This window comes from Phyllobates terribilis, unplaced genomic scaffold (genome assembly GCF_046119375.1).
Source record: "Phyllobates terribilis strain yellow unplaced genomic scaffold, ASM4611937v1 Scaffold_2__4_contigs__length_985480577, whole genome shotgun sequence".
Classification (NCBI taxonomy): Eukaryota; Metazoa; Chordata; class Amphibia; order Anura; family Dendrobatidae; genus Phyllobates; species Phyllobates terribilis.
In genome coordinates this window covers 952215821-952287909 of record NW_027362762.1, presented here as the reverse complement: position 1 = coordinate 952287909, position 72089 = coordinate 952215821, and the positions used below count along the sequence as shown (strand labels likewise).

General features: G+C 48.1%; 1 protein-coding gene across 3 annotated transcripts; it reads left to right on the top strand.

The window, feature by feature from the left end:
* The first annotated feature begins 37569 nt into the window (after positions 1–37569).
* Positions 37570–52686, top strand: CREG1 (cellular repressor of E1A stimulated genes 1). Of its 3 annotated transcripts, XM_073668563.1 has the most exons (4): positions 37574–37924; positions 43048–43167; positions 43245–43429; positions 51641–52686. In XM_073668563.1, coding segments are annotated over exons 1-4 (594 nt in total). In that variant the 5' UTR covers positions 37574–37636; the 3' UTR covers positions 51642–52686. The 3 variants fall into 3 exon arrangements, with proteins under 3 accessions (XP_073524666.1, XP_073524665.1, XP_073524664.1); XM_073668565.1 differs by lacking the exon at positions 43245–43429 and having other exon boundaries at positions 37570–37924; XM_073668564.1 differs by lacking the exon at positions 51641–52686 and having other exon boundaries at positions 37573–37924; positions 43245–43430.
* The last annotated feature ends 19403 nt before the right edge of the window (positions 52687–72089 follow it).

The following is a 72089-nucleotide window of genomic DNA, read 5'->3' as shown; positions in this document are numbered from 1 at the left end:
GTATATAGGGGCAGTATTATAGTAGTTATATTCTTGTACATAGGGAGCAGTATTATAGTAGTTATATTCTTGCACATAGGAGCAGTATTATAGTAGTTATATTCTTGTACATAGGGGCAGTATTATAGTAGTTATATTCTTGCACATAGGGGGTAGTATTATAGTAGTTATATTCTTGTACATAGGGGCAGTATTATAGTAGTTATATTCTTGCACATAGGGGGCAGCATTATAGTAGTTATATTCTTGTACATAGGGGGCAGTATTATAGTAGTTATATTCTTGAATGTAAGAGCAGTATTATAGTAGATATATTCTTGTACATAGAAGCAGTATTATAGTAGTTATATTCTTGTACATAGGAGCAGTATTATAGTAGTTATATTCTTGTACATAGGGGTAGTATTATAGTAGTTATATTCTTGCACATAGGGGGCAGTATTATAGTAGTTATATTCTTGTACATAGGGGGCAGTATTATAGTAGTTAAATTCTTGTATATAAGAGCAGTATTATAGTAGATATATTCTTGTACATAGGCGCAGTATTATAGTAGTTATATTCTTGTATATAGGAGCAGTATTATAGTAGTTATATTCATGAACATAGGGGCAGTATTATAGTAGGTATATTAATGTACATAGGGAGCAGTATTATAGCAGTTATATTCTTGCACATAGGAGACAGTATTATAGTAGTTATATTCTTGTACATAGGAGCAGTATTATAGTAGTTATATTCTTGTGCATATGAGCAGTATTATAGTAGTTATAATCTTGTACATAGGGGCAGCATTATAGTAGTTATATTCTTGTACATAGAGACAGTATTATAGTAGTTATATTCGTTTACATAGGAGCAGTATTATAGTATTTACATTCTTGTACATAGGGGCAATGTTATAGTAGTTGTATTCTTGTACATAGGGGCAGTATTATAGTAGTTATATTCTTGTACATAGGAGCAGTATTATTGTAGTTATATTCTTGTACATAGGAGCAGTATTATAGCAGTTATATTCTCGTACATAGGAGCAGTATTATAGTAGTAATATTCTGGTACATAGGAGCAGTATTAAAGTAGTTACATTCTTGTACATAGGGGCAATATTATAGTAGTTGTATTCTTGTACATAGGGGCAGTATTATAGTAGTTATATTCTTGTATATAGGGGACAGTATTATAGTAGTTATATTCTTGTACATAAGAGCAGTATTATAGTAGTTACATAATTGTACATAGGGCAGTATTATAGTAGTTATATTATTGTACAGGGGGGCAGTATTATAGTAGTTATATTCTTGTACATAGGAGCAGTTTTATAGTAGCTATATCCTTGTACATAGGGAGCAGTATTATAGTAGTTATATTCTTGTATATATGAGCAGTATTATAGTAGTTATATCCTTGTATATAGGGAGCAATATTATTGTAGTTTTATTCTTGTACATAGGAGCAGTATTATTGAAGTTATATTCTTGTATATAGAAGCAGTATTATAGTAGTTATATTCTTGTACATAGGGGGAAGTATTATAGTAGCTATATTTTTGAATATAGGAGCAGTATTATAGTAGTTATATTCTTCTATATAGGGAGCAGTATTATAGTAGTTATATTCTTGTATATAGAGACAGTATTATAGTAGTTTTATTCTTGTACATAGGAGCAGAATTATAGTAGTTATATTCTTGTATATAGGGGGCAGTATTATAGTAGTTTTATTCTTGTACATAGGAGCAGTATTATAGTAGTTATATTCTTGTATATAGGAGCAGTATTATAGTAGTTATATTCTTGTACATAGCGGGCAGTATTATAGTAGTTATATTCTTGTACATAAGGCAGTATTATAGTAGTTATATTCTTGAACATAGGGGCAGTATTATAGTAGATAAATTCTTGTACATAGGGGCAGTATTATAGTAGTTATATTCTTGTACATAGGGGCAGTATTATAGTAGATATATTCTTGTATATAGGATCAGTATTATAGTAGTTATATTCTTGTATATAGGAGTAGTATTATAGTAGTTATATTCTTGTATATAGGGAGCAGTATTATAGTAGTTTTATTCTTGTACATAGGAGCAGTATTATAGTAGTTATATTCTTGTACATAGGGGCAGTATTATAGTAGTTATATTCTTTTATATAGGAGTAGTATTATAGTAGTTATATTCTTGTACATAGGGGGCAGTATTATAGTAGTTATATTCTTGTACATAGGGGCAATATTATAGTAGATATATTCTTGTATATAGATCAGTATTATAGTAGTTATATTCTTGCATATAGGAGCAGTATTATAGTAGTTATATTCTTGTATATAGGGAGCAGTATTATTGTAGTTTTATTCTTGTACATAGGAGCAGTATTATAGAAGTTATATTCTTGTACATAGGGCCAGTATTCTAGTAGTTATATTCTTGTACATAGGGGGCAGTACTATAGTAGTTATATTCTTTTACATAGGAGCAAGGGTGGATTAAGAGTAGCAAGAACCCCGGGCAGTTTAGAATTACTTAATATTGAGCACAATTAAGTATGCTGACATCCCCTATATACAGCATGAGACCCTACACACAATATGAGCTGCCACAATTCTCCTATACACAGCAGGAGGCCGCACGTAGTCATCTATACACAGCAGGAGGCCGCACGTAGCCATCTATATACAGTGGGAGGCCGCACGTAGCCATCTATATACAGCGGGAGGCCGCACATAGCCATTTTTACACAGCGGGAGGCCACACGTAGCCATCTATACACAGCAGGAGGCCGCACGTAGCCATCTATAGACAGCTATAGGCTGCACGTAGCCATCTATACATAGCAGGAGGCCGCACGTAGCCATCTATACATAGCAGGAGGCTGCACGTAACCATCTATACACAGCAGGAGGCCCCACGTAGTCATCTATAGACAGCGGGAGGCTGCAAGTAGCCATCTGTACACAGCAGGAGGCCACACGTAGCCATCTATACACAGCAGGGGGCCGCATATAGCCATGTATACACAGCAGGAGGCCACACGTAGCCATCTATACACAGTGGGAGGTCGCACATAGCCATCTATACACAGCGGAAGGCCGCACTGTGCCATATATGCACAGCGGGAGGCCGCACAAAGCCATCTATACACAGCAGGAGGCCACATGTAGCCATCTATACACAGCAGGAGGCCTCTCGGCGCCATCTATACACAGCAGGAGGCCGCACGTAGCCATCTCTAAATAGCAGGAGGCCGCATGTAGCCGTCTATAGACAGGGGGAGGCTGTACGTAGCCATCTATGCACAGCAGGAGGCTACACATAGCCATCTATACACAGCAGGAGGCCGCACGTAACCATCTATACATAGCAGGAGTCCGCACATAGCCATCTATACACAGCAGGAGGCCGCACATAGCCATCTATACACAGAGGGAGGCCGCACGTAGTCATCTATACACAGCAGGAGGCTGCAAGTTGCCATCTATACACAGCAGGGGGCCGCACGTAGTCATCTATACACAGCAGGAGGCCGCACGTAGCCATCTATACACAGAGGGAGGCTGCACGTATCCATCTATACACAGCAGGGAGCCGACCATAGCCATCTATATACAGCAGGAGGCCGCACATAGCCATCTATACACAACAGGGGGCACACGTAGCCATCTATACACAGCAGGAGGCCGCACTGCGCCATCTGTACACAGCAGGAGGCCGCACTGTGCCATCTATACACAGCAGGAGGCCGCACGTAGCCATCTATAAACAGCAGAAGGCCGCACGTAGCCATCTATACACAGCGGGAGGCTGCATGTAGTCATCTATAAACAGCAGGGGGCCGCCCAAAGCCATGTATACACAGCAGGGGGCCGCACGTAGCCATGTATACACAGCGGGAGGCCGCATGTAGCCATCTATACACTGCAAGGGGCCAGAGATGCTTAGCACTTGTTGGCCCTTTTGCCTTCACTCTGCGGTCCAGCTCAACCCAAACCATCTCGATTGGATTCAGGTCTGGTGACTTTGGAGGCCAGGTCTTCTGGAGTAGCACCCCCTCACTCTTCTTCTTGGTCAAACAGCCCTTACACAGCCTGGAGGTGTGTTTGGGGTCAATGTCCTGTTGAAAAATAAATGATGGTCCAACTAAACGCAAACCGGATGGAATAGCATGCCGCTGCAAGATGCTGTGGTAGCCATGCTGGTTCAGAATGCCTTCAATTTTGAATAAATCCCCAACAGTGTCAAAAGCAAAGCACCCCCACACCATCACACCTCCTCCTCCATGCTTCACGGTGGGAACCAGGCATGTAGAGTCCATCCGTTCACCTTTTCTGCATCGCACAAAGACACGGTGGTTGGAACCAAAGATCTCAAATTTGGACTCATCAGACCAAAGCACAGATTTCCACTGGTGCAATGTCCATTCCTTGTGTTCTTTAGCCCAAACAAGTCTCTTCTGCTTGTTGCCTGTCCTTAGCAGTGGTTTCCTAGCAGCTATTTTACCATGAAGGCCTGCTGCACAAAGTCTCCTCTCAACAGTTGTTGTAGAGATGTGTCTGCTGCTAGATCTCTGTGTGGCATTGACCTGGTCTCTAATTTGAGTTGCTGTTAACCTGAGATTTCTGAGGCTGGTGACTCGGATAAACATCCTCAGAAGCAGAGGTGACTCTTGGTCTTCCTTTCCTGGGGCAGTCCTCATGTGAGCCAGTTTCTTTGTAGCGCTTGATGGTTTTTGCAACTGTACTTGGGGACACTTTCAAAGTTTTCCCAATTTTTTGGATTTACTGACCTTCATTTCTTAAAGTAATGATGGCCACTCGTTTTTCTTTACTTAGCTGCTTTTTTCTTGCCATAATACAAATTCTAACAGTCTATTCAGTAGGACTATCAGCTGTGTATCCACCAGACTTCTGCACAACACAACTGATGGTCCCAACCCCATTTATAAGGCAAGAAATCCCACTTATTAAACCTGACAGGGCACACCTGTGAAGTGAAAACCATTTCCGGTGACTACCTCTTGAAGCTCATCAAGAGAATGCCAAGAGTGTGCAAAGCAGTCATCAAAGCAAAAGGTGGCTACTTTGAAGAACCTAGAATATAAGACATATTTTCAGTTGTTTCACACTTTTTTGTTAAGTATATAATTCCACATGTGTTAATTCATAGTTTTGATGCCTTCAGTGTGAATGTACAATTTTCATAGTCATGAAAATACAGAAAAATCTTTAAATGAGAAGGTGTGTCCAAACTTTTGGTCTGTACTGTAGGCATCTATACACAGCGGGAGGCTGCACGTAGTCATCTATACACAGCAGGGGGCCGCACAAAGCCATCTATACACAGCAGGGGGCCGCAAATAGCCATCTATACACAGCAGTAGGCCGCACGTAGCCATCTGTGCACTGCAAGGGGCCACACATAGCCATCTATACACAGCAGGGGGCCCATGTAGCCATCTATACACAGCAGGGGGCCACACATAGCCATCTATAGACAGCAGGGGGCAGCACATAGCCATCTATACACAGCCGGAGGCCGCACTGCGCTATGTATACCCAGCAGGAGGTCGAATGTAGCCATCTATACACAGAAGAAGGCTGCACGTAGCCATCTATGCACAGCAGGAGGCCGAACGTAGCCATCTATACACAGCAAGGTGCCGCACTGTGCCATCTATACACAGCAGGAGGCCGCACGTAGCCATCTATACACAGCAGGGGGCCGCACGTAGCCATCTATACACAGAGGGAGGCTGCACGGTGCCATCTATACACAGCAGGAGGCCGCACGGTGCCATCTATACACAGCAGGAGGCCGCAAGGTGCCATCTGTACACAGCAGGAGGCCGCACTTAGCTATCTACATACAGCAGGGGGTCGCAAGTAGCCATCTGTACACAGCAGGTGGCCCCACGTAGCCATCTATACACAGCAGGGGGTCGCACGTAGCCATCTGTACACAGCAGGTGGCCCCACGTAGCCATCTATACACAGTAGGAGGCCGCACGTAGCCATCTATACACAGCAGGGGGCCGCACATAGCCATCTATACACAGCAGGGGGCGCACGTAGCCATCTATACACAGCAGGAGGCCGCACACAGCCATCTATACACAGCATGAGGCCGCATGTAGCCATGTATACACAGCAGGGGGCCACACTGCGCCATCTATGCACAGCCGCACGTAGCCATCTATACACAGCAGGAGGCCGCACGTAGCCATCTATACCCAGTAGGGGGCCGCACTGCACCATCTGTACACAGCAGGAGGCCGCACGTAGCGATCTATACACAGCAGGAGGCCGCACGTAGCCATCTATACACAGTGGGAGGCCGCACGTAGCCATATATACATAGCGGGAGGCTGCACGTAGCCATCTATAGACAGCGGGAGGCTGCATGTAGCCATCTATACATAGCAGGGGGCCACACAAAGCCATCTATACACAGCAGGGGGCCGCACACAGCTATCTGTACACAGCAGGGGGCCGCACATAGCCATCTATACACAGCAGGGGGCCGCACGTAGCCATCTATACACAGCAGGAGGCCTCACGTAGCCATCTATACACAGCGGGAGGCCTCACGTAGCCATCTATACACAGCGGGAGGCCGTACGTAGCCATCTATACACAGCGGGAGGCCACACGCAGCCATCTATACACAGAAGGGGGCCGCACTGCGCCATCTAAACACAGCAGGGGGCCACACTTAGCCATCTATAGACAGCAGGAGGTCGCACGTAGCCATCTTTACACAGCAGGGGGCCGCACTTCACCACCTATACACAGCAGGAGACCGCATGTAGCCATCTATGCACAGCAGGAGGCCACACGGCGCCGTCTATACACAGTGGGAGGCCGCACGTAGCCATCTATAAACAGCGGGAGGTCCCACTTCACCATCTATAAACAGCAGGGGGCCGCACGTAGCCATCTGTACACAGTGGGAGGCCGCACGCAGCCATCTATACACAGCGGAAGGCCGCACGTAGCCATCTATACACAGCAGGAGGCCTCACAGCACTATCTATAAACAGAAGGAGACTGCACATAGCTATAGACAGCAGGGGGCCGCACATAGCCATCTATAAACAGCAGGTGGCCGCACGTAGCCATCTGTACACAGCGGGAGGCCGCACGGCGCCATCTATACACAACAGGGGGCCGCACGTAGCCATCTATACTCAGCAGGAGGCTGCACTGTGCCATCTACACACAGGAGCCATCTGTACACAGCAGGAGGCCCACACGTACCCATCTATCCAGAGCGGGAGGCCGCACGCAGCCATCTATACACAGCAGGAGGCCGCATGTAGCCATATATACACAGCGGGAGGCCGCACCTAGCCATCTATACACAGCAGGAGGCCGCACGGCGTCATCTATACACAGCGGGAGGCCGCACGTAGCCATCTGTAAACAGCGGGAGGTCGCACTTCACCATCTATACACAGCAGGAGGCCGCACGTAGCCATCTATACACAGCAGGGGGCCACACATAGCCATCTATAAACAGCAGGGGGCCGCAGGTAGCCATCTGTACACAGCGGGAGGCCGCACGGCGCCATCTATACTCAGCGGGAGGCCCCACGGCGCCATCTATATACAGAGGGAGGCCGCACGGCGCCATCTATACGCAGCGGGAGGCCACACGGTGCCATAAATAAACAGCGGGAGGCCGCACGTATCCATCTATACACAGCGGGAGGCCGCACGGCGCCCCCAAGATACTTCGGAAGGCTGCATGGCGACCCCCCAGAGATAGCGGGAGACCGCACGCAGTCACGCACGCACACAAACATATACAGACATATACAGTACAGACCAAAAGTTTGGAAACACCTTCTCATTTAAAGATTTTTCTGTATTTTCATGACTATGAAAATTGTACATTCACACTGAAGGCATCAAAACTATGAATTACCACATGTGGAATTATATTCTTAACAAAAAAGTGTGAAACAACTGAAAATATGTCTTATATTCTAGGTTCTTCAAAGTAGCCACCTTTTGCTTTGATGACTGCTTTGCACACTCTTGGCATTCTCTTGATGAGCTTCAAGAGGTAGTCACCGGAAATGGTCGTCTAACAATCTCGAAGGAGTTCCCAGAGATACTTAGCACTTGTTTGCTCTTTTGCCTTCACTCTGCGGTCCAGCTCAACCCAAACTATCTCGATTGGGTTCAGGTCTGGTGACTGTGGAGGCCAGGTCATCTGGCGTAGCACCCCATCACTCTCCTTCTTGATCAAATAGCCCTTACACAGCCTGGAGGTGTGTTTGGGGTCATTGTCCTGTTGAAAAATAAATGATGGTCCAACTAAACGCAAACCGGATGTAATAGCATGCCACTGCAAGATGCTGTGGTAGCCATGCTGGTTCAGTATGCCTTCAATTTTGAGTAAATTCCCAACAGTGTCACCAGCAAAGCACCCCCACACCATCACACCTCCTCCTCCATGCTTCACGGTGGGAACCAGGCATGTAGAGTCCATCCGTTCACCTTTTCTGCGTCGCACAAAGGCACGGTGGTTGGAACCAAAGATCTCAAACTTATACTCATCAGACCAAAGCACAGATTTCCACTGGTCTAATGTCCATTCCTTGTGTTCTTTAGCCCAAACAAGTCTCTTCTGCTTGTTGCCAGTCCTTAGCAGTGGTTTCCTAGCAGCTATTTTACCATGAAGGCCTGCTGCACAAAGTCTCCTCTTAACAGTTGTTGTAGAGATGTGTCTGCTGCTAGAACTCTGTGTGGCATTGACCTGGTCTCTAATCTGAGCTGCTGTTAACCTGCGATTTCTGAGGCTGGTGACTCGGATAAACTTATCCTCAGAAGCAGAGGTGACTCTTGGTCTTCCTTTACTGGGGCGGTCCTCATGTGAGCCAGTTTCTTTGTAGCGCTTGATGGTTTTTGCAACTGCACTTGGGGACACATTCAAAGTTTGCCCAATTTTTCGCACTGACTGACCATCATTTCTTAAAGTAATGATGGCCACTCGTTTTTCTTTACTTAGCTGCTTTTTTCTTGCCATAATACAAATTTTAACAGTCTATTCAGTAGGACTATCAGCTGTGTATCCACCAGACTTCTGCACAACACAACTGATGGTCCCAATCCCATTTATAAGGCAAGAAATCCCACTTATTAAACCTGACAGGGCACACCTGTGAAGTGAAAACCATTTCCGGTGACTACCTCTTGAAGCTCATCAAGAGAATGCCAAGAGTGTGCAAAGCAGTCATCAAAGCAAAAGGTGGCTACTTTGAAGAACCTAGAATATAAGACATATTTTCAGTTGTTTCACACTTTTTTGTTAAGTATATAATTCCACATGTGTTAATTCATAGTTTTGATGCCTTCAGTGTGAATGTACAATTTTCATAGTCATGAAAATACAGAAAAATCTTTAAATGAGAAGGTGTTTCCAAACATTTGGTCTGTACTGTACATACACGCATAAAGACATTTGAAACAGAAAAATACATATAAACAGACATCACACAATGATATCTGCCTGCGAACACACACACACACTCACTCACTCAATCGCACACACACACTCACACACACACTCACTCACCATCCCCCGGCTCGGCTCCAGTCGTCCAGCTCCTCTCCGGTGGTAAGTAGCAGTGCAGGGCGCACTGCGTGACATCACACTAGCAGACATGGCCGCGCACAGGCCGTGTCTCCTAGCTGTGACACGGACTGGCCAGCACACAGTGAAGTTAACAGGTGCAGTGCTGGCCCGGCTGAAGAAGAAGCAGCGGCCCTGCGCAGCTGCTGGGGGAGCGGTCCGGGGGCCCCCCCGCCTCTGCCTGCCGGTATGTGCCGCATTGGCGCCGCACATATTATAAAGAGGGCAATCTGGACATGGCCCCCCCGGAGGCCCGGGCCCTGGGCAGCTCAGTGTGACAGCTCAGTGTGGCAGCTCAGTGTGGCAGCTCAGTGTGGAAGCTCAGTGTTGCAGCTCAGTGTTGCAGCTCAGTGTTGCAGCTCAGTGTCGCAGCTCAGTGTCGCAGCCCAGTGTGACAGCTCAGTGTGGCAGCCCAGTGTGGCAGCTCAGTGTGGCAGCCCAGTGTGGCAGCCCAGTGTGGCAGCTCAGTGTTACAGCTCAGTGTGGCAGCTCAGTGTTACGGCTCAGTGTTACAGCTCAGTGTGGCAGCTCAGTGTGGTAGCTCAGTGTGGCAGCTCAGTGTTACGGCTCAGTGTTACAGCTCAGTGTGGCAGCTCAGTGTGGCAGCTCAGTGTGGCAGCTCAGTGTTACAGCTCAGTGTGGCAGCCCAGTGTGGCAGCTCAGTGTGACAGCTCAGTGTGGCAGCTCAGTGTGGCATCTCAGTGTGGCAGCTCAGTGTGGCAGCTCAGTGTGGCAGCTCAGTGTTGCAGCTCAGTGTCGCAGCTCAGTGTCGCAGCCCAGTGTGGCATCTCAGTGTGGCAGCCCAGTGTGGCAGCTCAGTGTGGCAGCCCAGTGTGGCAGCCCAGTGTGGCAGCTCAGTGTTACAGCTCAGTGTGGCAGCTCAGTGTTGCAGCTCAGTGTGGCAGCTCAGTGTGGCAGCTCAGTGTGACAGCTCAGTGTGGCAGCTCAGTGTGGCAGCTCAGTGTGACAGCTCAGTGTGGCAGCTCAGTGTGGCAGCTCAGTGTGACAGCTCAGTGTTGCAGCTCAGTGTGACAGCTCAGTGTGGCAGCTCAGTGTGGCAGCTCAGTGTGGCAGCTCAGTGTGGCAGCTCAGTGTGACAGCTCAGTGTGACAGCTCAGTGTGACAGCTCAGTGTGGCCGCTTTCTGTGTTCGGGGATTTGTAGCATCCTGTTTTTGTGTAATTGTGTTGAACGTTCTGTAAACCTCGCCCCGAAATGAGCAGATGTGAGGAAGTCCAGAGCACTGGGGCGCAGCACCGGACCAACAGGGGGCGATAGCAGCGAAGCACACAGCATAGGCTTAGATGCACCAGATAGTAGCCAAAATAATAGGCTTTGATACACCAGCCAGTATCAAACATGATAGGCTTAGATATATAAAAGCGTATACCACATAAAAGATTTAGATACACCGGCCATTATCACACATCATAAGCTTAGATACATCAGACAGTAGCCAAAATAATAGGCTTAGATACACTGGACAGTATGACATATGATAGGCTTAGATATATCAAACAGTATACCACATACTAGGCTTAGATACAATGTTTAGTAGCCTAAATGAATGAGTTAGATAAACTGCACAGTATCACACAAGATGCTTAGATACTCCGCACAGTATCATACTATCGACTATCTCTCCTGATTCCCCCATACACAGGAACGGCAACCAGCCAAGGACTGCTGTACTCTCTGAGACAGCCACTGCCAGACTCTGTCTCCTCCGGACTCCTCTGTCCTTCTCCTCCAGACTCCTCTGTTCTTCTACTCCAGACCCCTCTGTCCTTCTCCTCCGGACTCCTCTGTCCTTCTCCTCCAGACTCCTCTGTCCATCTCCTCCAGACTCCTCTGTCCATCTCCTCCAGACTCCTCTGTCCATCTCCTCCAGACTCCTCTGTCCTTCTCCAGACTCCTCTGTCCTTCTCCTCCAGACTCCTCTGTCCATCTCCTCCAGACCCCTCTGTCCTTCTCCTCCAGACTCCTCTGTCCTTCTCCTCCAGACTCCTCTGTCCTTCTCCTCCAGACTCCTCTGTCCATCTCCTCCAGACTCCTCTGTCCATCTCCTCCAGACTCCTCTGTCCTTCTCCAGACTCCTCTGTCCTTCTCCTCCAGACTCCTCTGTCCATCTCCTCCAGACCCCTCTGTCCTTCTCCTCCAGACTCCTCTGTCCTTCTCCTCCAGACTCCTCTGTCCTTCTTCTCCAGACTCCTCTGTCCTTCTCCTCCAGACTCCTCTTTCCTTCTCCTCCAGACTCCTCTGTCCTTCTTCTCCAGACTCCTCTGTCCTTCTCCTCCAGACTCCTCTGTCCTTCTCCTTCAGACTCCTCTGTCCTTCTTCTCCAGACTCCTCTGTCCTTCTTCTTCAGACTCCTCTGTCCTTCTCCTCCAAACTCCTCTGTCCATCTCCTCCAGACCCCTCTGTCCTTCTCCAGACTCCTCTGTCCTTCTCCTCCAGACTCCTCTGTCCTTCTCCAGACTCCTCTGTCCTTCTCCTTCAGACTCCTCTGTCCTTCTCCTCCAGACTCCTCTGTCCTTCTTCTCCAGACTCCTCTGTCCTTCTCCTCCAGACTCCTCTGTCCTTCTCCTCCAGACTCCTCTGTCCTTCTTCTCCAGACTCCTCTGTCCTTCTTCTTCAGACTCCTCTGTCCTTCTCCTCCAAACTCCTCTGTCCTTCTCCTCCAGACCCCTCTGTCCTTCTCCAGACTCCTCTGTCCTTCTCCTCCAGACTCCTCTGTCCTTCTCCAGACTCCTCTGTCCTTCTCCTTCAGACTCCTCTGTCCTTCTCCTCCAGACTCCTCTGTCCTTCTCCAGACTCCTCTGTCCTTCTCCTCCAGACTCCTCTGTCCTTCTCCTCCAGACTCCTCTAAACTCCTCTGTCTCCTCCGAATTCCTCTGTCTCCTCCAGACACCCCTCTCCTTCTCTAGACTCCTCTCTCCTTCTCTAAACTCCTGTGTCCCCTCCAGATTACTCTGTCTTCCTCTAGACTCCTCCGTTGTCCTCCTCTAGACTTCTTTGTCCTCCTCCACACTCCTCTCTCCTTCTCCTCCAGACTCCTATGTCCTCTCCAAACTCCTCTGTCTCCTACAGACTCTTCTGTCCTCCTCTACACTCCTCTGTCTTCCTCCTCCAAACACCCCTCTCCTTCTCTAGACTCCTCTGTCCCCTCCAGATTCCTCTGTCCCCTCCAGATTCCTCTGTCCTTCTCCAGACTCCTCTGTTCTTCTCCTCCACACTCCTCTGTCCTTGAGAGTCCTCTGTCCTCCTGCTTCAGACTCCTCTGTCCTCCTCCTCCAGACTCCTCTGTCCTCTCCAGATTCCTCTTTCTCCTTCAAGCTTCTCTGTCCTCCTCCTGACTCCTCTAATGTGTATGGGGTCCTTTAGATACACCACACAGTATCAAACACAAGCTTAGATACACTGAACGGTATCGCAAATTATGGGCTTACATACACCATACAGTATCACACATGATACGTGTTGATACTTCAGACAGTATCATACATGACAGGCTTAGATACACCGCACAGTATCACACAATAGACTTTGATACATTGTACAGTATCACAAATAATGGGCTTAGAGACTTCAGACAGTATCCCACGTAATAGTCTTATATACACTGGATGGTTTAGGCTTAGATACACTGCGGAGTATCACACAAGCATGGGTTACATATGTAGACTGTGGTCAGAAGCATGCTGCCCCTCTATGGCCATTCTAGGTACTGCAGAGGTAAATCTTCCTGTCGTACATTGTTCTCAGTCTTTGCATCAAAAGAAATTCATAATAAAAAAAATTCTATTAAAATTTTGCGCCAAATTAATTCTCACATTTGTGCCTCTTTTTTGTTTCGTTTTTCCATTTTTAGGTCTTTTTTTAGTTTTGCGTCTAATTCTTTTAAGTTGCGCCTAGTTTCAAGTCTATTTCTATGTTCGTCTGATTTTTGTTCCTCTTCTCACCATATGTTTGCAGCAAAATTTTGGTAAAAATGTCCTCCATTTCTTTTGCACCCCAGATTTTTTTTTTTTAATCAAACGTTAGAGTTGCGTGCAGCATTGTTACGGAACGTGCGACTTTTTTCTCTTATAAGGTGCAAAAAAAGTTAAAATGCAAAACTAATGGTCTGATTCATCATTTGTGGGTTTTTGTTCTGTTTGTTAATTATTTTCCTTTTTTTTTTGTTTTGCAATATTAGTTGACATTTGTAGCATCAAATTCTTCAAAATGGCAGATGTGGGGATGTGGTGGGGGAGGGAGGGAGTTTGCAAGAAATGTAAAAAATTATATTTATTTTGTATTTAACTTTTTTTGCTTCTTTTCAGAGCCAAAAAAATCACATTGCATTTTTTCCTCCATTTTTTTTTTATGTGGGGGGAGGGGTGGTTCTGCATTTTTTGTGTGAGTTTTTTTCTGCTTCACTTTGATTTACAACTTACATTTGGAACCTTTTTTTTTTCAGGAATGTACACTTGAAAAATTAGCGCAATTTTTTTTCCACATGGGAAAAAAACTAAAAAGAAACTGCGCTGTGTGCAGCCTGTTTTCCAACGAACAGGCTTGTTCAAAGAGGTTTTTCACGTGGATTATGGAGCAGAAATTGCTTCACCATCTATATACACTGAATGATATGTTCACATGGAGTTTTTTTTATATGTGGATTTTTGCAGCTGAAAATTTCCACATCACAAAAGTACGGTAGTTAATGAACACTTTTTTTTATTTTTGAGCATGGGGAGTTTTTCCTCCTATTAATTCAGTAGTCAAATTTGCATTGTTTTTTTTTCAAGCAGAATCATCTCAAGAATTGTCAGGTTGCCTCTTTTTCTACATTGAAAAAAACCATTGCTATGTTCACTATATGGGTGTGTTCATACTGAGTTTGCCGAGCAAAAAATTCTCGAACTCTCCAATCAAAACTTGCTGTCTTTAATCTACTCGTGGCCTTTGGAGAGTTTCTGCTCCAATGCTCAGCAAAAAAAAAATCACTAAGAACACACCATAAGGCTATGTGCACACCGAGTCTTTTTGCTGAGCTTTTTGTGAGTTTTCAGAGCAGAAACTGGCCATTCGAAATGGAATCCACCTGAATAAGCACAGAAAAAACACCTAAAAATGGACGGAAAACTTGGCATCTGAGCAGAAACTTCAACTTTTTAAGAAGTTTAGAGATTTGGAGAGTTTCTGCTGAGTTTCCTCTCCGTAAAGCCTGCTCTGTGTGCGCATAGCTCTGGGGTATGTGCACACTGCATCTTTTAGACACCCGAGTTTTCTTAGGCGGAGCAGTTTCAGGAAAACGCCAACGGTCATTAAATGAATAAGAAACTTATTCAAACTTTTTTTTTCAATTTATGGAGCAGAGACCACTTCAAAATTCTAGTAAAAAACCTTTGTGTCAATATATCCTTAAAGTCAGGTGCACACGACGTCTTTTAGACACCTCCGTACCCTCTCGCATATTTAAGTCATTTTTCACGTCCCAAAAAAAAAGGGCCGTGTGTCATCCACATTTTCGATCTGATTGTCTTCAGTGTTTGGTCATTTATCAGTTTTTTCAATCAGTTTCATCAGTGATTTTAACAGACCCATAGACTGAAGCATAACGATCGCGGTCGTAGATGGTGTGACTGCGATCAGGTCTATGAGGGAGAAGGGCCCGCCGATGCTAGCGCCTATTTCAGCTGGATGTGCGCCCGATTGTACTAGTAAGGAGACCATGATGGGGACATTATACCAGGATGAGGGACATTGTTACAGGATAAACCCAGGATGGGGGACATTATAACAAGAAAAGGCCCCAGACAGGGGATATTATAAAAGAAAAGGGCACAGGATGAGAGACATTATTATAGGATGGAAGCCAGGACGGGGGACATTATTACTGGATGGGGACATTATTACTGGAAGGGGCCAGAATGGGGGACATTATTATAGGATGGGGGATATTATTACAGGAAGGGGCCAGGATGGGGGACATTATTTCAGGACAAGGGACATTATTACAGGAAGGGGCCTAGGATGAGAGACACTATTACAGAAAGTGTCCAGGAGGGGGGACATTATTACAATATGGGGGACATTATTACAGGATGGGGGACATTATTCCAGGAAGGGGCCAGGATGGGGACATTATTATACGATGGAGGACATTATTACAATAAGGGGCCAGAATGGGGGACATTATTACAGGATTTGGGACATTATTACAGGAAGGGATCCAGGATGGGTTACATTATTCCAGGAAGGGGCCCAGGATAGGGGACATTACAGGATGGGGGACATTATTACAGGAAGGCGACATTATTACAGGATTTAGGACATTATTATAGGATGGGGGTCCAGGATGGGTTACATTATTCCAGGAAGGGGCCCAGGATAGGGGACATTATTACAGGATGGGGGACATTATTACAGGAAGGGAGACATTATTACAGGATTGGGGACATTATTACAGGATGGAGAACATTATTACCGGAAGAGGCCAAGATGGAGGAAATTATTACAGGACGGGGACATTTTTACAGAAAGGGGTCCAGGATGGGGGAAATTATTACAGGAAGGGGCCAGGATGGGGGATATTATTACAGGACGGGGGACATTATTACTGGATGGGGACATTATTACAGGAAGGGGCCAGAATGGGGGACATTATTATAGGATGGGGGATATTATTACAGGAAGGGGCCAGGATGGGGGACATTATTTCAGGATAGGGGACATTATTACAAGAAGGGGCCTAGGATGAGAGACACTATTACAGAAAGTGGCCAGGAGGGGGGACATTATTACAGGATGGGGGACAGTATTCTTGGAAGGGGCCAGGATGGGGACATTATTATACGATGGAAGACATTATTACAATAAGGGGCCAGGATGGGGGACATTATTACAGAAAGGGGTACATTATTACAGAAAGGGGCCAGGATGGGAGACATTATTAAAGGATGGAGGACATTATTACAGGAAGGGGCCTGGATGGGGGACATTATTACAGGATGGAGGACATTATTACAGAAAGCGGCCAGGATGGTGAACATTATTACAAGAAGGGGCCAGGATGGGGGACACTAGTACAGGACAGGAGACATTATTACAGGATGAGGGACATTATTACAAGAAGGGGTCGGGATGAGGGACTTATTACAGTGAGGGGCCAGGATGGGGGACATTATTAAAGGACAGGGGATGTTATTACAGAAAGGGGTACAGGATGGGGAATATTATTACAGAAAGGGGCCCAGGACAGGGGACATTATCACAGAAAGTGGCCAGGACGGTGGCAATTATTACAGGAAGGGGCAAAGATGGGGACATTATTACATGAACGGTGAACGTGAACGTGCGTGTCTTTATAAGATCTAGAATGTTACAAAGGCCAATACATCTGACCAACATGGAGGTGGGGGGCGCAGGTCCAAATTTTGAAATTTTGCAAAGGGACCCATGTAACTCTAGTTGCACCACTGTCTATAGACTTGTGTGGGTGATTTTCATTCGTGAAGCCGATAAAAAAAAAACAGAAAATCTCTGACTTTTTTTTCTTTGCATGGACCCACGACCTACAGAAAAGCACGGACCTGTGAACAGCCCCATAGACTATAATGGCAACGTGTTGTATCTGTGAAAAACAGCTAACAAAACACAGACATGAAGAATGGACGTGTGAACGAGGCTTTACGCAGTTTCTCCGAATGGTTTTTAATAAGTTTTCAATTCTACATGTTCAGAAAGAGTTGAGGTTTTGTTTGTTCTTCATTTTGAAGTAGAGAAACCAATACGGTGGCTTTGACGCATTTCAGCTCCAAAAACCATTGCTAAAAAATGTATCCTAAAGTGTGATAAATAGCGCCACAAAATATTTTTTTTGTTGTGATTTAACGCTCCAAAGAATTGACATGACATTTTTTCCACCATACGTTTAAAAATGCAGAGAAAAAAATTAAACGTGTGTGCACTGTAGGAGATTTCTTTAAGATTCAAACGAGTGGGAAGATTGTTGCAAATTAATTTGAAGTGTTTTTTTTTTATGTGGATTTCTATGCGCAATCCGATCCCAAAAAAATGTAAAATAAGTAACTCAGAGTCCGTGTGAGAACCCTGTGGGTCTGAAAACTGTTGAAAAGCATTTTTCAATGCCATGTACAGAAAGCCTTACACAGGACGCTGTCGCCACCTTATGGTCATTTCATAGAATGCATAAAAGTTTTACCAAATCGGCCACAACTACAAGTGCTGCGGGCCCCGATGACTTATCAGATCAATCTATATATATAATCGTCTTATCCCGTCTGTCTGTCTGTCTGTCCTGGAAATCCCGCGTCGCTCATTGGTCCGGCAGCGGCCAATCAGCGCCGCGGGATTTCTGAAAAAAGATGGCGGCCGTTAGCGGCTCATCTGGCGGACGGAGGTCAGCGGCGATGCAGCGGGGAGATAAGCGGCGCTAGCAGCACAACTACCCCGACCGGCGCCGCTGACCTCTATGCGACTATGGTCGGAAGATCAGCGGCTTGGCCCGCTGATCTCCCGACAGCAAGTGTGAACGGAGGACCGGGGAGCGGCGCCGCCGGTCGTCATGCTTCTGCTGCGAGCAGCCGCTCATCTCCCGGCTTCTGGCAGCAGAAGGAGCCGCACAGGCAGCGCCGCTCCCCGGTCCTCGCTAATACGGAGCCGCACAAGCAGCGCCGCTCCCGGGCCCACACTAATACGACGCTGATTGGTCGCGGTGGCCGGCCGCGACCAATCAGCGAGATGGGTGGCAAATTTAAACGCCGCTCTGCTGATTGGTCGCGGTGGCCGACCGCGACCAATCAGCGAGGTGGGCGGCAAATTTAAACACCGCTCTGCTGATTGGTCGCGGTGGCCGACCGCGACCAATCAGCGAGGTGGGCGGCAAATTTAAACGCCGCTCTGCTGATTGGTCGCAGTGGCCGGCCGCGACCAATCAGCGAGGTGGGCGGCAAATTTAAACGCCGCTCTGCTGATTGGTCGCGGTGGCCGGCCGCGACCAATCAGCGAGGTGGGCGGCAAATTTAAACGCCGCTCTGCTGATTGGTCGCGGTGGCCGGCTGCGACCAATCAGTGAGGTGGGCGGCAAATTTAAACGCCGCTATGCTGATTGGTCGCGGCCGGCCACCGCGACCAATGAGCGAGATGGGCGTAAAATTTAAACGCCGCTCTGCTGATTGGTTGCGGTGGCCGGCCGCGACCAATCAGCGAGATGGGCGGCAAATTTAAACGCCGCTCTGCTGATTGGTTGCGGTGGCCGGCCGTGACCAATGAGCGAGATGGGCGGCAAATTTAAACAACGTTCTGCTGATTGCGCCCGGTCGGCCGCATACATATTCTAGAATACCCGATGCGTTAGAATCGGGCCACCATCTAGTACTATAAAGAATTTGCCACTATTTTAGCGCCTTGGATGCTCCGTTTTATTCATCTCAAGTCTGGTGCTAGGCTGGGCTACTATTCCAGCTATCCCATATACAACCCATGGCAAAAATTATGGAATCACCGGGCTCGGAGGATGTTTATTCTGTTGTTTAATATTGTTGAAAAAAAGCAGATCACAGACATGGCACAAAACTAAAGTCATTTCAAATGGCAACTTTATGTAAGAAACACTAAAAGAAATCAAGATGAAAAACGTGGTACTCAGTAAGGGTAATTTTTTTCAGACCAAGCAGAGGGAAAAAATTATGGAATCACTCAATTCTGAGGAAAAAATTATGGAATCATGAAAAACAAACACACAAAAAAACACTCCAATACATCACTAGTATTTTGTTGCACCACCTCTGGCTTTAATAACAGCTTGCAGTCTCTGAGGCATGGACTTAATGAGTGAGAAACAGTACTCTTCATCAATCTGGCTCCAACTTTCTCTGATTGCTGTTGCCAGATCAGCTTTGCCTTAGCCCATTGTAACCTTGTTTTTTTCTGTTTAGGTATTACTGATGGCTTTCGTTTAGCTTTTCTGTATGTATATCCCATTTTCTTTAGGCGGTTTCTTACAGTTCGGTCAGAGACATTGACTCCAGTTTCCTCCCATTCGTTCCTCATTTGTTTTGTTGTGCATTTCCTGTTTTGGAAACATATTGCTTTAAGTTTCCGGTCTTGACGCTTTGATGTCTTCCTTGGTCTACCAGTATGTTTGCCTTTAACAACCTTCCCATGTTGTTTGTATTTGGTCCAGATTTTAGACACAGCTGACTGTGAACAACCAACATCTTTTGCAACATTGCGTGATGATTTACCTTCTTTTAAGAGGTTGATAATCCTCTCCTTTGTTTCAATTGACATCTCTCGTGTTGGAGCCATGATTCATGTCAGTCCACTTGGTGCAACAGCTCTCCAAGGTGTGATCACTCCTTTTTAGATGCAGACTAACGAGCAGATCTAATTTGATGCAGGTGTTAGTTTTGGAAATGATAATTTACAGGGTGATTCCATAATTTTTTCCTCAGAATTGAGTGATTCCATAATTTTTTCCCTCTGCTTGGTCTGAAAAAAATTACCCTTACTGAGTACCACATTTTTTTTCTTGATTTCTTTTAGTGTTTCTTAAAGCCCTAAAGTTGCCATTTGAAATGACTTTAGTTTTGTGCCATGTCTGTGATCTGCTTTTTTTCAACAACATTAAACAACTGAATGAACATCCTCCGAGCCCGGTGACTCCATAATTTTTGCCAGGGGTTGTAAATGTAATTCCCAAATCTAATAAAGATCATTCAGACTGTGACATTCAGACCGCCTTTTTTTATATCAAAAATGATATCAAAATTTTCACTGTCCCCCATTCATTATAATCCTCTCTCCCATCCCTATTTCATTCACTTTATTGAAAAAACAAGTTTTTAACACTTCTCCATACGATCTCCTGCAGCTCCACTTCTTGTGGCCGGATGAGAGATGTCACAGAGAAGATGACGGGAGCTCCCATGGCCATTCTCTATTGCCAGTGTCAAAACTTCGGGAAAGCTCACAGCCTGGGGATAAGCACCAGCGATGGTGGCGCACAATATGTTACAATGAGGGCAATCTGGAGCGGGGACCCGGGCGGTAGCCCAGATTGCCCTTATTATAATTTGGCTATGAGCATATGGGCTTTGGCCCTACTTTTCTTAATACTCTTCAAGGTCTTCATTCAAAACTGATTGTGGATAGGTTTGAATGTGACCTTATCTAAATCTAAAAATGTCCCCCATCCTGGCCCCTTCTAGTAGTAATGTCCCCCATCCTGAGTCCTTCATGTAATAATGTTCCCCATAATGGGCCTCTCCCAGTAATATTGTCCCCCATCCTGCACACCTTCCTGTAATATTTCCCTATTCTGGGCCCCTTCCTTTAATAATGTCCTCCATCCTGGGCCCCTTCCTGTAATAATGTCCCCCATTCATGGGCCCATCCAGTAATAATGTCCTTTATCCTGTGCCTTTCCTGTAATGAGATCCCCCATCGTGGGCCCTTTCTACAATAATGTCCCCTATCCTAGCTCCCTCCTGTAATAATGTCCCCCGTCCTGTAATAATGTCTTCCATCCTGGCTCCTTTATTTAATAATGTCCCCCACCCTGGGCAATTCCTGTAATAATGTCCTCCACCCTGGGCCCCTTCCTGTAATAATGTCCTCCATCCTGGGCCCCTTCCTGTAATAATGTCCCCCACCCTGGGCAATTCCTATAATAATGTCCCCCATCCTGGCCCCTTCCTTTAACAATGTTCTCCCTCCTGGGCCCCTTCCTGTAATAATGTCCCCCATCATGTTCTCAAACACATAAAAAAATTGACGAGCAGCGTCCTCATCATACACCATGTGAGGGCGGGCAACGCATAGCAGTGATGTCATGCGCTTCCTGTGAGGGGCACAGTGTTGTCAGTTAACAATTCTCTCACCCAGATCTATGGAGATCTCAACGAGAAAACGATATTTGAACATATTTGTTCACCAATGCTGGCGGACCGGGCGCCATCTCTGCACTGTGTCGTTCATCTGTTTCACCCTCACATATACTCACCTATAGGACCTCGGAGGAATAAGTTTCTCATGAAATGGTGCCTGACAGCTTGGAGACTAGCGCTGATTTCCCCAGGTTCCTCCATCTGCTGCTTTAGAGGCTGAAAAAAACAGACATCTGAATGTGGCCTTAGTCTTTTCTTGGAAAACTCAAGTCTAGAGACTTTTTTCCTCTTTTTTTGGTCACTTTATGACTTTTCTTCTCCTAATTTTTCACTTTTCTCTGTCTCTGGATCAGCAGTGGCGGAAGAGAGTATAAGGGTTTGTTCACACGTCGCATTTTTGCCATGTCCCCCCCCCCCCCCTGTCGGCAGTAAATACTTAACATGTGAACATACCCTAAGGCTGTGCTCACATGCAGCATTTTTTTTTTTTCAATGCAAATTAAAAGGTGCTTTTTAGACTATATTCACACATTGCGTTTTTTGCACCAACTAAGTTTTTTAGGCAAATTAAAAATTGCTTTACAGAACCAGCAAAAGCTCTGAGATTTTCAGAAATCTCCTGCACACACTTAGTTTTACTTTCCTGACTGAATGTGAGAGCCGCTGCGCACCAATTTATTCATCATTTTTGCAATATTTTTTCATTTTTTTGTTGCTTTATATGGATGAAAAAAACACTGTTTTTAAAGCTGAATAAAATAAATGTTTTTAAAACATGTAGTGTAGACAGAGCACACAAGTAATCTGCGCCCAAAAAAAACATGACAAAAACGCTGCAAGAAAAAAAAAACGCTGCAAAAACATAGCTTTAGGGTAAGTTCACATTGAGTTTTTTTAAGACTTTTAAAAAACAATTTTTTCAAGAGGAAACTGTTTCAGGAAATGTTTCATCTTTCTTTTGTAGGATTTTATGAAGTCTTTCTTTACTTGAAGAGCTTGGCGTACCGCCCGTGGCGGCAGACCTCACACCCGCTATGGGGCCCATGAGTTGGGGGCTCCCCCACCCATCGTATTTTCAATTGTTTTGGCATCCTGGATGCTGATGAAGTTGAAAAGAATGATAAGAGAGAGAGCAGTCAGCTGACACCCCCTCTCCCATCATTCCCCCTCTGAGCTCTGTGATATCTCAGCACAGAGGGCGCGATGATGTCACTACAGCGCGACCACTGCGCCGAGCAGTGAAGAGGGTCAGAAGACACTGAGGAGACCGGAGCAGAGGGGGAAAGGGGAGAGGTGAGTATTTGTTTATTTTTTATATATGAAGCATTATATGGGGCCCATTATTCTGTATGGAGCATCATGTGGGGCCATTATTCTGTATGAAGGATTCTGTGAGGCCAATTATACTGTATGGAGGACTATGTGGGGCCCATTATTCTGTATGGAGGACTATGTGGGGCCATTATACTGTATGGAGCACTATGTGGGCCCATTATACTGTATGGAGGACTATGTGGGGACCGTTATACTGTATGGAGGACTATGTGGGGCCATTATACTGTATGGAGGACTATGTGAGGTCATTATACTCTATGTAGCACTATGTGGGCCCGTTATTCTGTATGGAAAACTATGTGGGGCCATTATATTGTATGTAGGACTATGTGGGGGCCATTATTCTGTATGGAGAACTATGTGGGGTCATTATACTGTATGGAGGACTATGTGGGGCCAATTATACTATATGGAGGACTATGTGGGGCCCATTATACTGTATGGAGGACTATGTGTGGCCGTTATACTATATGGAGGACTATGTGGGGCCCATTATACTATATGGAGGACTATGTGGGGGCCATTATTTAGTATGGAGGACTATGTGGGGCCATTATTCTGTATGGAGGACTATGTGTGCCCATTATACTGTATGGAGGACTCTGTGGGGCCATTATACTGTATGGAGGACTATGTGGGGCCCATTATACTGTATGGAGGACTATGTGGGGCCATTATACTGTATGGAGGACTATGTGGGGCCATTATACTGTATGGAGGACTATGTGGGGTCCCATTATACTGTATGGAGGACTCTGTGGGGCCATTATACTGTATGGAGGACTATATGGGGCCCATTGTACTGTATGGAGGACTATGTGGGGCCCATTATTCTGTATGGAGGACTATGTGGGGCCATTATACTGTTTTGAACACTATGTGGGCCCATTATACTGTATGGAGGAATGTGTGGGGCCCATTATTCTGTATGGAGGACTATGTGGGGCCATTATACTGTGAGGAGGACTATGTGGGCCCATTATACTGTATGGAGGACTATGTGGGACCATTATACTGTATGGAGGACTATGTGGGGCCATTATACTGTATGGAGGACTATTTGGGTCCCAATATACTGTATGGAGGATTATCTGGGCCATTGAACTGTATAGAGGACTATGTGGGGCCCATTATACTGTATGGAGGACTATGTGGGGCCCATTATTCTGTATGGAGGACTATGTGGGGCCATTATACTGTTTTGAACACTATGTGGGCCCATTATACTGTATGGAGAACTGTGTGGGGCCCATTATTCTGTATGGAGGACTATGTGGGGCCATTATACTGTGAGGAGGACTATGTGGGCCCATTATACTGTATGGAGGACTATGTGGGGCCATTATACTGTATGGAGGACTATTTGGGTCCCATTATACTGTATGGAGGATTATGTGGGCCATTAAACTGTATGGAAGACTATGTGGGCCCATTATACTGTATGGAGGACTATGTGGGGCCCATTATTCTGTATGGAGGACTATGTGGGGCCATTATACTGTATGCAACACTATCTGGGCCCATTATACTGTATGGAGGACTGTGTGGGGCCCATTATTCTGTATGGAAAACTATGTGGGGCCATTATTCTGTATGGAGGACTATGTGGGCCCATTATACTGTATGGAGGACTATGTGGGGCCATTATACTGTATGGAGGACTATGTGGGTCCATTATACTGTATGGAGGACTATGTGGGGCCCATTATACTGTATGGAGGACTATGTGGGGCCATTATACTGTATGGAGGACTATGTGGGGCCATTATACTGTATGGAGGACTATGTGGGGTCCCATTATACTGTATGAAGGATTATGTGGGCCATTAAACTGTATGGAGGACTATATGGGGCCCATTATACTGTATGGAGGACTATGTGGGGCCCATTATTCTGTATGGAGGACTATGTGGGGCCATTATACTGTTTTGAACACTATGTGGGCCCATTATACTGTATGGAGGAATGTGTGGGGCCCATTATTCTGTATGGAGGACTATGTGGGGCCATTATACTGTGAGGAGGACTATGTGGGCCGATTATACTGTATGGAGGACTATGTGGGACCATTATACTGTACGGAGGACTATGTGGGGCCATTTTACTGTATGGAGGACTATTTGGGTCCCAATATACTGTATGGAGGATTATGTGGGCCATTGAACTGTATAGAGGACTATGTGGGGCCCATTATACTGTATGGAGGACTATGTGGGGCCCATTATTCTGTATGGAGGACTATGTGGGGCCATTATACTGTTTTGAACATTATGTGGGCCCATTATACTGTATGGAGGACTGTGTGGGGCCCATTATTCTGTATGGAGGACTATGTGGGGCCATTATACTGTGAGGAGGACAATATGGGCCCATTATACTGTATGGAGGACTATGTGGGACCATTATACTGTATGGAGGACTATGTGGGGCCATTATACTGTATGGAGGACTATTTGGGTCCCATTATACTGTATGGAGGATTATGTGGGCCATTAAACTGTATGGAAGATTATGTGGGCCCATTATACTGTATGGAGGACTATGTGGGGCCCATTTTTCTGTATGGAGGACTATGTGGGGCCATTATACTGTATGCAACACTATCTTGGCACATTATACTGTATGGAGGACTGTGTGGGGCCCATTATTCTGTATGGAAAACTATGTGGGGCCATTATTCTGTATGGAGGACTATGTGGGCCCATTATACTGTACGGAGGACTATGTGGGGCCATTATACTGTATGGAGGACTATTTGGGTCCCAATATACTGTATGGAGGATTATGTGGGCCATTGAACTGTATAGAGGACTATGTGGGGCCCATTATACTGTATGGAGGACTATGTGGGGCCCTTATTCTGTATGGAGGACTATGTGGGGCCATTATACTGTTTTGAACACTATGTGGGCCCATTATACTGTATGGAGGACTGTGTGGGGCCCATTATTCTGTATGGAGGACTATGTGGGGCCATTATACTGTGAGGAGGACTATATGGGCCCATTATACTGTATGGAGGACTATGTGGGACCATTATACTGTATGGAGGACTATGTGGGGCCATTATACTGTATGGAGGACTATTTGGGTCCCATTATACTGTATGGAGGATTATGTGGGCCATTAAACTGTATGGAAGATTATGTGGGCCCATTATACTGTATGGAGGACTATGTGGGGCCCATTTTTCTGTATGGAGGACTATGTGGGGCCATTATACTGTATGCAACACTATCTTGGCACATTATACTGTATGGAGGACTGTGTGGGGCCCATTATTCTGTATGGAAAACTATGTGGGGCCATTATTCTGTATGGAGGACTATGTGGGCCCATTATACTGTATGGAGGACTATGTGGGGCCATTATAATGTATGGAGAACTATGTGGGGCCCATTATACTGTATGGAGGACTATGTGGGGCCCATTATACTGTATGGAGGACTATGTGGGCCCATTATACTGTATGGAGGACTATGTGGAGCCATTATACTGTATGGAGGACTATGTGGGACCCATTATTCGGTATGTAGGACTATGTGTGGCCATTATACTGTATGGAGGACTATGTGGGGCCCATTAAACTGTATGGAGGACTATGTGTGGCCATTATACTGTATGGAGGACTATGTGGGGCCCGTTATCCTGTATGGAGGACTATGTGGGGCCATTATACTGTGAGGAGGACTATATGGGCCCATTATACTGTATGGAGGACTATGTGGGACCATTATACTGTATGGAGGACTATGTGGGGCCATTATACTGTATGGAGGACTATTTGGGTCCCAATATACTGTATGGAGGATTATCTGGGCCATTGAACTGTATAGAGGACTATGTGGGGCCCATTATACTGTATGGAGGACTATGTGGGGCCCATTATTCTGTATGGAGGACTATGTGGGGCCATTATACTGTTTTGAACACTATGTGGGCCCATTATACTGTATGGAGAACTGTGTGGGGCCCATTATTCTGTATGGAGGACTATGTGGGGCCATTATACTGTGAGGAGGACTATGTGGGCCCATTATACTGTATGGAGGACTATGTGGGGCCATTATACTGTATGGAGGACTATTTGGGTCCCATTATACTGTATGGAGGATTATGTGGGCCATTAAACTGTATGGAAGACTATGTGGGCCCATTATACTGTATGGAGGACTATGTGGGGCCCATTATTCTGTATGGAGGACTATGTGGGGCCATTATACTGTATGCAACACTATTTGGGCCCATTATACTGTATGGAGGACTGTGTGGGGCCCATTATTCTGTATGGAAAACTATGTGGGGCCATTATTCTGTATGGAGGACTATGTGGGCCCATTATACTGTATGGAGGACTATGTGGGGCCATTATACTGTATGGAGGACTATGTGGGTCCATTATACTGTATGGAGGACTATGTGGGGCCCATTATACTGTATGGAGGACTATGTGGGGCCATTATACTGTATGGAGGACTATGTGGGGCCATTATACTGTATGGAGGACTATGTGGGGTCCCATTATACTGTATGAAGGATTATGTGGGCCATTAAACTGTATGGAGGACTATATGGGGCCCATTATACTGTATGGAGGACTATGTGGGGCCCATTATTCTGTATGGAGGACTATGTGGGGCCATTATACTGTTTTGAACACTATGTGGGCCCATTATACTGTATGGAGGAATGTGTGGGGCCCATTATTCTGTATGGAGGACTATGTGGGGCCATTATACTGTGAGGAGGACTATGTGGGCCCATTATACTGTATGGAGGACTATGTGGGACCATTATACTGTACGGACGACTATGTGGGGCCATTTTACTGTATGGAGGACTATTTGGGTCCCAATATACTGTATGGAGGATTATGTGGGCCATTGAACTGTATAGAGGACTATGTGGGGCCCATTATACTGTATGGAGGACTATGTGGGGCCCATTATTCTGTATGGAGGACTATGTGGGGCCATTATACTGTTTTGAACATTATGTGGGCCCATTATACTGTATGGAGGACTGTGTGGGGCCCATTATTCTGTATGGAGGACTATGTGGGGCCATTATACTGTGAGGAGGACTATATGGGCCCATTATACTGTATGGAGGACTATGTGGGACCATTATACTGTATGGAGGACTATGTGGGGCCATTATACTGTATGGAGGACTATTTGGGTCCCATTATACTGTATGGAGGATTATGTGGGCCATTAAACTGTATGGAAGATTATGTGGGCCCATTATACTGTATGGAGGACTATGTGGGGCCCATTTTTCTGTATGGAGGACTATGTGGGGCCATTATACTGTATGCAACACTATCTTGGCACATTATACTGTATGGAGGACTGTGTGGGGCCCATTATTCTGTATGGAAAACTATGTGGGGCCATTATTCTGTATGGAGGACTATGTGGGCCCATTATACTGTACGGAGGACTATGTGGGGCCATTATACTGTATGGAGGACTATTTGGGTCCCAATATACTGTATGGAGGATTATGTGGGCCATTGAACTGTATAGAGGACTATGTGGGGCCCATTATACTGTATGGAGGACTATGTGGGGCCCTTATTCTGTATGGAGGACTATGTGGGGCCATTATACTGTTTTGAACACTATGTGGGCCCATTATACTGTATGGAGGACTGTGTGGGGCCCATTATTCTGTATGGAGGACTATGTGGGGCCATTATACTGTGAGGAGGACTATATGGGCCCATTATACTGTATGGAGGACTATGTGGGACCATTATACTGTATGGAGGACTATGTGGGGCCATTATACTGTATGGAGGACTATTTGGGTCCCATTATACTGTATGGAAGATTATGTGGGCCATTAAACTGTATGGAAGATTATGTGGGCCCATTATACTGTATGGAGGACTATGTGGGGCCCATTTTTCTGTATGGAGGACTATGTGGGGCCATTATACTGTATGCAACACTATCTTGGCACATTATACTGTATGGAGGACTGTGTGGGGCCCATTATTCTGTATGGAAAACTATGTGGGGCCATTATTCTGTATGGAGGACTATGTGGGCCCATTATACTGTATGGAGGACTATGTGGGGCCATTATAATGTATGGAGAACTATGTGGGGCCCATTATACTGTATGGAGGACTATGTGGGGCCCATTATACTGTATGGAGGACTATGTGGGCCCATTATACTGTATGGAGGACTATGTGGAGCCATTATACTGTATGGAGGACTATGTGGGACCCATTATTCGGTATGTAGGACTATGTGTGGCCATTATACTGTATGGAGGACTATGTGGGGCCCATTAAACTGTATGGAGGACTATGTGTGGCCATTATACTGTATGGAGGACTATGTGGGGCCCGTTATCCTGTATGGAGGACTATGTGGGGCCATTATACTGTGAGGAGGACTATATGGGCCCATTATACTGTATGGAGGACTATGTGGGACCATTATACTGTATGGAGGACTATGTGGGGCCATTATACTGTATGGAGGACTACTTGGGTCCCATTATACTGTATGGAGGATTATGTGGGCCATTAAACTGTATGGAAGATTATGTGGGCCCATTATACTGTATGGAGGACTATGTGGGGCCCATTTTTCTGTATGGAGGACTATGTGGGGCCATTATACTGTATGCAACACTATCTTGGCACATTATACTGTATGGAGGACTGTGTGGGGCCCATTATTCTGTATGGAAAACTATGTGGGGCCATTATTCTGTATGGAGGACTATGTGGGCCCATTATACTGTACGGAGGACTATGTGGGGCCATTATACTGTATGGAGGACTATTTGGGTCCCAATATACTGTATAGAGGATTATGTGGGCCATTGAACTGTATAGAGGACTATGTGGGGCCCATTATACTGTATGGAGGACTATGTGGGGCCCTTATTCTGTATGGAGGACTATGTGGGGCCATTATACTGTTTTGAACACTATGTGGGCCCATTATACTGTATGGAGGACTGTGTGGGGCCCATTATTCTGTATGGAGGATTATGTGGGGCCATTATACTGTGAGGAGGACTATATGGGCCCATTATACTGTATGGAGGACTATGTGGGACCATTATACTGTATGGAGGACTATGTGGGGCCATTATACTGTATGGAGGACTATTTGGGTCCCATTATACTGTATGGAGGATTATGTGGGCCATTAAACTGTATGGAAGATTATGTGGGCCCATTATACTGTATGGAGGACTATGTGGGGCCCATTTTTCTGTATGGAGGACTATGTGGGGCCATTATACTGTATGCAACACTATCTTGGCACATTATACTGTATGGAGGACTGTGTGGGGCCCATTATTCTGTATGGAAAACTATGTGGGGCCATTATTCTGTATGGAGGACTATGTGGGCCCATTATACTGTATGGAGGACTATGTGGGGCCATTATAATGTATGGAGAACTATGTGGGGCCCATTATACTGTATGGAGGACTATGTGGGGCCCATTATACTGTATGGAGGACTATGTGGGCCCATTATACTGTATGGAGGACTATGTGGAGCCATTATACTGTATGGAGGACTATGTGGGACCCATTATTCGGTATGTAGGACTATGTGTGGCCATTATACTGTATGGAGGACTATGTGGGGCCCATTATACTGTATGGAGGACTATGTGTGGCCATTATACTGTATGGAGGACTATGTGGGGCCCGTTATCCTGTATGGAGGACTATGTGGGCCCATTATACTGTATGGAGGACTATGTGGGGCCATTATACTGTATGGAGGACGATGCGGGGCCCATTATACTGTATGGAGGACTATGTGTGGCCATTATACTGTCTGAAGGACTATGTGGGGCCCAATATACTTTATGGAGGACTATGTGGGCCCATTATACTGTCTGGAGGACTATGTTGGGCCATTATACTGTATGAATGACTATGTGGGGCCCATTATACTGTATGGAGGACTATGTGTGGCCATTATACTGTATGGAGGACTATGTGGGGCCCATTATACTGTATGGAGGACTACGTGGGCCCATTATACTGTATGGAGGACTATGTGGGACCATTATACTGCATGGAGGACTATGTGGGGCCATTATACTGTATGGAGGACTATTTGGGTCCCATTATACTGTATGGAGGATTATGTGGGCCATTAAACTGTATGAAAGACTATGTGGGCCCATTATACTGTATGGAGGACTATGTGGGGCCCATTATTCTATATGGAGGACTATGTGGGGCCATTATACTGTATGCAACACTATCTGGGCCCATTATACTGTATGGAGGACTGTGTAGGGCCCATTATTCTGTATGGAAAACTATGTGGGGCCATTATTCTGTATGGAGGACTATGTGGGCCCTTTATAGTGTATGGAGGACTATGTGGGGCCATTAAACTGTATGGAGGACTATGTGGGTCCATTATACTGTATGGAGGACTATGTGGGGCCCATTATACTGTATGGAGGACTATGTGGGGCCCATTATACTGTATGGAGGACTATATGGGGCCCATTATACTGTATGGAGGACTATGTGGGCACATTATACTGTATGGAGGACTATGTGGAGCCATTATACTGTATGGAGGACTATGTGGGACCCATTATTCGGTATGTAGGACTATGTGTGGCCATTATACTGTATGGAGGACTATGTGGGGCCGATTATACTGTATGGAGGACTATGTGTGGCCATTATACTGTATGGAGGACTATGTGGGGCCCATTATCCTGTATGGAGGACTATGTGGGCCCATTATACTGTATGGAGGACTATGTGGGGCCATTATACTGTATAAAGGACTATGCGGGGCCAATTATACTGTATGGAGGACTATGTGTGGCCATTATACTCTCTGGAGGACTATGTGGGGCCCAATATACTGTATGGAGGACTATGTGGGCCCATTATACTGTATGGAGGACTATGTGGGGCCATTATACTGTATGTATGACTATGTGGGGCCCATTATACTGTATGGAGGACTATGTGTGGCCATTATACTGTATGGAGGACTATGTGGGGCCCATTATACTGTATGGAGGACTACGTGGGCCCATTATACTGTATGGAGGACTATGTGGGACCATTATACTGTATGGAGGACTATGGGGCCATTATACTGTATGGAGGACTATTTGGGTCCCATTATACTGTATGGAGGATTATGTGGGCCATTAAACTGTATGGAAGACTATGTGGGCCCATTATACTGTATGGAGGACTATGTGGGGCCCATTATTCTGTATGGGGGACTATGTAGGGCCATTATACTGTATGCAACACTATCTGGGCCCATTATACTGTATGGAGGACTGTGTGGGGCCCATTATTCTGTATGGAAAACTATGTGGGGCCATTATTCTGTATGGAGGACTATGTGGGCCCATTATACTGTATGGAGGACTATGTGGGTCCATTATACTGTATGGAGGACTATGTGGGGCCCATTATACTGTATGGAGGACTATGTGGGGCCCATTATACTGTATGGAGGACTATGTGGGGCCCATTATACTGTATGAAGGACTATGTGGGCCCATTATACTGTATGGAGGACTATGTGGAGCCATTATACTGTATGGAGGACTATGTGGGACCCATTATTCGGTATGAAGGACTATGTGTGGCCATTATACTGTATGGAGGACTATGTGGGGCCCATTATACTGTATGGAGGACTATGTGTGGCCATTATACTGTATGGAGGACTATGTGGGGTCCATTATCCTGTATGGAGGACTATGTGTGGCCATTATACTGTCTGGAGGACTATGTGGGGCCCAATATACTGTATGGAGGACTATGTGGGGCCATTATACTGTATGGAGGACTATGTGGGGCCATTATACTGTATGGAGGACTATGCGGGGCCCATTATACTGTATGGAGGACTATGTGTGGCCATTATACTGTACGGATGACTATGTGGGGCCCATTATACTGTATGGAGGACTATGTGTGGCCATTATACTGTATGGAGGACTATGTGGGGCCCATTATACTGTATGGAGGACAATGTGGGGCCATGATACTGTATGGAGGACTATGTGGAGCCATTTTACTGTATGGAGGACTATGTGGGTCCCATTATACTGTATGGAGGACTATGTGGGGCCCATTATACTGTAAGGAGGACTATGTGGGGCCCATTATTCTGTATGGAGGACTATGTGGGGCCATTATACTGTATGGAACACTCTGTGGGGACATTATACTGTATGGAGGACTATGTTGGGCCCATTATACTGTATGGAGGACTATGTGTGGCCATTATACTGTATGGAGGACTATGTTGGGGCCCATTATACTGTATGGAGGACTATGTGGGCCCATTATACTGTATGGAGGACTATATGGGGCCATTGTATTGTATGGAACACTATGTGGGCCCATTATACTGTATGAAGGACTGTGTGAGGCCCATTATACTGTATGGAGGACTATGTGGGGCCCATTATACTGTATGGAGGACTATATGGGGCCCATTATACTGTATGGAGGATTATGTGGGCCATTAAACTGTATGGAGCACTATGTGGGCCCATTATACAGTATGGAGGACTATGTGGGGCCCATTATTCTGTATGGAGGACTATGTGGGGCCATTATGCTGTATGGAGCACTATGTGGGCCCATTATACTGTATGGAGGACTATGTGGGGACCGCTATACTGTATGGAGGACTATGTGGGGCCATTATACTGTATGGAGGACTATGTGAGGCCATTATACTGTATGTAGCACTATGTGGGCCCATTATTCTGTATGGAAAACTATGTGGGGCCATTATACTGTATGGAGGACTATGTGGGGGCCATTATTCTGTATGGAGAACTATGTGGGGTCATTATACTGTATGGAGGACTATGTGGGGCCCATTATACTGTATGGAGGACTATGTGGGGCCCATTATACTGTATGGAGGACTATGTGTGGCCGTTATACTGTATGGAGGACTATGTGAGGCCCATTATACTGTATGGAGGACTATGTGAGGGCCATTATTCAGTATGGAGGACTATGTGGGGCCATTATTCTGTATGGAGGACTATGTGTGCCCATTATACTGTATGGAGGACTTTGTAGGGCCATTATACTGTATGGAGGACTATGTGGGGCCCATTATACTGTGTGGAGGACTATGTGGGGGCCATTATTCTGCATGGAGGAGTATGTGGGGCCATTATTCTGTATGGAGGACTATATCTGGCCATTATTCTGTATGGAGGACTATGTGTGGCCATTTTACAGTATGGAGGACTATGTGGGGCCATTATACTGTATGGAGGACTATGTGGGGCCCATTATAATGTATGGAGGACTATGTGGGGCCATTATACTGTATGGAGGACTATGTGGGGCCATTATACTGTATGGAGGACTATGTGGGGCCCATTATACTGTATGGAGGACTATGTGTGGCCATTATACTGTATGGAGGACTATATGGGGCCCATTATACTGTATGGAGGACTATGTGTGCCCATTATACTGTATGGAGGACTATGTGGGGCCATTATACTGTATGGAGGACTGTATGAGGCCCATTATACTGTATGGAGGACTATTTGGGGCCCATTATACTGTATGGAGGACTATATGGGGCCCATTATACTGTATGGAGGATTATGAGGGCCATTAACCTGTATGGAGCACTATGTGGGCCCATTATACTGTATGGAGGACTATGTGGGGCCCATTATTTTTCTGTATGGAGGACTATGTGGGGCCATTATACTGTATGGAGCACTATGTGGGCCCATTATACTGTATGGAGGACTATGTGAGGCCTGTTATACTGTATGAGGACTATGTGGGGCCATTATACTGTATGGAGGACTATGTGAGGCCATTATACTGTATGTAGCACTATGTGGGCTCTTTATACTATATGGCGGACTATGTGGAGCCCATTATTCTGTTTAGAGGACTATGTGGGGCCATTATACTGTATGGAGCACTATGTGGGCCCTTTATACTGTATGAAGGACTATGTGGGGCCCATTATACTGTATTGAGGACTATGTGGGGCCATTATACTATATGGAGGACTATATGAGGCCATTATACTGTATGTAGCACTATGTGGGGCCCATTTTTCTGTATGGAGGTCTATGTGTGGCCATTATACTGTATGGAGGACTATGTGTGGCCATTATACTGTATGGAGGACTATGTGGGGCCCATTATTCTGCATGGAGGACAATGTGGGGCCCATTATACTGTATGGAGGACTATGTGGGGCCCATTATTCTGTATGGAGGACTATGTGGGGCCTATTATACTGTATGGAGTACTTTGTGGGGCCATTATTCTGCATGGAGCATCATGTGGGGCCATTATTCTGTATGAAGGACTATGTGTGGCCTATTATTCTGTATGGATGACTATGTGAGGCCTATTATACTGTATGGAGCACTATGTGGGGCCATTATACTGTATGGAGGGCTATATGGGGCCTATTATACTGTATGGAGGACTATGTGGGGCCCATTATACTGTATGGAGGACTATGTGGGGCCCATTATACTGTATGGAGGACTATATGGGGCCCATTATACTGTATGGAGGACTATATTGGGGCCCATTATACTGTATAGAGCACTATGTGGGGCCCATTATTCTTTATGGAGCACTATGTGGGGCCCATTATTCTGTATGGAGAACTATGTGGGTCCATTATTCTGTTTGGAGCACTATGTGGAGCCCATTATACTGTATGGAGGACTATGTGGGGCCATTATATTGTATGGTGGAATATGTGGGGCCCATTATACTGTATGGAGGACTATGTGGGGCCCATTATACTGTATTGAGGACTTTGTGTGGCCATTAAACTGTATGAAGGACTATGTGTGGCCATTATACTGTATGGAGGACTATGTGGGGCCCATTATACTGTATGGAGGACTATGTGGTGCCCATTATTCTGTATGGAGCACTATGTGGGTTCATTATTCTGTATGGAGCACTATGTGGGGCCCATTATACTGTATGGAGGACTATGTGGGGCCCATTATTCTGTATGGAGGACTATGTGGGGCCCATTATTCTGTATGGAGGACTATGTGTGGCCTTTATACAATATGGAGCACTATGTGGGCCCATTATACTGTATGGAGCACTATGTGGGCCCATTGTACTGTATGGAGAATTATGTGGGCCCATTATACTGTATGGAGGACTATGTGGGGCCCATTATACTGTATGGAGCACTATGTGGGCCCATTATACTGTATGGAGGAGTATGTGGGCCCATTATACTGTATGGAGCACTATGTGGGCCCATTGTACTGTATGGAGAATTATGTGGGCCCATTATACTGTATGGAGGACTATGTGGGGCCCATTATACTGTATGGAGCACTATGTGGGCCCATTATACTGTATGGAGGAGTATGTGGGCCCATTATACTGTATGGAGCACTATGTGGGCCCATTATACTGTATGGAGGACTATGTGGGGCCCATTATACTGTATGGAGGACTATGTGGGTCCATTATACTGTATGGAGGACTATGTGGGGCCCATTATTCTTTATGGAGGACTATATAGAAGGAAAATTACTTTGTAAGGGCTGCAGAGTTGTGAGATATGCTCTTCTGTGACCCCGCCGAATATTACGTTTTTTCTTAGGGAGGGGCGAAATACAACTTCTGCTATGGGCCCTATGATTTCTATGTCCGCCCCTGTTGGAATAGTTTTGTTTTCTTTCTGAAATGTTCTTTGCAGCGTTTTGATTGGTCTAGTTTGGAGAGAAACTGCTCAAATAGAAGTCACATGCGTTTTCTTTTCCATTAGGCATTTTACAAAAACCTCTTCAGATAAAAAAAAATAAAAAATTAAAATCCTGTTATATGGACAGAAAAGTGGATTTTCCAAGAGAAAAATGAATAGGAACAACTTTCCAAGGATTTTTGAAGCTTATTTTGAGGAGGATTTTGGAGCGGATCCACTGCTAAAAACAAACAAAAAAAAACCTCTTTGTGAACAAAACCTCCGGATGGGGCGATCGTCAGTCTTTTCTCTGCATGCTCTGAACTCTTCTCTGCTGATTTGAGCACAGACCACATCAAAGTTGAATGTGCAGGAAAACAATCAGCCTGTGTAAGAGAAAAGGTAAAAAAAAAATATATGCCTGATTGAAAAAAATATTTTTCACATTTAACAAGTAAAAAAAAATCCCTATAAGTGGACAATCCCTTTAATAGGGCAATCTGCCCTGTGCATTGTTCATAGGGTGACTGTGGCTGCACTGTGTATGGAGCACTGATCAGCACAGCGCTATACACTTGTGTGGTGGCCGCTCTAGGTACTGCAGCTCGTCTCTTATTGAAGGGGAAGTGCTATGCGCTGTAGTACCGCGAATTGCCACTACGCGGAGTACAGCGCTATGCTGTGAGTGCGGTTACTTAGGCCTATTTTGCCCCGCCCCACACACTACTTCTCTATTTAGATTGGTCATGATGCATTATTTTTCCTTTCTATTGGTTGCCAAATAGCTAACTCCTCCCATAAGGAGGTTCCTGCTTTGAGCAGGGGGTTGGACCAGATGACCCAGGAGGTCCCTTCCAACTCTACCATTCTATGATTCTCTTCTTTGTTGTTTACATCCTCATTGTTACCACGCCTACTGGCTGTTGTGATTGGCTAACGTATACTGTAGAAGATCTCCTATTGGTCACACATTCCCGGGCTCCTCCCCTTGGGCGGTGTGGTTCTCCAGCTGTCAGTAGCGGCCTCCAGTCAGTGAGGAAGCATGAGCTGGACTGGTGTGATCGTGTTCTGGGGGGTTTCTGTGGTTTTCTTCCTGGTCCTATCACTGGGGGCAGCAGCGATCCCCCCTCGCAATGAGACCGCCCGGGTAGCCCGGTATGTGGCGCACAAGTGTGACTGGGGCGCTCTGGCCACTCTCTCCAGCCACGAGCCGGTGCGGGGTCTGCCCTTCGCCAACGTCTTCTCCGTGAGTGACGGTCCCCGGGGCCAGAGCGGCGGCGTCCTGTACTTCTACCTGACCACCATGGAGATCTCCGTGCAGGACCTGCAGGTGAGCGGCCGGTTACCATGGCGATGACGTCACTCCGCCAGGTCTCTCTGTGACCTCATGACCTTTCCTATGAGGCCTGGGGGGGGTTTCCCCCCCAGGTTATTAAGGGGTTAAATAACGTCCTAGTTCTGGTGACGGCGAGAATACAAAGGTCTCTACTCATTTTTATTATTTTAGGAAAGGGGTTTTTTTCTTCCGGTGACTTTCTCCAATTCTTCTGGATTGAAGTGTTTTATGTACAAAGTAATAAAATCTATATATTTTTTTAGTACAGACCGATAATCCGGAATATGTGATAATCCGGACATTCCCCTGGCTGCATTGTAGCATTTTTTTCTATGTTCCCTGTAGTATCGGGGGAGGGGGGATCGTGTTCTCTTCTCCACCACCCACCCCCCCATTATCACTCACAGCCTCCAGTGGGCGCCGCTTATCTCACCTTGTGCAGACGCCGAGCGGCTGGGGCCCTTTAATACTAATAATACTAAAACCCTCCTCTCTATTACTGATGCCCTCACTCCTCCTCACTATTACTGATGCCCTCACTCCTCCTCACTATTACTGATGCCCTCGCTCCTCCTCACTATTACTGATGCCCTCGCTCCTCCTCACTATTACTGATGCCCTCGCTCCTCCTCTCTATTACTGATGCCCTCGCTCCTCCTCACTATTACTGATGCCCTCGCTCCTCCTCACTATTACTGATGCCCTCGCTCCTCCTCACTATTACTGATGCCCTCGCTCCTCCTCACTATTACTGATGCCCTCACTCCTCCTCACTATTACTGATGCCTTCACTCCTCCTCACTATTACTGATGCCTTAACTCCTCCTCACTATTACTGATGCCCTCGCTCCTCCTCACTATTACTGATGCCCTCGCTCCTCCTCACTATTACTGATGCCCTCGCTCCTCCTCACTATTACTGATGCCCTCGCTCCTCCTCACTATTACTGATGCCCTCGCTCCTCCTCTCTATTACTGATGCCCTCGCTCCTCCTCTCTATTACTGATGCCCTCGCTCCTCCTCTCTATTACTGATGCCCTCGCTCCTCCTCTCTATTACTGATGCCCTCGCTCCTCCTCACTATTACTGATGCCTTCACTCCTCCTCACTATTACTGATGCCTTCACTCCTCCTCACTATTACTGATGCCTTCACTCCTCCTCACTATTACTGATGCCCTCACTCCTCCTCCTCCTCACTATTACTGATGCCTTCACTCCTCCTCCTCCTCACTATTACTGATGCCCTCACTCCTCCTCCTCACTATTGCTGATGCCTTCACTCCTCCTCCTCCTCACTATTGCTGATGCCTTCACTCCTCCTCCTCACTATTACTGATGCCCTCACTCCTCCTCCTTCTCACTATTACTGATGCCCTCACTCCTCCTCCTTCTCAATATTACTGATGCCCTCACTCCTCCTCCTTCTCACTATTACTGATGCCCTCACTCCTCCTCCTTCTCACTATTACTGATGCCCTCACTCCTCCTCCTTCTCACTATTACTGATGCCCTCACTCCTCCTCCTCCTCACTATTACTGATGCCTTCACTCCTCCTCCTCCTCTCTATTACTGATGCCCTCGCTCCTCCTCTCTATTACTGATGCCCTCGCTCCTCCTCTCTATTACTGATGCCCTCGCTCCTCCTCTCTATTACTGATGCCCTCGCTCCTCCTCTCTATTACTGATGCCTTCACTCCTCCTCACTATTACTGATGCCTTCACTCCTCCTCACTATTACTGATGCCCTCACTCCTCCTCCTCCTCCTCCTCACTATTACTGATGCCTTCACTCCTCCTCCTCCTCACTATTACTGATGCCCTCACTCCTCCTCCTCACTATTGCTGATGCCTTCACTCCTCCTCCTCCTCACTATTGCTGATGCCCTCACTCCTCCTCCTTCTCACTATTACTGATGCCCTCACTCCTCCTCCTTCTCAATATTACTGATGCCCTCACTCCTCCTCCTTCTCACTATTACTGATGCCCTCACTCCTCCTCCTTCTCACTATTACTGATGCCCTCACTCCTCCTCCTTCTCACTATTACTGATGCCCTCACTCCTCCTCCTCCTCCTCCTCCTCACTATTACTGATGCCTTCACTCCTCCTCCTCCTCACTATTACTGATGCCCTCACTCCTCCTCCTCACTATTGCTGATGCCTTCACTCCTCCTCCTCCTCACTATTACTGATGCCCTCACTCCTCCTCCTCACTATTGCTGATGCCTTCACTCCTCCTCCTCACTATTACTGATGCCCTCACTCCTCCTCCTTCTCACTATTACTGATGCCCTCACTCCTCCTCACTATTACTGATGCCTTCACTCCTCCTCACTATTACTGATGCCCTCGCTCCTCCTCTCTATTACTGATGCCCTCGCTCCTCCTCACTATTACTGATGCCCTCACTCCTCCTCACTATTACTGATGCCTTCACTCCTCCTCACTATTACTGATGCCTTCACTCCTCCTCACTATTACTGATGCCTTCACTCCTCCTCACTATTACTGATGCCCTCACTCCTCCTCCTCCTCCTCCTCACTATTACTGATGCCTTCACTCCTCCTCCTCCTCCTCACTATTACTGATGCCCTCACTCCTCCTCCTCACTATTGCTGATGCCTTCACTCCTCCTCCTCCTCCTCCTCACTATTACTGATGCCCTCACTCCTCCTCCTCCTCCTACTCACTATTACTGATTCCCTCACTCCTCCTCCTCCTCCTACTCACTATTACTGATGCCCTCACTCCTCCTCCTCCTACTCACTATTACTGATGCCTTCACTCCTCCTCCTCCTCCTCCTCACTATTACTGATGCCCTCACTCCTCCTCCTCCTCACTATTACTGATGCCCTCACTCCTCCTCCTCCTCACTATTACTGATGCCCTCACTCCTCCTCCTCCTCACTATTACTGATGCCTTCGCTCACCCTCCTCCTTCTCACTATTACTGACGCCCTCACTCCTCCTCCTCCTCACTATTACTGATGCCTTCGCTCACCCTCACTATTACTGACGCCCTCACTCCTCCTCCTCACTATTACTGATTCCCTCACTCCTCCTCCTCCTCACTATTACTGATGCCCTCACTCCTCCTCCTTCTCACTATTACTGACGCCCTCACGCCTCCTCCTCACTATTACTGATTCCCTCACTCCTTCTCACTATTACTGATGCCTTCACTCCTCCTCCTCCTCACTATTACTGACGCCCTCGCTCACACTCGCTATCGCTGACGCCCTCGCTTTTTGTATTTTTCCTATTTTCTTCACGTTTTGCTGTCGGTGACTCAGCAGATGACGCAGCAGAATCTGCCGGTTTTGAAATGTTCCTGGCACGTGAGCCGGAGCAGCTGGTGTCTGCGTCTGGTGGGAACGAGGGCAGAGGTCCCGTATACGGAGCCTATAGAATCACCGGGTCACATGACCCTTCTCTGACAGAGGCCTTATGTAACGCACCATGTGACTCCGCTTTTTACTTCTTGCTGTTGTAATGACCGGAGACAGAAATAAACAATTTCTTTACTAAAACAGGGGTTAGGCTAAAATTCAGTATTGGATGAATCAGTCTCAGGTTCTGCCTGGGACACTGTCTCTACTAAATACCCACAATGAGCAAAAGCTGAAATCAATGGGCCAATCTCAAGGTTCCCAGTTTATGTGAATTATACTAAAGATCTGGAACAATTTTACCTAAACACTGTGTCAATCTAGTGAGGGTGTTTTATGGAGACCCCTGAAATGGCACACTGAGTACAGTCCTACCACTATTAACAATAACAATGCATGAAACTATATCAATTGCTCTCATTCCCCTAGTACAGGGATACCCGGGTATCTTAAAGTTATGGTACCGTTAACCTCAGATGTGGTCTATCACAGGCCTGTGAATCGCGGTGGCTGCAGCTAGTTCTGGAAAACTTTGGCGCCAAATGAAAGAAAGCAGCGTTCACAAAAACAGCAAAGGTTCCTTGTCTTGTCGGCCGTTACCGAGCCCACACGCCGGGGACTTTAGTCCTGTAGCCTCAGATTAAGGTCCGGGAAGCACTGTTCACCAGGCTTGTCAGCATCCTCTTAATGTGAATGGTACCGGACCCCTTCTCTCCTCTCGCAGTCACTCACTGTTTTCCAGACCACCGACCGCGCGCTCCGTCACAGAGATGATATCCTCAGTCTCTTTCCCTCTCACTCGACACTTGGCTCGTTCAGCACAAAGTCTCTAGTCCACTCAGCATGGACTTCCACAAAACTCCAAAGAGCCACACAACTTTCCCCCGCTAGGCACTCGTTCTTAAGCAGGAACACAGCTTCACCAGGTCCAGGGATGAACAACCCCCACAGGAGAGCCTGTAGCGAGAGAGTTTTGGGCTGCGTGCCCACTATGCCTTTTTCAAGCATTTTTGATGCGGAATTTCCGCTGCAGAAACGCTTTAAAAACGCTTGGTAATCTGTGCCCCATGATCCCCAATGACAATCCGCATGTTCTCTGCCCATGTTGCGGAATTTTCCGCAGCGGAAAAATCCGCAGCATGTCCATTATTTGTGCGTTTCTGCATGCGGATTTGAGGTCATGGACTTGAAAAACGCAAGTCAAATCCGCATGTAAAAACGCTGAAAAAATGCGTGTAAAATCTTCGTGTTTTTGACTGCCAAAACCGTGCAGAAATTTTCTGCTTCATTTCTGCATGGTGGGCACATAGCCTCATTGCAGTTCAGTCCTCACAGTTCTCCTCAGACTCTTCTTCCAGCGTCTCACGCAGCAGACGCCCTCAGAACACACAGGGTCTCCCGACCTGCCCCTGCTCTGAGCTCAGCCAGGCAAAACACACAGGGTCCTAATTATTTATTGCTTCTTTGCTTGTTCCTATAGCTTGCTATGTGTTTCATGATGTTGCTCAGTTTCACCCTCATGCTTTACACTGCAGCTCTGCTTCTTGTTGCTTGCTGTTTGTCTCAGTTGGTTGCTCATTTGCACACTCTTGCTTTACACTGCAGCATTGCTTGCTGTGGATAGCTCATTAAGGCAGTGATCCTCCGTCAGATGACAGTACCCGCGGTCCGTGTGTTGGGAGGACGTCTCTGATCTCCGCTTCCTCTTCTCTTCCATATCAGGTGAACGCCAACACTTCCCTGACCATGTCTCTGGCGCAGACCCCATACTGCCGGCAGGAGCACTACGACCCCCAGAGTCCGCTGTGTGCTCACGTTATAATGTCCGGCAGCATCCAGGAGGTGAGAACCCCTGAGCCCCCGTTGTGCCCCACATACATGATACATGCATGTATATATGACCAATGCTTTACAACCAGGTGGCCGCCGCCGAGTCGGACAAAGCGAAGACTGCATTGTTCAGCCGCCACCCGGAGATGGCGACCTGGCCGCACGACCACAATTGGTTTTTTGCCAAACTCAACATTACAAATATTTGGGTGCTCGATTACTTTGGGGGAATCAAAACAGTCACCCCGGAGGAATATTACCAAGCCAAGCCTTAGTGAGTACCAGCTGACCGGTATATACTATATACAGAGCCGGCCGATCAGCTGACCGTCTATGTTCTAATCCTGGGAGGAATGACTGCCTCCTGACAGCCGCACATTAGAAGGAATGACTGCCTCCTGACAGCCGCACATGAGAAGGAATGACTGCCTCCTGACAGCCGCACATGAGAAGGAATGACTGCCTCCTGACAGCCGCACATGAGAAGGAATGACTGCCTCCTGACAGCCGCACATGAGAAGGAATGACTGCCTCCTGACAGCCCCACATTAGAAGGAATGACTGCCTCCTGACAGCCCCACATTAGAAGGAATGACTGCCTCCTGACAGCCCCACATTAGAAGGAATGACTGCCTCCTGACAGCCGCACATTAGAAGGAATGACTGCCTCCTGACAGCCGCACATGAGAAGGAATGACTGCCTCCTGACAGCCCCACATTAGAAGGAATGACTGCCTCCTGACAGCCGCACATGAATAGGAATGACTGCCTCCTGACAGCCGCACATTAGAAGGAATGACTGCCTCCTGACAGCCGCACATTAGAAGCAGTGACTGCCTCCTGACAGCCGCACATTAGAAGGAGTGACTGCCTCCTGACAGCCGCACATTAGAAGCAGTGACTGCCTCCTGACAGCCGCACATTAGAAGGAGTGACTGCCTCCTGACAGCCGCACATTAGAAGGAGTGACTGCCTCCTGACGGCCGCACATTAGAAGGAGTGACTGCCTCCTGACGGCCGCACATTAGAAGGAGTGACTGCCTCCTGACGGCCGCACATTAGAAGGAGTGACTGCCTCCTGACGGCCGCACATTAGAAGGAGTGACTGCCTCCTGACGGCCGCACATTAGAAGGAGTGACTGCCTCCTGACGGCCGCACATTAGAAGGAGTGACTGCCTCCTGACGGCCGCACATTAGAAGGAGTGACTGCCTCCTGACGGCCGCACATTAGAAGGAGTGACTGCCTCCTGACGGCCGCACATTAGAAGGAGTGACTGCCTCCTGACGGCCGCACATTAGAAGGAGTGACTGCCTCCTGACGGCCGCACATTAGAAGGAGTGACTGCCTCCTGACAGCCGCACATTAGAAGGAGTGACTGCCTCCTGACAGCCGCACATTAGAAGGAGTGACTGCCTCCTGACAGCCGCACATGAGAAGGAGTGACTGCCTCCTGACAGCCGCACATGAGAAGGAGTGACTGCCTCCTGACAGCCGCACATGAGAAGGAGTGACTGCCTCCTGACAGCCGCACATGAGAAGGAGTGACTGCCTCCTGACAGCCGCACATGAGAAGGAGTGACTGCCTCCTGACAGCCGCACATGAGAAGGAGTGACTGCCTCCTGACAGCCGCACATGAGAAGGAATGACTGCCTCCTGACAGCCGCACATGAGAAGGAATGACTGCCTCCTGACAGCCGCACATGAGAAGGAATGACTGCCTCCTGACAGCCGCACATGAGAAGGAATGACTGCCTCCTGACAGCCGCACATGAGAAGGAATGACTGCCTCCTGACAGCCGCACATGAGAAGGAATGACTGCCTCCTGACAGCCGCACATGAGAAGGAATGACTGCCTCCTGACAGCCGCACATGAGAAGGAATGACTGCCTCCTGACAGCCGCACATGAGAAGGAATGACTGCCTCCTGACAGCCGCACATGAGAAGGAATGACTGCCTCCTGACAGCCGCACATGAGAAGGAATGACTGCCTCCTGACAGCCGCACATGAGAAGGAATGACTGCCTCCTGACAGCCGCACATGAGAAGGAATGACTGCCTCCTGACAGCCGCACATGAGAAGGAATGACTGCCTCCTGACAGCCGCACATGAGAAGGAATGACTGCCTCCTGACAGCCGCACATGAGAAGGAATGACTGCCTCCTGACAGCCGCACATGAGAAGGAATGACTGCCTCCTGACAGCCGCACATGAGAAGGAATGACTGCCTCCTGACAGCCGCACATGAGAAGGAATGACTGCCTCCTGACAGCCGCACATGAGAAGGAATGACTGCCTCCTGACAGCCGCACATGAGAAGGAATGACTGCCTCCTGACAGCCGCACATGAGAAGGAATGACTGCCTCCTGACAGCCGCACATGAGAAGGAATGACTGCCTCCTGACAGCCGCACATGAGAAGGAATGACTGCCTCCTGACAGCCGCACATGAGAAGGAATGACTGCCTCCTGACAGCCGCACATGAGAAGGAATGACTGCCTCCTGACAGCCGCACATGAGAAGGAATGACTGCCTCCTGACAGCCGCACATGAGAAGGAATGACTGCCTCCTGACAGCCGCACATGAGAAGGAATGACTGCCTCCTGACAGCCGCACATGAGAAGGAATGACTGCCTCCTGACAGCCGCACATGAGAAGGAATGACTGCCTCCTGACAGCCGCACATGAGAAGGAATGACTGCCTCCTGACAGCCGCACATGAGAAGGAATGACTGCCTCCTGACAGCCGCACATGAGAAGGAATGACTGCCTCCTGACAGCCGCACATTAGGAGAAGGAATGACTGCCTCCTGACAGCCGCACATTAGAAGCAGTGACTGCCTCCTGACAGCCGCACATTAGAAGCAGTGACTGCCTCCTGACAGCCGCACATTAGAAGCAGTGACTGCCTCCTGACAGCCGCACATTAGAAGCAGTGACTGCCTCCTGACAGCCGCACATTAGAAGCAGTGACTGCCTCCTGACAGCCGCACATTAGAAGCAGTGACTGCCTCCTGACAGCCGCACATTAGAAGCAGTGACTGCCTCCTGACAGCCGCACATTAGAAGCAGTGACTGCCTCCTGACAGCCGCACATTAGAAGCAGTGACTGCCTCCTGACAGCCGCACATTAGAAGCAGTGACTGCCTCCTGACAGCCGCACATTAGAAGCAGTGACTGCCTCCTGACAGCCGCACATTAGAAGCAGTGACTGCCTCCTGACAGCCGCACATTAGAAGCAGTGACTGCCTCCTGACAGCCGCACATTAGAAGCAGTGACTGCCTCCTGACAGCCGCACATTAGAAGCAGTGACTGCCTCCTGACAGCCGCACATTAGAAGCAGTGACTGCCTCCTGACAGCCGCACATTAGAAGCAGTGACTGCCTCCTGACAGCCGCACATTAGAAGCAGTGACTGCCTCCTGACAGCCGCACATTAGAAGGAGTGACTGCCTCCTGACAGCCGCACATTAGAAGGAGTGACTGCCTCCTGACAGCCGCACATTAGAAGGAGTGACTGCCTCCTGACAGCCGCACATTAGAAGGAGTGACTGCCTCCTGACAGCCGCACATTAGAAGGAGTGACTGCCTCCTGACAGCCGCACATTAGAAGGAGTGACTGCCTCCTGACAGCCGCACATTAGAAGGAGTGACTGCCTCCTGACAGCCGCACATTAGAAGGAGTGACTGCCTCCTGACAGCCGCACATTAGAAGGAGTGACTGCCTCCTGACAGCCGCACATTAGAAGGAGTGACTGCCTCCTGACAGCCGCACATTAGAAGGAGTGACTGCCTCCTGACAGCCGCACATTAGAAGGAGTGACTGCCTCCTGACAGCCGCACATTAGAAGGAGTGACTGCCTCCTGACAGCCGCACATTAGAAGGAGTGACTGCCTCCTGACAGCCGCACATTAGAAGGAGTGACTGCCTCCTGACAGCCGCACATTAGAAGGAGTGACTGCCTCCTGACAGCCGCACATTAGAAGGAGTGACTGCCTCCTGACAGCCGCACATTAGAAGGAGTGACTGCCTCCTGACAGCCGCACATTAGAAGGAGTGACTGCCTCCTGACAGCCGCACATTAGAAGGAGTGACTGCCTCCTGACAGCCGCACATTAGAAGGAGTGACTGCCTCCTGACAGCCGCACATTAGAAGGAGTGACTGCCTCCTGACAGCCGCACATTAGAAGGAGTGACTGCCTCCTGACAGCCGCACATTAGAAGGAGTGACTGCCTCCTGACAGCCGCACATTAGAAGGAGTGACTGCCTCCTGACAGCCGCACATTAGAAGGAGTGACTGCCTCCTGACAGCCGCACATTAGAAGGAGTGACTGCCTCCTGACAGCCGCACATTAGAAGGAGTGACTGCCTCCTGACAGCCGCACATTAGAAGGAGTGACTGCCTCCTGACAGCCGCACATTAGAAGGAGTGACTGCCTCCTGACAGCCGCACATTAGAAGGAGTGACTGCCTCCTGACAGCCGCACATTAGAAGGAGTGACTGCCTCCTGACAGCCGCACATTAGAAGGAGTGACTGCCTCCTGACAGCCGCACATTAGAAGGAGTGACTGCCTCCTGACAGCCGCACATTAGAAGGAGTGACTGCCTCCTGACAGCCGCACATTAGAAGGAGTGACTGCCTCCTGACAGCCGCACATTAGAAGGAGTGACTGCCTCCTGACAGCCGCACATTAGAAGGAGTGACTGCCTCCTGACAGCCGCACATTAGAAGGAGTGACTGCCTCCTGACAGCCGCACATTAGAAGGAGTGACTGCCTCCTGACAGCCGCACATTAGAAGGAGTGACTGCCTCCTGACAGCCGCACATTAGAAGGAGTGACTGCCTCCTGACAGCCGCACATTAGAAGGAGTGACTGCCTCCTGACAGCCGCACATTAGAAGGAGTGACTGCCTCCTGACAGCCGCACATTAGAAGGAGTGACTGCCTCCTGACAGCCGCACATTAGAAGGAGTGACTGCCTCCTGACAGCCGCACATTAGAAGGAGTGACTGCCTCCTGACAGCCGCACATTAGAAGGAGTGACTGCCTCCTGACAGCCGCACATTAGAAGGAGTGACTGCCTCCTGACAGCCGCACATTAGAAGGAGTGACTGCCTCCTGACAGCCGCACATTAGAAGGAGTGACTGCCTCCTGACAGCCGCACATTAGAAGGAGTGACTGCCTCCTGACAGCCGCACATTAGAAGGAGTGACTGCCTCCTGACAGCCGCACATTAGAAGGAGTGACTGCCTCCTGACAGCCGCACATTAGAAGGAGTGACTGCCTCCTGACAGCCGCACATTAGAAGGAGTGACTGCCTCCTGACAGCCGCACATTAGAAGGAGTGACTGCCTCCTGACAGCCGCACATTAGAAGGAGTGACTGCCTCCTGACAGCCGCACATTAGAAGGAGTGACTGCCTCCTGACAGCCGCACATTAGAAGGAGTGACTGCCTCCTGACAGCCGCACATTAGAAGGAGTGACTGCCTCCTGACAGCCGCACATTAGAAGGAGTGACTGCCTCCTGACAGCCGCACATTAGAAGGAGTGACTGCCTCCTGACAGCCGCACATTAGAAGGAGTGACTGCCTCCTGACAGCCGCACATTAGAAGGAGTGACTGCCTCCTGACAGCCGCACATTAGAAGGAGTGACTGCCTCCTGACAGCCGCACATTAGAAGGAGTGACTGCCTCCTGACAGCCGCACATTAGAAGGAGTGACTGCCTCCTGACAGCCGCACATTAGAAGGAGTGACTGCCTCCTGACAGCCGCACATTAGAAGGAGTGACTGCCTCCTGACAGCCGCACATTAGAAGGAGTGACTGCCTCCTGACAGCCGCACATTAGAAGGAGTGACTGCCTCCTGACAGCCGCACATTAGAAGGAGTGACTGCCTCCTGACAGCCGCACATTAGAAGGAGTGACTGCCTCCTGACAGCCGCACATTAGAAGGAGTGACTGCCTCCTGACAGCCGCACATTAGAAGGAGTGACTGCCTCCTGACAGCCGCACATTAGAAGGAGTGACTGCCTCCTGACAGCCGCACATTAGAAGGAGTGACTGCCTCCTGACAGCCGCACATTAGAAGGAGTGACTGCCTCCTGACAGCCGCACATTAGAAGGAGTGACTGCCTCCTGACAGCCGCACATTAGAAGGAGTGACTGCCTCCTGACAGCCGCACATTAGAAGGAGTGACTGCCTCCTGACAGCCGCACATTAGAAGGAGTGACTGCCTCCTGACAGCCGCACATTAGAAGGAGTGACTGCCTCCTGACAGCCGCACATTAGAAGGAGTGACTGCCTCCTGACAGCCGCACATTAGAAGGAGTGACTGCCTCCTGACAGCCGCACATTAGAAGGAGTGACTGCCTCCTGACAGCCGCACATTAGAAGGAGTGACTGCCTCCTGACAGCCGCACATTAGAAGGAGTGACTGCCTCCTGACAGCCGCACATTAGAAGGAGTGACTGCCTCCTGACAGCCGCACATTAGAAGGAGTGACTGCCTCCTGACAGCCGCACATTAGAAGGAGTGACTGCCTCCTGACAGCCGCACATTAGAAGGAGTGACTGCCTCCTGACAGCCGCACATTAGAAGGAGTGACTGCCTCCTGACAGCCGCACATTAGAAGGAGTGACTGCCTCCTGACAGCCGCACATTAGAAGGAGTGACTGCCTCCTGACAGCCGCACATTAGAAGGAGTGACTGCCTCCTGACAGCCGCACATTAGAAGGAGTGACTGCCTCCTGACAGCCGCACATTAGAAGGAGTGACTGCCTCCTGACAGCCGCACATTAGAAGGAGTGACTGCCTCCTGACAGCCGCACATTAGAAGGAGTGACTGCCTCCTGACAGCCGCACATTAGAAGGAGTGACTGCCTCCTGACAGCCGCACATTAGAAGGAGTGACTGCCTCCTGACAGCCGCACATTAGAAGGAGTGACTGCCTCCTGACAGCCGCACATTAGAAGGAGTGACTGCCTCCTGACAGCCGCACATTAGAAGGAGTGACTGCCTCCTGACAGCCGCACATTAGAAGGAGTGACTGCCTCCTGACAGCCGCACATTAGAAGGAGTGACTGCCTCCTGACAGCCGCACATTAGAAGGAGTGACTGCCTCCTGACAGCCGCACATTAGAAGGAGTGACTGCCTCCTGACAGCCGCACATTAGAAGGAGTGACTGCCTCCTGACAGCCGCACATTAGAAGGAGTGACTGCCTCCTGACAGCCGCACATTAGAAGGAGTGACTGCCTCCTGACAGCCGCACATTAGAAGGAGTGACTGCCTCCTGACAGCCGCACATTAGAAGGAGTGACTGCCTCCTGACAGCCGCACATTAGAAGGAGTGACTGCCTCCTGACAGCCGCACATTAGAAGGAGTGACTGCCTCCTGACAGCCGCACATTAGAAGGAGTGACTGCCTCCTGACAGCCGCACATTAGAAGGAGTGACTGCCTCCTGACAGCCGCACATTAGAAGGAGTGACTGCCTCCTGACAGCCGCACATTAGAAGGAGTGACTGCCTCCTGACAGCCGCACATTAGAAGGAGTGACTGCCTCCTGACAGCCGCACATTAGAAGGAGTGACTGCCTCCTGACAGCCGCACATTAGAAGGAGTGACTGCCTCCTGACAGCCGCACATTAGAAGGAGTGACTGCCTCCTGACAGCCGCACATTAGAAGGAGTGACTGCCTCCTGACAGCCGCACATTAGAAGGAGTGACTGCCTCCTGACAGCCGCACATTAGAAGGAGTGACTGCCTCCTGACAGCCGCACATTAGAAGGAGTGACTGCCTCCTGACAGCCGCACATTAGAAGGAGTGACTGCCTCCTGACAGCCGCACATTAGAAGGAGTGACTGCCTCCTGACAGCCGCACATTAGAAGGAGTGACTGCCTCCTGACAGCCGCACATTAGAAGGAGTGACTGCCTCCTGACAGCCGCACATTAGAAGGAGTGACTGCCTCCTGACAGCCGCACATTAGAAGGAGTGACTGCCTCCTGACAGCCGCACATTAGAAGGAGTGACTGCCTCCTGACAGCCGCACATTAGAAGGAGTGACTGCCTCCTGACAGCCGCACATTAGAAGGAGTGACTGCCTCCTGACAGCCGCACATTAGAAGGAGTGACTGCCTCCTGACAGCCGCACATTAGAAGGAGTGACTGCCTCCTGACAGCCGCACATGAGAAGGAGTGACTGCCTCCTGACAGCCGCACATGAGAAGGAGTGACTGCCTCCTGACAGCCGCACATGAGAAGGAGTGACTGCCTCCTGACAGCCGCACATGAGAAGCAGTGACTGCCTCCTGACAGCCGCACATTGGAAGCAGTGACTGCCTCCTGACAGCCGCACATTGGAAGCAGTGACTGCCTCCTGACAGCCGCTCTGTACTCTAGGAGGATTGTCTTGGACGCTCTGCTAGTCTCATATACATTATCACGTTATATCTTCTTTTTTTGTCCTATAGGTCTGATATTCCCGGAGGGCCGTGATGTTCTTGATCTGATGCCGACGTGCCTCTTCTTTCTTCGTTATCTGCTCTGCATAAATCTAATCTTAAAGGGGCGCTCTGGTTTGATATAAAGTTTTATCGCTGAATCAAAGGAAACATCTACAACTTTCTAAGAGACTTTAAAATTCCTTTCAAGAACTTTGAATGTATCAAGAAAGTTTTCGTTCGCAACAAGCGGGGGCTAAAATCTCACCCTAACCTTGTCCTGCTCTGACTGCTGCAGTTTGTCACAATGGATCAGTGTCGGTGAGGGTATACGAATAATGAATCTTTCCGTTCACTGACTGGAAGAAGAGATCTTGGAAGAGATGACGAATTTAGGTTGACAGTTTATTAGAAAGTTTGCAAAACTTTTCATTTTGAGTTGATTAAAGGGGAAAAACTGTGAAAGCTTTTATGATGACTGCTGGGGTTTGTTTGTTATTTTTTTAAAGGACATACCTATCGAGATGTCTATTATAGGCCTGCTTTAATCTGCCAGAGACGACGGTCTGCTTTAATTGGGACCTTTTTGCTTTAAAAAGAGGGTGGTTCTCCATTCAGGATCCTACAAAGAGCATCCCTCGCATTGGAGGACCCATCCTGCCCCTGCCTTTAATGAGCACTATGTAATACCTCATTTGTCCTGCGGGTGTGCTGCAGGAAAATCGATCACTTACTGCTGCAGATTTCATATGATCGCTGGGGATCTCTACAGCAGGAGAACCATGTAATCAACTGAATGCCGGGGACTCTGAAAATGAGTTTTCCAACCCCTTTAAGTGCCACTTTACTACAAATTACCAGTGGGCTCAGGTCAGGGGGTGGGTGGGGTTATAGTTACCATGAATAGTGCTGTTATTTTCTAAACGCTCAGACATGTACTAGCCAGGGCTTGCTGGGACTTTTGGTATGCCATTTAAGTATCCGCCATCTTACTATAATACCGCTTACTTGCATATAAGGGACGCCGAATGATTTGTAATGTTTAAATAAAGTTTTATATTTTTGTTTAAAAATTACATCCAGTCTCCTGAAATACTATGTGCTGCTGGAGACTCGCAGTTGCTTTCAAATTATATTTTACTAATACATTGTTGCCTAAAAAAGGGGTTCTTCACCCTATAATTAAAGGGGTTCAGACCAGCTCTCATCAGGGGGAGAAGAGATGTCTGATTAGACGTATGGTAGGCCAGAGCCATTCTTCTTTCTCGCTCCTAGAGGGTTTCAAGTTGGGGACCCACGTCTGACTGACAAAAACAGGAGCTGCCTTCTAGAGATGATGCCTTTTAATTTTGGACTGCAGGCTGAGATGTAGAAGGACCCGAGGCGAGCAGACGGCGGGCCGAGACGTAGAAGGGCGCAGGGCGAGCGGCAGGGCTGTGGAGTCGGAGCCCATTTTGGTGGAGTCTGTCGTTATAAAATGGTCCGACTCCGACTCCTAAAATATATAATAAATTGGGTACAGTAGTTCAATGCAGTTTGTGGGGAATATTTTTTCATAAATATTTGGGAAAGTTATGAAATGTCCTATAAATGTCTGTCCTAATCCTGGTCTAAGGGTCTAGACTTTTAGCTGAGATGAATCTGTGCTACAGTAAATTTATCACTTAAACATGAGCCATGTATGAGGGAGTCGTGGAGTCTTTGGCATGGAAATTGAGGAGTCAGAGGTTTAGCTTACCAACTCCACAGTCCTGGCGAGCAGACGGCGGGATGTAGAATGACGCAGGGCGAGCGGATGGCTGGCCAAGACGTAGAAGGACGCGGGGTGAGCAGACGGCGGGCCAAGCCTTTAAACGATGCAGGGCGAGCGGACAGCAGTTCCCTAGCAAGCAGCCGATTGCTAAGAGACTGAAGGCTGACTAAGTGCAACGCAAAGGGTAGGAAGGGCGCCCAGACTCTAGGGAAAAGGGGGAGTGGAGAACTCCTAGGCTGTTCTGATATAGGGATTGTCAGGGAAGACAGGGTGATATTTGTCCTCACCAATCGCTGAGCAGGCACCTAGACCCTGTATTGCCCTAGCGCTTGGCCCTGGATAGGGAAGGGGGGTTAGCACTAGTCGATCCCCACTAACAACTAAAGACAACAAGGGAGACAAACACGGGGGAAAGTATCTTAGCTTTAGCCAACTTCAGAGAGAGAACTCCAAATGTCCTCCTAGCACCACAGAGGAAGTTAGCAGTCTGAGAGCTCCAAGCATTCACAAGAAAACATGTATCATTGGCCCCTCCCTGCTCCAAAGTGAAACTATTTATACACCCAGACCTGGGTGTCAATTAGAGTAGGAGGGAGGTAAGCACTGGGTCCTAGCGTGAGACAGATTTAGGAAGGTGTCTGTAATGCCAAATGAAGAGATCTGCAACCAACTGCAGGGCGACTGTTTGTCATATCTGACACACCTGTGACAGTACCCACCCCCCTCTACGAGTGGGCTCCAGACACTCAGGACCAGGTTTCTCAGGATAAGAGGTGTGGAATGAATGAACCAATCTTGGAGCATTCACCTCTGATGCTGAAACCCACATCCTCTCCTCTGGACCATAACCCTTCCAATGCACCAAGTATTGTAGGGAACGACGTTGGAGGCGAGAGTCTACAATCCTTTAAATCTGAAACTCCAGATTACCATCAACCATTACTGGGGGCGGCGGTAGAGGTGAGGGCTCAAGAGGTTCCACATATTTCTTGAGTAAGGACCTGTGGAAAACATTGTGGAGATTAAGGGCCTGAGGAAGCTCAAGACGAAACGCTGCTGGGTTAATAACCGCGGTTATTTTATAGGGACCAATAAACCTAGGTCCCAGCTTCCAAGAAGGAACTTTCAACCTTATATTCCTGGTAGGCAACCACACAAAGTCATTCACATTCAGGTCCGGACCTGGCAAGCGTTTTCTGTGAGCCATAGGTTTGCACCTGTCTCCCATGATCTTTAAATTACTCAGAACCCCCCGCCACACCAAGGCGAGAAATGAAGCAAACCGTTCCTCCTCAGGAACTGAAGCTCCTCACCCACTAAAGGTACTAAACTGTGGGTGGTTACCGTATGCACCGAAGAACGGTGACCTGCCAGTGGATTCTTGATGATGATTATTGATGCAAATTCTGCCAGCGGTAAGTAGGATGCCCAATCCTCCTGATTTTCGGAGATGAAACACCTGAGGTAGGTCTCCAAGTACTGATTGACCCGCTCGGTCTCACCATTCGACTGAGGGTGGAAGGCAGAGGAAATGGACAGCTGCACCCCCAGTCGAGAACAGAATGCCTTCCAGAACTTAGAAACAAACTGGGTCCCCTGATCTGACACCACATCGGAGGGAACCCCGTGAAGCTTCACAATCTCATTTATGAACACCTGAGCAAGAGTCTTGGCATTTGGAAGTGCAGGTAAAGCGATGAAGTGAACCGTTTTACTGAACCTATCTACAACCAACCGGTAGGTCAGTAATAAAATCCATGGCCTGCTCGGAATATGTAACGGAAGAAGAGTACCAGACAGACGGGTATGCAATACTTTACAACACGCGCAAATGCTACAAGCTGACACGTGTTCAATCACATCCCGATGCAACCCGGGCCACCAGAAATTACGAGAGAGGAGGTCCGCGGTTGCCTTACCACCTGGATGACCAGCAAGCACAGAGTTGTGATGTTTCTTAATTACTTTGCGGCGCAGATTGGATGGCACAAATAACCTTCATGAAGGGCAGGAGGCAGGGGCGTCCCCCTGAGCCTCCAACACCTCACCCTCCAGTTCAGGGTACAGTGCCGAAATGACTACCCCTTTCTGTAATATCGGGGCAGGGTTCTCATGGTCACTGACGGCACTTCCAAAACAAGGAATAAGTGTGAACACGTGCTTACTAGGAGCAGCTACCTCCATATACAAATAACAGTAGCTGCTCCTAGTAAGCACCTATTCACATTTCATATATTTCATGTTTGCATACTTAGCGTTACAGTGTGCTGCTTTGAACAAATCTCTAATCAGAGGAAGAGGGTATGGATCTCGGATGGTAAATTGATTTAATTCCTGGAAATCTAAACAGGGACGTAGACCGCCATCTTTTTTTTCTTCACAAAGAAGAACCCTGCCGCCACGGGTGAAGATGAGGGTCTGGTATGTCCCTTCTCCAGACTCTCCGCAATGAAATCCTTCATGGCTTGTTTCTCAGGGCCAGAAAGATTATACAGTCTGGACTTCAGTAGTTTAGCTCCGGGGGTCAGGTTAATAGGACAGTCATAAGCACAATGAGGAGGCAAATCCTGACACCCCTTCTCAGAAAATACATCCTCAAAACCAGATAGAAAAGCAGGTAATATTTCTGTAGAGACAGTAGCAAGGGAAATATCCAAACAGTTCTCATGACAGTAATCTCCCCATTCAACAATTTCCCTGGTTTGCCAATCCACAAATGGGTTATGTTTCACCAACTAAGGGAGACCTAAAACAAGTGGGATGGGGAGACTGTCCAGGACATAGCAAGTGATTATTTCAAAATGAACCGACCCCACCCTCAGTTTTACATTATGTATAATCTGAGTTAGTGCTTTCTGTGCAAGTGGCGCAGAGTCGATGGCGAAGATGGGAATAGGCTTAGCTAAAGAACAGCAAGCAAGTCCATGAGCTTTCACAAATCCAGCATCAATCATGCTGACTCCAGCACCACTGTCAACAAACATAGAAATTTTCTTGGTTCTGCTCTCTAGCACCACCTCTGCTGTCAGGACAAACCAGGAACTGCAGGTTGGCGAAAAGAGCACCCCTTGCTTATCCAACTCCAGATTACCAAGGGTAAATAGAGTCTCCTTTTGCTTAGGGATTGAAGGACAGACCACAATAAAATATCCCCTTTTCCCACAAAAAAAATATGTATTTTTTTATTGTGAATCTCCAGGGAACTGTATGATGCAGAGGCACCCCACAACTGCATGGGTTTCTCCACCTCCCCCAGCACTAGTGCACCGCCAGACCGCTCCCCCGGCAGAAGTATAGAACTCCAACAAGAAGGCCCCGGAAAAGGTGGTCTCACTCGTCTATCCCGAAGGCGTCTATCAAGACGTATGGCCAATGACATGGCAGCCTCCAAGGACTGAGGGGTTTCATATACTGCCAAGGCATCTTTCAACCTTTCAGAAAGACCCTCATAAAATTGGCTTTTAAGGGCTGAGTCATTCCATTTGGAATCAGTTGCCATCTACGGAATTCCGAACTGTACGTCTCCACTAACCGATTCCCCTGCCGAAGGGGACGTAGCCTAGACTCAGCCGAGGCGACTCGGTCAGGGTCATCATAGATGAGGGCCAGAGCCCCGAAAAACCCTCCACAGATTGGAGACAAACCAAGTCCTGTGGTAAAGAAAAAGGCCAGGATTGCGGATCTCCCTGCAGCAGTGAGATCACAATTCCCACTCGTTGCTCCTCACGTCTGGAGGAATAAGGACAAAGTTTAAAGTACAACTTGCAGGCCTCTTTGAATACAAAAAACTTGTCCCTACCTCCTGAAAACCTGTCCAGGAGGGCTGGACAGGCCTACCTGCAGAGACCCCCACACTAGCGACCCGTAGATGCTGTTTCTGAACCTCACCGCGGAGGTCATTCTCCTCCAGAGACAGACAGTGCAGCCGTTCTGCGAGCTCTGCCACTGAACCCATACCAAGGGAGAAAGGACAAAAAAAAAAAAACAACGCCCCAAAAAACACAAATAAACCAAAGTGTCAGTTTTGTTTTTTTTTTTTTTTCAAAATGTGCGCGGCCGGTGATAATGTCACGCAAGGTGTAGGAAAGACCAATGCAACACAAAGGGTAGGGGGGAAGGGAGCCCAGACTCAAGGGAAAAGGGGGAGTGGAGATCTCCTAGGCTGATCTGATATCACCCTGTCTCCCCTACTGTCCCTATATTGGTTCCTCACCAATTGCCGAGCAGGAACCTAGACCCTGTATTTCCCTAGCGCTTGGCCCTGGATAGGGAAAGGGGGGTGAGCACTAGTCAATCCCCACTAACAACTAAAGACAACAAGGGAGACAAACATGGGGGAAAGTAACTTAGCTTTAGCCGACTTCAGAGAGAGAACTCCAAACGTCCTCCTAGCACCACAGAGGAAGTTGGCAGCCTGAGAGCTCCAAGCATTCACAAGAAAACATGTATCATTAGCCCCTCCCTGCTGCAAAGCGAAACTATTTATACACCCAGACTTGGGTGTCTATTAGAGCAGGAGGGAGGTAGCCGCTGGGTCCTAGCGTGAGACAGATTTAGAAGGTGTCGGTAATGCCAAGCGAAGAGATCTTCTGCAACCAACTTCAGGGCGACTGTCACATCTGCCGCACCCGTGACACTGACTTGGCAATTGAGGGCAGTGTATGTATGAGCACAGAGGCCCGACAGTCCTTGAAACACCCTAAACCTTATCTCTTACTGCCCTATTAATCAGCTTTTTGGATATTTACATTGAGGTGTACAATTCCTTAAAGGGGTTGTCAACTACTTTTTATTAGTCTAAAACATGGGACCACTGTGGTCCTAAAATTAAATTCACACACTGCCGCTCCTCCGTTGTGCTGGTGGTGTAGCCCACCTGTTGCTGGCTTCCTCTTCAGGTAAGAGTCTCCTCTGGATTTCCCCTGGCAGCAATGCAGAGAAGGAGCGCAAAGCCGGTAGGTGAACCGTTTTTTTTTTTTTTTTTTTTTTTAAATTTTAGGACCCCCGTGGTTCCATTTTTGCATTAAAAAAAAAAGTGGACAACCCCTTTAATTAAAGTCGCAGTCCTCCAATAATAATTATAATGCGGGGCTGCCTTGTAATATAACAAAATTCCCAGAATGCACAGCTGCTCGCCTGAGATTTTCAGTAGCAAAATCTCACCATCTTTCAAGCGAAGGCTTAAAAATAACCCTTTTGTGACACGTTTGAGGCTTTGTCCACCTTTGTAACCATTATTGTTCTGTTCTAATTTAATGTGTCTATGTACATAGGAGGTAGTGTTGTAATGTACATACAGTTGAATCCAGAAGTTTACGTACACTATATAAAAAGACACTATAGATAGTTTTTCTCAATATCTGACATGAAATCAGAATAAACCTTTCTCGTTTTAGGTCAGTTAGGATTACCATAATTTTTAATATTTGCCAAATGCCAGAATAATGAGAGAGAGAGAATGTTTTAAGGCATTTTTATTACTTACTGCAAAGTCAAAAGTTTCCATCCATTTCATTAGTATTTGTGACGCGCCCCCTGGGCCAGTGCTGTTTGGGGATACCCGGAACCGGATCAGATGGGGGTTGTAGTCTCCGAGTGGCGGCGACCCGGTCCGTGCCCAGGGTGTCAAACTCAGTGTGTGGCAGTCTTGATAGATGTTATTGATGTTCTTAATGTCGACTACGCCACCCGTTGATTTGCGGTCAAAAGGCCGCCGCTGCAGAAGGGTCCTCTGAGGCTGGTGGTGTGTGTGCAGCTGTGATAGTATAACCCCCAACGGGAGGGGTATAGCCTCAGGGGGTCAGATGTAGAGGATGGTGGTTGTGCAGGTGCAGGAGAGCTAAGCAAGAAGACTCAGAGTCGGGCTGTGTAGTTCAGGGGTTTTTACTTACGGGTGTTCTTATGGTCACTCTGGCCTGAAGCGACCACCCGAGCCGTGCTGCGTCCACCAGGTCCTGGACTCGGCCAACCCCCCAAGTAATTCTGGAGCGTAGTCCTGAGCTCCTGTCTGACTTTCCCTCTCTTCTGGCCGTTCTCACTAGGGATCCACTTATGTCCGGCTCCCTCGGGTCTCTTGGTGGCTACACCTCTTCTGGGCTCCCTGACCCTATGCTTGGTCTGCCTTTCTAGTGGATTTGGTGAGGGTCGTGGCAGATCCTGCCCACGACCTCCGGTTCCTGGCTAAGGTGTGCTTTTCTCTCTGCCAGCTTGGGATCCGGTACCCTGGGTGCCAACCCTTCACCCTGCTGTTTGTATTCTGGGGTCTTGGGGTTTCTTCTTCTTCTCTCTGGGTCCTTCTGACTCCTCTCTCTCTCTCTCAGACTTGGCCTTGGAGCTGGGCCCAGCCGGAACCACAACTCCCTGTCAGCCCTTCTGGCTGAGCTTCTCTGCTCTGCTCCTCTGACTCTACAAAGGCTGACTCACTCTACAAAAGACCCTGTTCTAAGATGGTGCCCACCTTATATACTCCCTCTATGTGTGAGCTCAGGTGACCAGCACCCAATGAGCTCCTAGCCTTACCCAGACTGCTCCCCCTATCTGCCTCTACACTACTGGGATGTTCCACCCCCCTCCCACTCCAGCCAGGGACAGACACTATCGTACCTGCACATATATTGGTGGGAGTACCGTCGATCTGTCCCCCGGAAATGGGATGTATGTAGTGCATGCAGCCTACTAGCTCAGTTCCACACTCCATCCTTACCCGGGAGTGGAATACCACACCTCTGGCTTGAGGTGTAATACCCCTGTAGCAGCCGAATCCTCAGGGTGCTACATTCCCCCCTGGTAAATCACAGCACGTCCTCGGGCTGTAAAAGAATAAAAACATCCACAAACATACATTTTTTTTTCATAAAACATAAACATATAAAACATCATATATTATCAGCATAAACTTTTCATATAAAGCTTTTCATAAATAACACTCTTGTTCCTCCGGCCACGGTGCAACTTGTGACCGGGTAAAGTGCGACAGTCTCTTGTAGTAAAAACAACAGTTTCCTATAAAACCGGTAGGGGGCGCCTTAGAAAGCGCAACTATATACAAGGGAAGGTGGCCGCTCTCAGTCCTCGACCAGTGGGGAAAAGGGATGGCTGCTCACAGTCCTCAGCCTGTGGGGAGATGGGACACACTGGAACAGTTCAATTTGCTGGTCCCAACGGGGACTATATTCTAACTAGCAGCAGTAACAGTTCTTATACCCTGACGGGTAACTATGTACAGTCTCTTTACCGTACTTTAATGACGGCGTACTCCTGCTCCTCCTTCAGACCCGTCCGGGTCCTCTTGCTCCTCTTCACACCGTAGCTCCTCCTCCGTCAGCCGGTGTACATGGAGAGCGTAGGGTCCTTTGGCACACTTGTGCCGGGTGAACGTGACCTCGTCCCCTACATATAGGTCACGACCTCTGTGTCCCTCCGGCAGATGGGACTCCACGTCTCTGCGGGTGACAAAGACGTCGCCGGGGGTGTGATGATCCCTGATGAAACCCCAACCGTGCTGCAGTTGGAATTTAATTACAGTTCCGGTGGCACGGGGACCGTGGGCTGCACGGGGGTTCCTCCTGGTCCGGCTCTTCTGCTCTGCACTCTGTTCCTGCAGCCGCTGCTCTCGGACCCGCCTCTCTCTTCGCTCCCGGTCAAAGACCTCTAACTGCTGCCGGCAGCACTCCGCACGCTCAGCTGCGGCTGCCCGAGTCTCTTGGGTGAATCCCATGAGGTCTCCTCCGGTGGGGTCCCACGCAAACTGCGCTTCCTCCAACGAGAGTGGGGTGATCTTAACGGGCTTCGGAACCGGAATCAGGGGCTCATCTAGGGGTCTTTCTTTCCGGAGTCGGGGATGGTGGAACTCCGGTGGCCACACAAAGGGCTGCCCATCCGGGCACGTGTGCTGGGCAAACAAGTCTTCACCCAGGTGCGGCACGGTGGACGTTGAGGGCGCGGTGGTGGTAGCGGCGCCCGGGTTCACTAGGCCTTGCGACCAGGCTTGGGGCACCCTGAAGGTAAAGGGCACCGTGAAGACGGCGGCGCCCGGGGTAACTTGGCCCAGCGACCAGGCCGGTGACTCAGCAGAGGTAGAGGGCGCTGTTGGTACTGCGGCGCCCGGGGGTACTAGACCTTGCGACCAGGCCGGTGGTGTTTCCTGCTTTGCCGCGCTCAGGGTTGAGGCGCGTGACGTCACAGGGGTCGCGGCCGCGGCTTCTGCTTGAGGCCTTGTCTGGAGCGGTGACGATGCAGCGACGGGCACGGCAGGGGGAATTTCGGGCTCTGCGACGGGGAGCTGGGGCAGGCACGCGGTTTCTCGGCTCGGGGTAGTGACGTCCCCTTTACCTGCCTCCATCTGTCCAGCTCCCTTCTCGGCGCCGTCTCCGGCCTTCACTCCTCCTGCACCATCCTCAGAGGCGGTCTGTCTCCTCGTCTCGGGTGGCGTGCTTCGCTGGCGGGTTCTTGCCTGCAGGGCCATCTCTCGGCTCCACTCCGTCAGCGTCTCTCGCTGCACCTGGGCCATCCTCCATGCGAGGCGCTCCAGCGCGGTCTGTGCACACTCCCGGTCTCGGGGGAGCTGTGCCAGGATCTCCACTAAGCCTAGTGGGGTTGTTGCTTGCAGCAGGCTCCTGACCACAGGGTCGGTGCTGCCTGACTCTCCTTCCATCTCCGGGTGCGACTTCTCCGGAGTCCTCTCCAGACTTCTCCTGGCTGCACCCATCTTCTCTCTTTTGTTCTGTCTCCGCCCACATTGAAGGTGGTCCCGGGGCAACTTTGTGATGGTCAGTTCCAGGGGCAGTTCTCTCACGCTGATGGACATCTCTAGCATCACAGTCTCTGTTGGTGGGGGCGGTTTCCGCTTTTGGCGCCATTCCTTGACCTGGCCCACGATGGGAGGTGACCTCTTGCCACCCTCTGGCACGCCCATAATGGCGTCCGCTCTTCCAAGGCGGGAAATCTTCTGGAAATGGCGGGAATCGTCTCCCAGTGGCGGGAAACTCCATGGATGGCGGGAAAAAGCTGCAGATGGCGGGCAACCGGCGGGAAACGATCCGTGATGGCGTCCCATGGCGGGGACCCTCTGGAACCGGCGGGAGACTTCTTCTTAAGGTAAATTTGAACTTCTCTTCAGGCACGCAGTACCCGGTGGTTGTGGGCACGAAATCCTGCCGACTACGCCAAAGTTGACGCGCCCCCTGAGCCAGTGCTGTTTGGGGATACCCGGAACCGGATCAGATGGGGGTTGTAGTCTCCGAGTGGCGGCGACCCGGTCCGTGCCCAGGGTGTCAAACTCAGTGTGTGGCAGTCTTTACAGATGTTATTGGTGTTCTTAGTGTCGACTACGCCACCCGTTGATTTGCGGTCAAAAGGCCGCCGCTGCAGAAGGGTCCGCTGAGGCTGTTGGTATGTGTGCAGCTGTGGTAGTATAACCCCCAACGGGAGGGGTATAGCCTCAGGGGGTCAGATGTAGAGGATGGTGGTTGTGAAGGTGCAGGAGAGCTAAGCAAGAAGACTCAGAGTCGGGCTGTGCAGTTCAGGGGTTTTTACTTACGGGTGTTCTTATGGTCACTCTGGCCTGAAGCGACCACCCGAGCCGTGCTGCGTCCACCAGGTCCTGGACTCGGCCAACCCCCAAGCAATTCTGGAGCGTGGTTCTGAGCTCCTGTCTGACTTTCCCTCTCTTCTGGCCGTTCTCACCAGGGATCCACTTATGTCCGGCTCCCTCGGGTCTCTTGGTGGGTACACCTCTTCTGGGCTCCCTGACCCTATGCTTGGTCTGCCTTTCTAGTGGATTTGGTGAAGGTCGTGGCAGATCCTGCCCACGACCTCCGGTTCCTGGCTAAGGTGTGCTTTTCTCTCTGCCAGCTTGGGATCCGGTACCCTGGGTGCCAACCCTTCACCCTGCTGTTTGTATTCTGGGGTCTTGGGGTTCCTTCTTCTTCTCTCTGGGTCCTTCTGACTCCTCTCTCTCTCTCTCAGACTTGGCCTTGGAGCTGGGCCCAGCCGGAACCACAACTCCCTGTCAGCCCTTCTGGCTGAGCTTCTCTGCTCTGCTCCTCTGACTCTACAAAGGCTGACTCACTCTACAAAAGACCCTGTTCTAAGATGGTGCCCACCTTATATACTCCCTCTATGTGTGAGCTCAGGTGACCAGCACCCAATGAGCTCCTAGCCTTACCCAGACTGCTCTCCCTATCTGCCCCTACACTACTGGGATGTTCCACCCCCCTCCCACTCCAGCCAGGGACAGACACTATCGTACCTGCACATATATTGGTGGGAGTACCGTCGATCTGTCCCCCGGAAATGGGATGTATGTAGTGCATGCAGCCTACTAGCTCAGTTCCACACTCCATCCTTACCCGGGAGTGGAATACCACACCTCTGGCTTGAGGTGTAATACCCCTGTAGCAGCCGAATCCTCAGGGTGCTACATTTGGTACCATTGCCCTTAAACTGAATGACTTGGGTCACACGTTTGGGATCTCCTTCCACAAGCTTCTCACAATAGTTGGTCGGAATTTGGACCCATTCCTCCTGACAAAACTGGTGTAACTGATCCAGGTTTGTAGGTCGCCATGCTCGGCGCTCGCAGCCTTTTCACCTTTGCCCATAAATTTCCAATAGGATTGAGATCTGGGCTTTGTGATGGCCTCTCCAAAACATGGACTTTGTTATCCTTAAGCCACTTTGTTACCATTTTGGCAGTATGCTTCGGGTCATTGTCCATCTGGAAGATCCATTTCCTCTCAAGCTTTAACTTCCTGGCTGATGTCTTGAGATGTTGCTTCAGTATTGCCACATAATCTGCTTTTCTCATGATGCCATCTATTTTGTGAAGTGCACCAGTCCCTCCTGCAGCAAAACAACCCTACAACATGATGCTGCCACCCCATGTTTCATAGTTAGGATGGTGTTCTTAGACTTCCAAGCTTCCCCTTTTTTCCTCCAAACATAACGATGGTCATTATGCCCAATAAGTTCAATTTTAGTTTCATCAGACCACAGTAATGGCTTCTTCCTGGCAGAGTGGCCTTTCAGCCCCTGTTGATACAGTACTCGTTTCACTGTGGATATTGACACAATCTTACCAGCTTCCGCCATCATCTTCACAAGGTCTTTTGCTTTTGTCCTTGGGTTGATATGCACATGTCGGACCAAAGCACGTTCATCTCTGGGACACTGAACCCGTCTCCTTCCTGAGCGGTAAGATGGCTGGACATTCCCATCTTGTTTGTACTTGCGTATAATTGTTTGTACAGATGAACGAGGCACCTTAAGGTATCTTGAAATTGTACCCAAGGATGAGCCAGACTTGTGCAAGTCCACAATTCTCTTCCTGATATGTTGGCTGATTTCTTTAGACTTTCCCATGATGCTACACAAAGAAGCTGTGTGTTTCAGGTGTTCATTAAAATACATCCACAGGTGTGTCTCTAATTAACTCAGATGTTGCCAAAAAACCTATGAGAAGCTTTCAAACACATGACATCATCATATGGGCAGTCCAGAATTGTTTAAAGGCATAGTAATCTTACTATATGGAAATTTTTGACTATGCAATAAGTAATAAAAATGCCTTAAAACATTCTCTCTCTCATTATTCTGCCATTTGGCAAATATAAAAAAATATTGTAATCCTAATTGACCTAAAATGGGAAAGGTTTATTCTGATTTCATGTCAGATATTGAGAAAAACATCTATAGTGTCTTTTTATATAGTGTATGTAAACTTCTGGTTTCAACTGTATGGATATATACAGTACAGACCAAAAGTTTGGACACACCTTCTCATTTAAAGATTTTTCTGTATTTTCATGACTAGGAAAATTGTACATTCACACTGAAGGCATCAAAACTATGAATTAACACATGTGGAATTATATACTTAACAAAAAAGTGTGAAACAACTGAAAATATGTCTTATATTCTAGGTTCTTCAAAGTAGCCACCTTTTGCTTTGATGACTGCTTTGCACACTCTTGGCATTTTCTTGATGAGCTTCAAGAGGTAGTCACCGGAAATGGTCTTCCAACAATCTTGAAGGAGTTCCCAGAGATGCTGAGCACTTGTTGGCCCTTTTGCCTTCACTCTGCGGTCCAGCTCACCCCAAACCATCTCGATTGGGTTCAGGTCTGGTGACTGTGGAGGCCAGGTCATCTGGCGTAGCACCCCATCACTCTCCTTCTTGGTCAAATAGTCCTTACACAGCCTGGAGTTGTGTTTGGGGTCATTGTCCTGTTGAAAAATAAATGATGGTCCAACTAAACGCAAACCGGATGGAATAGCATGCCGCTGCAAGATGCTGTGGTAGCCATGCTGGTTCAGTATGCCTTCAGTTTTGAATAAATCCCCAACAGTGTCACCAGCAAAGCACCCCCACACCATCACACCTCCTCCTCCATCCTTCACGGTGGGAACCAGGCATGTAGAGTCCATCCGGTCACCTTTTCTGCGTCGCACAAAGACATGGTGGTTGAAACCAAAGATCTCAAATTTGGACTCATCAGACCAAAGCACAGATTTCCACTGGTCTAATGTCCATTCCATGTGTTCTTTATCCCAAACAAGTCTCTTCTGCTTGTTGCCTGTCCTTAGCAGTGGCTTCCTAGCAGCTATTTTACCATGAAGGCCTGCTGCACAAAGTCTCCTCTTAACAGTTGTTGTAGAGATGTGTCTGCTGCTAGAACTCTGTGTGGCATTGACCTGGTCTCTAATCTGAGCTGCTGTTAACCTGCAATTTCTGAGGCTGGTGACTCGGATAAACTAATCCTCAGAAGCAGAGGTGACTCTTGGTCTTCCTTTCCTGGGGCGGTCCTCATGTAAGCCAGTTTCTTTGTAGCGCTTGGTGGTTTTTGCAACTGCACTTGGGGACACTTTCAAAGTTTTCTCAATTTTTCACTGACTGACCTTCATTTCTTAAAGTAATGATGGCCACTCGTTTTTCTTTACTTAGCTGCTTCTTTCTTGACATAATACAAATTCTAAGTAAAGAAAAACGAGTGGCCATCCGGTTTGTGTTTAGTTGGACCATCATTTATTTTTTAACAGGACAATGACCCCAAACACACCTCCAGGCTGTGTAAGGGCTATTTGACCAAGAAGGAGAGTGATGGGGTGCTAAGCCAGATGATCTGGCCTCCACAGTCATCAGACCTGAACCCAATCGAGATGGTTTGGGGTGAGCTGGACCGCAGAGTGAAGGCAAAAGGGCCAACAAGTGCTAAGCATCTCTGGGAACTCCTTCAAGATTGTTGGAAGACCATTTCCGGTGACTACCTCTTGAAGCTCATCAAGAGAATGCCAAGAGTGTGCAAAGCAGTCATCAAAGCAAAAGGTGGCTACTTTGAAGAACCTAGAATATAAGACATATTTTCAGTTGTTTCACACTTTTTTGTTAAGTATATAATTCCACATGTGTTAATTCATAGTTTTGATGCCTTCAGTGTGAATGTACAATTTTCATAGTCATGAAAATACAGAAAAATCTTTCAATGAGAAGGTGTGTCCAAACTTTTGGTCTGTACTGTGAGATATATATATATATATATATATATATATATATATATATATATATATATATATATATATACAATCACATACACACACACACACAGTGGGTGCGGAAAGTATTCAGACCCCTTTAAATTTTTCACTCTGTTTCATTGCAGCCATTTGGTAAATTCTAAAAAGTTCATTTTTTTCTCGTTAATGTACACTCTACACCCCATCTTGACTGAAAAAAGCAGAAATCTAGAAACTTTTGCAAATTTATTAAAAAAGAAAAACTGAGATATCACATGGTCATAAATTTTCAGACCCTTTGCTCAGTATTGAGTAGAAGCACCCTTTTGAGCTAGTACAGCCATGAGTCTTCTGGAGAATGATGCAACAAGTTTTCCACACCTGGATTTGGGGATCCTCTGCCATTCTTCCTTGCAGATCCTCTCCAGTTCTGTCAGGTTGGATGGTGAACGTTGGTGGACAGCCATTTTCAGGTCTCTCCAGAGATGCTCAATTGGGTTTAGGTCAGGGCACTGGCTGGGCCAGTCAAGAATGGTCACAGAGTTGTTCTGAAGCCACTCCTTTGTTATTTTAGCTGTGTGCTTAGGGTCATTGTCTTGTTGGAAGGTGAACCTTCGGCCAAGTCTGAGGTCCAGAGCACTCTAGAAGAGGTTTTCATCCAGGGTATCTCTCTACTTGGTCGCATTCATGTTTCCTTGCAACCAGTCGTCATGTCCCTGCAGCTGAAAAACACCCCCATAGCATTATGCTGCCACCACCATGTTTCACTGTTGGGATTGTATTGGGCAGGTGATGAGCAGTGCCTGGTTTTCTCCACACATACTGCTTAGAATTATCACCAAAAAGTTCTATATTCGTCTCATCAGACCAGAGAATCTTATTTCTCATAGTCTGGGAGCCCTTCATGTGTTTTTGAGCAAACTCTATGCGGGCTTTCATATGTCTTGCACTGAGGAGAGGCTTCCGTCGGGCCACTCTGCCGTAAAGGCCTGACTGGTGGAGGGCTGCAGTGATAGTTGACTTTGTGGAACTTTCTCCCATCTCCCTACTGCATCTCTGGAGCTCAGCCACAGTGATCTTGGGGTTCTTCTTTACCTCTCTCACCAAGGCTCTTCTCCCATGATTGCTCAGTTTGGCTGGACAGCCAGGTCTAGGAAGACTTCTGGTGGTCCCAAACTTCTTCCATTTAAGGATTATGGAGGCCACTGTGCTCTTAGGAACCTTGAGTAATGCAGAAATTCTTTTGTAACCTTGGCCAGATCTATGCCTTGCCACAATTCTGTCTCTGAGCTCCTTGGGCAGTTCCTTTGAGCTCATGATTCTCGTTTGGTCTGACATGCACTGTGAGTTGTGAGGTCTTATATAGACAGGTGTGCGCCTTTCCAAATCAAGTCCTATCAGTTTAATTAAACACAGCTGGACTCCAATGAAGGAGTAGAACCATCTCAAGGAGGATCACAAGGAAATGGACAGCATGTGACTTAAATATCAGTGTCTGAGCAAAGGGTCTGAATACTTATGACCATGTGATATTTCAGTTTTTCTTTTTTAATAAATTTGCAAAAATTTCTACATTTCTGTTTTTTTTCAGTAAAGATGGGGTGCAGAGTGTACTATAATGAGAAAAAAAAGAACTTTTTAGAATTTACCAAATGGCTGCAATGAAACAAGGAGTGAAAAATTTAAAGGGGTCTGAATACTTTCCGTACCCACTGTGTGTTCATGTGTGCGTGCGTATATATATATCTATATATATAATCGTCTTATCCCGTCTGTCTGTCTGTCTGTCCTGGAAATCCCGCGTCGCTCATTGGTCCGGCAGTGGCCAATCAGCGCTGCGGGATTTCTGAAAAAAGATGGCGGCCGTTAGCGGCTCATCTGCGGGACGGAGCTCAGCGGCAATGCAGCCGGGAGATGACCGGCGCGAGGCGCTCATCTCCCGGCCGGTACCAGCAGAAGGACCTCGACCGCCGGACCCATCTGCGGGACGGAGATGCAGCCGGGAGATGAGCGGCGCGAGGCGCTCATCTCTCGGCCGGTAGCAGCGGAAGGACCGCCGGCGTCGCTGACCTCCATGCGGAAGGGAGGACCGGGGAGCGGCGCTGCGGGTCGGGAAACTTCTGCTGCGAGCGCCCGCTCATGTCCCGGGTTCTCACAGCGGAAGTACCCGCACAGGCAGCGCCGCTCCCCGCAGTCCTCACCAAGACAATTTGATGATTGGTCGCGGTCTTCGGACCCGACCAATCACTGATCTTACCGCAAAAGTTAAACACCACTGTGCTGATTGGTCGCGGACGCTGCCCGCGACCAATCACCGATTTGGGCTCCACATTTAAATATCGGCCGCGACCAATCACCGATTTTGGCGCCACATTTAAATAGTGTCCGCGACCAATCAGTACAGCGGTGTTTAAATTTTAGAACCACTCTCCATAATCTTTGAAAATTCTTGGAGAACAGGAGAAGTCCCAGAAGACTGGAGAAGAGCAAATGTTGTTCCTATCTTCAAAAAGGGGAAGAAGGTGGACCCAGGGAACTATAGGCCGGTGCGTCTGACTTCTATACCAGGAAAGATATTTGAACAAATTATTAAACAACATGTATGTAAGTACATGGATAAGAATGAAGTGATTAACCAGAGTCAGCATGGGTTTGTAACTAACAAGTCATGTCAGACTAACTTAATTTCCTTCTATGACAGAATCACTGACTGGGTGGATCAGGGAAATGCTGTAGATATAGTATATCTTGACTTCAGCAAAGCATTTGACAAAGTATCTCACACCATCCTTATTGAAAAAATGACCAAGTATGCAATGGACCAGGCAACTGTTAGGTGGATTCATAACTGGCTTAGTGATCGGACTCAAAGGGTGGTTGTAAATGGCTTCACATCCAGCTGGATGAATGTCTCAAGTGGGGTACCACAGGGCTCCGTCCTGGGACCTGTATTGTTCAACATCTTTATCAATGATTTAGATGAAGGAATTGAGGGTAAACTGATTAAATTTGCTGATGACACAAAGCTAGGAGGGATAGCTAACACTAGAGAAGAGAGAGAGAGGATTCAAAAAGACCTAAATAAACTGGAGCAGTGGGCAGCAACCAACAGAATGGTTTTTAACAGGGAAAAATGCAAAGTACTACATCTGGGCAATAAAAATGAAAAAAGCATATACAGAATGGGAGGAATAGAGCTAAGCAACAGTACATGTGAAAAAGACTTAGGTATACTAATAGATCATAGACTGAACATGAGTCAACAGTGTGATGCAGCAGCAAAAAAGGCAAATACAATTCTGGGATGTATTAACAGAAGCATACAGTCTAGATCATGTGAAGTCATTATCGGTCTTTACTCCTCTTTGGTCAGACCTCATCTGGAATACTGTGTACAGTTTTGGGCACCACATTTTAAAAAAGACATAGACAAACTGGAGCAAGTTCAGAGAAGAGCGACCAGAATGGTGACTGGTCTGCAAACCATGTCCTATGAGGAACGGTTACAGGATCTGGGAATGTTTAGCTTGCAAAAAAGAAGACTGAGAGGAGACTTAATAGCTGTCTACAAATATGTCAAGGGCTGTCACATTGTAGAAGGATCATCTTTATTCTCATTTGCACAAGGAAAGACTAGAAGCAATGGGATGAAACTGAATGGGAGGAGACACAGATTAGATATTAGAAAAAACTTTTTGACAGTTAGGGTGATTAATGAGTGGAACAGGCTGCCACGAGAGGTGGTGAGTTCCCCTTCAATGGACGTCTTCAAACAGAGGCTGGACAGACATCTGTCTGAGATGATCTAGTGAATCCTGCTTTGAGCAGGGGGTTGGACCAGATGACCCAGGAGGTCCCTTCCAACTCTACCATTCTATGATTCTATGATTCTATGAAATGTGGAGCCAAGATCGGTGATTGGTCGCGGCCGATATTTAAATTTGGCGCCCAAATCGGTGATTGGTCGCGGGCAGCGTCCGCGACCAATCAGCACAGTAGTGTTTAACTTTTGCGGCAAGATCAGTGATTCGTCGGGGGCCAAGACCGCGACCAATCACCGATTTGTGCGGCACATTTAAATAGCGGCCGCGACCAATTGGATGTCAGCGCCGCTCCCCGGTCCTCCCTTCACACCCTAGGCGCATGGATGTCAGCGGCGCTGCCTGTGCGGATACTTCCGCTGCGAGAACCCGGGACATGAGCGGGCGCTCGCAGCAGAAGTATCCCGACCCGCAGCGCCGTTCCCCGTTCCTCCCTTGACTCCCTAGTCGCTGATATCCCCACAGTATCCGCATGGTGTTACAAAGGTCCGGACATTTATGTTAAAAATCGGTGATTGGTCGCTGGCGCTGCTCGCGACCAATCACCGATTTGGCCGCCACATTTAAATATTGGCCGCGACCAATCACCGATCTTGGCGCCACATTTAAACACCGCTGTGCTGATTGGTCGCGGACGCTATTTAAATGTGGCGCCAAAATCGGTGATTGGTCGTGGCCGATATTTAAATTTGGCGCCCAAATCGGTGATTGGTCGCGGGCAGCGCCAGCTACCAATCAGTGATTTTTACCACAAATGTCCAGACCTTTGTAACACCATGCGGATACTGTGGGGACATCAGCGGCTAGGGTGTGAAGGGAGGACCGGGGAGCGGCGCTGCGGGTCGGGATACTTCTGCTGCGAGCAGTCGCTTATGTCCCGGCTTCTCGCAGCGGAAGTATCCGCACAGGCAGCGGCGCTCCCCGGTCCTCACCAATACGAATCCGCTCCCCTGTCCTCACCAATACGATTCGCTGCTTGGTCGCGCTCTCCTCCCGCGACCAATCAGTGATCTTGGCGCTAAAGTTAAACACCGCTCTGCTGATTGGTCGCGGCCGCTGCCCACGACCAATCACCGATTTGGGCGCCACATTTAAATAGCGGCCGCGACCAATCACCGATCTTGACGCCACATTTAAACACTGCTGTGCTGATTGGTCGCGGACGCCAGCCGCGACCAATCAGCGAGATTGGCGCCAAATTTAAACAACGCTCTATTGATTGGTCGTGGCCGCGACCAATCAGCGAGATTGGCGCCAAATTTAAACAACGCTCTGCTGATTGGTTGCGGCCGCCAGCCGACCGCGACCAATCAGCGAGATTGGCGTCTAATTTAAACAGTGCTATGATCTCCCGACGGCAAGTGTGAACGGAGGACCGAAGAGCGGCGCCGCC

Excerpts from the sequence above, each read along its gene's own strand:
- CREG1 (XM_073668563.1), top strand. The coding sequence starts at position 37,637 with ATGAGCTGGACTGGTGTGATCGTGTTCTGGGGGGTTTCTGTGGTTTTC. Across the intron at positions 37,925-43,047 it reads TCTCCGTGCAGGACCTGCAG|GTGAACGCCAACACTTCCCT; the intron begins GTGAGCGGCCGG and ends CTTCCATATCAG. Across the intron at positions 43,168-43,244 it reads TGTCCGGCAGCATCCAGGAG|GTGGCCGCCGCCGAGTCGGA; the intron begins GTGAGAACCCCT and ends CTTTACAACCAG.